The sequence below is a fragment of the Homalodisca vitripennis genome, chromosome 6 (assembly GCF_021130785.1).
Source record: "Homalodisca vitripennis isolate AUS2020 chromosome 6, UT_GWSS_2.1, whole genome shotgun sequence".
Taxonomy (NCBI): Eukaryota; Metazoa; Arthropoda; class Insecta; order Hemiptera; family Cicadellidae; genus Homalodisca; species Homalodisca vitripennis.
In genome coordinates, this window is record NC_060212.1 from 87,169,053 (window position 1) to 87,223,127 (window position 54,075).

Below are 54,075 nucleotides of genomic sequence, written 5' to 3' on the forward strand. Positions count from 1 at the left end.
TGTTGGGACTGATAAGATAACGGCCTCCTCTCTTTTGCAGCTAACTTAAAGTTCTCATTTTATAATATATGGCTGTGCACTTTTCCTGTGCACAGCGTTTGTCTGAATATTGTACCATAAGTAGAAAATCTAAGTTATTATAAATTGCGTTATTATTAAAATTGTTATAAAAATATAGATGGTGCACGGCTCATTATTCAAGAAGATGTGATTTGTGATGAAATAATTGCTGTTAATCTACGTCACTTTTTAAGCATACTATTATAAAAATATTTTAATGGCACCGTTGAGAAAGTAATATCAAAATTGATTTGACTATTTCATATTTTGTCAATACTCTTAAGAAAAACCATAATTTGAATAAAATTTAAATCAAACAGTTACAGGATCAGAATTATATAAATCCACCTTGGAAAAGGAAAAACAAGAAAACTTACTAACGAAATATCTCTCTTGATGATTTTAAAACTCATATCTAAAGTGACTACCGAGGAACAACGCCCACAAAATTGACAAGACCACATCATATGAAAACTTAAAGTTGTATGGCAGTGTCAATATCTTACAATTTGTTAAAAAAAAGTCAATAGTTAAAACAACTAAAACTCTGCCACTGAGTAAAAGCACCCTTCCAAGTGCTCCCTCAATTTCGACTCGAACTCAGATTAGTTTTGGGTGCACTTTAGGCAATCAGGAAGCATCCAAAAAACCTAGCGCCGCCATTAAGAGGCAGCAAAGCCGACTGATGCGGTATCTGTCGGAGGTTCACCCGTGATCGAGTGTTGTGCGCGTGTACCTCGGACCCATCAATGACTGATACACTATTAAATTTTTCAAACATAACAGTTTCAAAAATGTGTAGTGTTTCTAGTTTAAAAATTCTTTGAATGCAATTTTACAAGTCGACTTTTACGAGTGGTTCTATTTTGTAATACAAAAACTCTATTAATCTGTGTTAGGGTAGCCGCGCCCCAGACCAATAAACCGTATATTAGCCGTGACAAGAGAGCAGTAAATAAATTTAAGCAAGAACTTGCTGCGGTACTTGACAATTTGGCACATCAGGAATACATATGAAGAGACAGACTGGCACACCTGGTTTGTATGGGTACGCCAATTGAGGTCATCATCTATATTTACTCCCAGATACACGTTCATTCTCATAACCAACTCGTACTCATAACCAACACGTTCATTCTGTTGTATTGTTAGTTTGAATATTATGTGAATTTTATTTACCTATACAATTTCGTACAAATGGTTTTTAAGTTCAGATTTAAATTTAAACAATTCAAAACATGACTGTTAATCTCCAATTCTTCAGTGACGCTGGAAAAGCTGAAACCAATATCGTCAACGTACATTATGAGCGTAGCCTACATAACCAGATGGTTGTGTGGGACGACCACCGACAAATTATTTACATACGAATTATAGAGTGTTGGCCTCAGAAGCAATCCCTGGAGATCTTCAAAATTTACTGGAGCCCAGGATGAACTGGTGTCTTCGACCTGGACACACAGCTCTTTTTGATATATAAAAGGAGCTCATCCACTGTAATGCAATGCGATCCAGACCAAGGTCTCTCAGATAATCCAGAATATGTGGATGGCTCATCCAATCGAATGCTTCGTCAGACCCATCTTGACTCCCACCGTTCGTCTTTTTTGTCTAATTCAGTAATAATCGGAAATAAAGCAACTTATTGCCTCACTAGCGCATTTTCTCGTCGCAAATCCCAAATTTTCTTAGAGGGAATTTTGTTTGAACTTAGAAAATAAATTAAGCGGTTAAAAATATCAATTCGAAAGTTTTACTAAAAGTTTGGGTAATTTATTTGGGATATGGGGCGGAATGAGTTTAGAAACCTATTATCGCCTCCCTTGTACACTAGAATAGACATTGTATTCTTTAGTGCACTAGGGAACTGACCTAATCTAAAAGTCGCTGATATAATGAAGGCAAGTGACCGGCTAATAGCATACGTACTTGCCAACTCTACTCCAAATACCACCAATCCCTGAGGATGTTTAACGTTTTACATCCTTATTGCAACACAATTACTGCCTCCGGGATTAAAGGATGCAATGTGACAGGACTATCAGGTACAGAGTTTTGTGTCTGGGTCTGCAAAGTGGATGCCAGCAATTTTATATTTAGTAGTTGTGCTCCTATATTTGTGAAGTGATCATTCAAATCCTCACACATTTCCTATTTGCCACTAAAAACCCATCCTTCTAACTCATCATTCAGTTAAATAAATGATGACATATTTTTCTTTTTAGATGGATTAATTATTTTCCAGGCATCTTTACTCTTGTTAGAAAATAAAGACTGTGTTATATTCGTATTGGGACTTTTATTTATTTTTATTATATTTTATGTACCCCAATCTTTTTGATTCCCAGTTATACGAGTGCCAAAGTTAATAAAAATCAAATCGTTTGTTAGGACTCTAGTAACAAACAGGTGAACGCGCACATACACATTCACAGTTTACATGTTTTGTGAAAAATTTTTTTAGTTCAGATTATCTCGAAATGATCAGTTCTACTATCATCTCAAACTCGAGTGCAATAATCTTTCCTGTTGTATGGCATATGGGTGAAAGAAAAACACTGAAATTACAATTCTTTACATTGAATTTAATTGAAACATAAATATACATCAATGTTGTTTAATTTTTACCGAAAATTACTGATTCTTAAGCCATCAAGAATGTGAGAGTTACATAAAACGACAGAATTAATACAATAGAAACTTAGAACCATTTACTGTTTATCCTAAAGAGTGTAATCTTCTATCTTAGTGTTGCATCTCAGGAAGTTCTTCTCCACAGTACAAGGAGGTTCTGAAAGCAAAACAACACAAACAATATACGGTAAATACATGCATTCAATAAAGGGTTTTCATAAAATGAAAAGAGAATTTTCTGGGATCAGAATAGGAACTTTGTCATTCGGAAACGAATTAAGAAATACTCTTGGAAGTTTAAAGTTTCCATTATACAATTTATTATCATAATGTTCTTTGATACAAGAAGTTCAATTTGTCTACAATAAGTCTCATGGGATTATAGAGATTGTATAAATTTGAAAGAGAAGACATTTTCAGTAGAGTAGAATAAAACTAGACTTAAATATAATGGTTTTGTATAAAACATTAAGTCTCGTGTAAGGCTAGTAAACTCGTTTAGCCACGACCTGACACTACTTACGCACAGTGCGTCAACAAAGAGAAAAAACATTAAATAATCTCTTTTTAATTTTGCTTCAAATAACTACGAAGGTATAGTTAAAAAGTGTAGCGAATTAAAAGTAATGCAAATTAAACTCTAAAAATAGTAATTTTAGGGTGTATATGCGTATATGAAAGCATAACTGATTGAATTACCCCTGTTCTAAAACTTAACTTATAGAAAATATTTAATATTTTTAATCAGTTGTATAATTTTGCATAGTCCAGTCAGTCTACTTTTTACGTGTACTGAAACTTTGTCTTTAGAAAAATAATGAAAGTAGCTACTCACTTTGTTATGTAATTGTTTGTTAATGAAAACATTTAACTGTCTTACATACAAAAAAAACTTTAAACGATATTAATAGTTAAACATATATTATTAATGATATTAATAATGAAAAAAAGTATTAGGTTCCAAACTAAAACGAAAAATGTTATTAAGGAATATTTTGTTATTACGCGGCCGTTCCTTGTCATAATCTAAATCCAAACGTCTTAGTGTCTAATATAACTAACCCAATTAAAACTTAGAAATATTTCGGCGACTAAAGAGATTTTCAGCCAGCCGGTTTTAATCCAAGGCTGCCAGAGTCAATAATGCATAACCGCTTATAAAATAAGTGGAGGGGATTTGAACTTTATCGTGATTAGCTGAAGCTAAACTATAATTAACAAATTCACGTAACAATCATCGAGTTGGATGAAAAAGCAACTCATCATTGGAGACAGTGAAAGCTGAAAGTGATGCGATTGTTTTTAGTTTATTATTTTTAGTAAGAGAGAACATCGTGGGTATTTCATTTAATACACTATTTAAATGTGAATCTTTTAGACCCAGTGTGCAATTTGTTTTTAGATTTAATTTTAGTTCTAGATATAAGCTCAGTTTTATAGTAGACATGATTATATTTTATTTTATATATTTGTGTTTAGAAGTTAAATGGTAGAGAGGACTTTTACATCTGACTGAGCCTTTATTACAGACTTTTTAATTTCATTGCATGAATGACTGTGGCTTTTTATGGTGACATATTTTTGATAATCTGATGCTGTATTATTTGCTGAATACATTTTTGTCAGTTGATATTTCTAAGGTTTCTCTTACTGTCCTTATATAAAAGAATGTAATCTATTTTTTAAGTATTTTAATTTGTCGATTTCGTTTTGAAAGTATGAACTGTTATGGCTAATTTCTCTGTATCATCATTTTTTGTGACTAATGTAGATATTGGAAGTTTTGGCTTTTCGGATGTAGACAATGCCAGTTTTATAACATTTTTGAACTGAAGAAGGCTACATGGCATAACCAATTAATTTATATTTTATAAAAACTGTAAGAAAATATTACAAAAATCTTAATATAAAAATAACAAACGCTAGTGTTATTATTTACCATCGTTAAAGAAGACACAAGGTTGTCCTACGTCCCGATGGAGAGACTCTATGGCTCTACGGAGCGCGATAACCACAGAATAAGATAACAAAATGGAAGGTTCTCCTTGAGCTGTAACACACAATACAGCTGTTACAATACTAATTCTTCCCCTTCTTATTCTTTGAGTTATTATAAATCATATACTATTAAGCTATAATAACAATGTGAGATTAATCACTCTCTTCACTTAAAGTAGTGTACGTCAATGGCGACAAAAAGTACTGTCTTAATTTTCGGTAGTATAAAAGAAAACATAAATCACATTCGATCATTTAATATTGTGTGTAAATTTACATTAATATCCTAATTTAAATTAGGATACTCTTAAAGATTAAGGTAAATGTTCGATAACACTGCGAGATTTTGGAAATAACAAAAATGGAAAGTTTACTCTCGACATATTGTTATAGAAAATTATAGAATAATATTAAACTCACACTTTGAACCATATACACCAGTTGGTGGAATGTTGGGATCTTTCTTGAAATATATACGCCAATCTTCTGGTATGTCTTTGGCTCCTGGCACTTTATAGTCCTTGAAATATACAATTTAGTGTAAGGATGGGTAAATAATAGCATATACTATTCACACATTGTATAGAATTTACCATTTAGTTATTAAGAATGGCAATAAAGTAATTTGGATATCTATCGACTTAATTAAAATTATTAACCACATTTCCCATGAAATATTAATAAAAATAAGTTCAATTAGGCAACACAAGTATTGTCTAAAATTGTACATGAAAACAATACGCAAAATCAATAATCTTTTAGTAAAATATCCTTGTTAAATTGAATTATATATCAGAATTATTTTCAATGGAATCACTCAAGCATCCATTCTTGATCCACTGATATTTTTATATTAGTAATGCCATAACTATATGGCTATTGTAAATTGATATTTCATACATATCGTGATACTACTTTTACGAAATATTTCAAATTATGTGAAGCTGAAGCAACCACTAGCAAAGATATTGTAACATGTAGACAAAAATTAGATACATGTAATCGTCAGAGATCAAGAAAATGTCTTTCACATGTAATTTTGAGGAACACATTCAAATAGTTGAACATGTAATTGAACCTATCTGACCAGCTATTGCATTTTTGTAAGGAAACTTTTGTACATTGGGTACTTTTGCCTTTGGGTCATTGAAACCAGCCAGCGAAACTAAAATATTAGCACGTAATATAATACATTATACGTACCCATGTACGGTCTGTGGTCAGAAGACCCGTTGTTCTATTGTATATGAGTTCTTCAGAGGTAAAATGTCCCAACCCCATAACAAAAGCTCCCTCTATCTGTCCTATGTCTATGTAAGGATTCAAACTATTGCCAGTGTTTTGTAAGATATCGACTCTAGTAACCTGAAACAGTGTTTAGATTAATCGTTAACTCCATAATGCAGGATTAAGTTACATTTTGTTATTTTTTAACTTTGTGATTTCAAAGTGTTATGTGCTGTATAACGGGGTATCTACCAGTGGTAGTATTGATAATTTATCCAAAAGTAAGTTATGATGTGAATTTGTTATACTGAATTCAGTCAAGAATATTTCAATGTTAATTTTGTAATGAGTTAATTGATGATTTATCATTTATTAGGATGCTGTAAACTACAAAGAAATTTATTGAAACATTTTCTACTTTACGAATGGGGTTTCTTATTTATTTTATATCCAGTCCGATGCCGTAATACACTTGCTCAACAATTTTTACATTTTATAAAACATAATTATTTAACTTTTTTTAAATTTAAATAAAATAAGCAACAATGTGAAATAGCCTTGTGTGTTAAAACTAATGTACCATGACATCCTAAGCGGGATAGACATAGGGTTCTAAGACTGAGGACGAGACAGTTTCTATTAGTCTTGCCAAAAACATCCACATTGTCTGTCTGTACCATCTAATGGGCAGTAGGGGCAGTGATGGCGTTTACTTGGTAGTAGTACACCTCTGACCAACCGACACGCCCCTACTGGACATGCGACATCTTAGAACTCTTTCTTATCTACGTAGAAATGAAGTTTCAATTCAAAGTTTACAAATATAAATGCATTCTCGAGATATCTTGATACCTAATAAATTCACATCTTTGTTCATTAAATTGGGTTTCACAATTATCAGTGTTTAAATGGTGAGTGTACACTAAATCATCATAGGCTACATGGTACACAAATAAGTGACCACCTTCTCTGTTCAAAACCACCAAAAGTAAAGGAGGAAACGCCCCAGATGTGAGGCTAAAGTAGAGATTGAACCACGTGAAACAGAATCCTCCCTCTGAGGAAAAATGGTATCTTAAATTGCTGCCGCAGATCAACCCTAAAAGTTTATATGGAGATGCTTTGGCGTCAGAGCGACTATACTGATCAGGTGCGATGTAGTCAGCAACAGTATACCTTTAAGAGCTGATAATGCTACTCCAAGTAAAAACATTGTATGCAAATGCTGGGACATGAATATGATATGAACAAGAACATACATGGTTCTTGTATGAGGTAGAAGTAAAAGAAGCCTGCAGCAGATATACTTTATAGCAAAAGTGAGAAGCAATTTAATTCGCATACATATTAAATCCTGCGTTTAAAAATCAATAATTGTCGATTTGAATGATTTTCATAATTTTCCATACAATTCTCGTTTACGTTATCAGACACTATAACTTACTCTTCTAATCGAATTTGATAAAAGATAGTTATCTATATCAGATTCAATATCTTGGATACCCATTTATATTCTGTCTCAACGATGTCCATTAAAATTCTGATAATTAAAACAATTAAACCATGATAAATAGGTAAATACCACATCGTGATAGATAAGTGAAAGAGTATGTATGTAGGTGAGCTACATAGGCTCATTGCAATTAATTGTATTGATATAGTCATTTATACTTCTAGTCATATTCTTCACAAGTAAAATAGTAAAATTATTCAATAATAATATTCCCAAAGATCATTCCCACCTTCGGATCAAAAATCCTAAATAATTTAAGTTGAAGGGCCAATAAAAACTGGTACCAGCCTAATTTTCAAATAGTAAATAAACCAGTATAGTAAGACGGTTATTAACTATTTTGCGATGTTTATAACAACTCTAATGGTACATTTTTACCGAAATCTGACAGCTAATAAAGGCGCTCGATCACTTTAGAAGTATGCTTGCATAGCCAGAAACAACAAACGTCTTACAGTTTTGAGGCATCAGGTGTTAGTTGCTCCCAGCTTGTTCAAGCGTCCCTTTAAAGTCGTCCTACTCGTTTATGCGTCGACGGATTTCGTAGAAAAACGTACCATTGGAATTGTAATAAAAATTTCAAAATAATTTATATCTTATCAATTTTTTATATATACATTTTGTAATGTTTGTTGCTCCCGGCTTGAACAAACATATTTTCACTACATCTGTAGCTTCTTCACTAGTTCTAGAAATAATAATTTTTAAAAATATATAAAATGGCGGTTAGCGGCTAATAGAAACATTTCTCAATCTATTTTAAAAGAACAATTTTTGTTTGAAATTATGAGTACTATTAACCACAGAAGTTGTGTAACGCCCTTTTGTGAACACCCTGTTTGTGCTTTGTCAATTTGTGGAATAAGTGTACCATACCCTGTGTTCGCCGGTGAGGCAGTCTAACTCCACTTCTGTTACAACCGTCCCGTAAAGTGAATAGTCCCTGAGATCTCGTTCAGCAACAAACCTAGGCATCAAAGTCACAATTACCATGACTGTGAAAAATGTAGTTGAGTACCTCAAGACTTGGCGATGTAGGCGGTGGTGTGTCGAATTGTGAAAGACCCGAAGGGACACGCTCGCATTGGCGCTGAACTGTAAAAGGCTACTTCTACTATTTGTAATATCAATTACAACACTCTTATAATTAATACACATATAATTTTCAATACAAAGCCTTTATGTAGTATATTTGATTATAGAATATAAGAACAATAAACCAAATAAAGCGGAATATCGAAGGACCCTACATAACGTAACGAAAATCATATTACATGTTAGGTATATCACTCGGAAAATGTTATATGATTGAGAAATTTGTTTACTTTTCGATTTTTACATTGCAAATGTGGTTACCCATAAGACCAATGCAAGGATAAAATCTTTTTTAACCTTAAATTTGAATATTTTAACCAAAATCACAAGAGTTCTTCTTTGGAACAAGAGTAACGTATGTGCGAGGTTTCGTCTTTAGGACCTTTCTATTAAGAGATCGCATGGACGGACAGAAAATCACACGAGTTATAATAGGATTTGCCGACTCAATAATAATAATAGTGACTATAATAAACTTAAAAGCTAATAATGCTCTGTAGAAGGCTAGAATTTGTAAATAACCTAGATGTGAAAGATTCGTTACTGTTAGCATTGCATTGTGCGTGCTCTCCACCGTTACATGAGTTTTTATTTGAGACTTGTTTCAATCTTTATAAAATATGTTATTAAGGTGTGTAAAGTATACTATTTAAAACTATATTATGAATACATTTTACCAGCTTCTTCTTATTGGAAACTAAATGCTTAATATATCACTCCATGATATGATTGACAACATGATAAAAAAGAAAAAGAGAATTATTGAAAGAAATTCTAGAACAACTCTCTATCAGACTAAACGCAAAGAACCTGAAAAATGGATATCTGTTTCTTACAACAATTTAACTACAGAAATTGCTAAAAGTTTTAAAACACATGCCAGTATTAATGTATCCTCAAATTCCAAAATAAAACTAAAAAATATATTAGGAAATCCAAAGAATAAAATAGATGATGATGAAAAATCTGGAATCTATCAAATTAATTGTGACAACTGTAATTTAAAATACATTGGCAAAACAAAAAGGAAGATAAAAAAGAGAGTAAAGGAACTTAAAGCATGCCTGAAGTATCAACAAGAGGAAAGATCGGCCATGGCGAAACATGCACTTCATACTGGACACTGCTTTTCACAAGTAAACTTATTATTAAAAGAAATCAAAAACAACACATTCCTCGATGCTTACGAAACTATTTTTATGCAGAAGAACAAAAATTATTTAGTAAATAATGAGCCTGGACCTCTACAAAATTCACCGTTACTGCCTTTAATCTAATCAAATATTAATTTTTCACATATACAGTAGACATACTTCCTGGCCTTTAAAATATTATCTCTTTGTATTTTTCAAGACATATGTTTTTATTTAAGTCTAAAATGTTTGTATTATTACTTTACTTTTATTTCAGTTATGTGGGTCTGACGATGTGTTCATTGAGCACGAAAGGCCTCACACAAATAAAAATTTGTCATTTATTGGAGTGTTTGATCATATATTAAGCACTATATTATTAAGTTTATTAATTTATTTTCACTAACGTAAAAAATATATAATGATATAATCAACGTTTTTGTAAGTATCATGTATTTGTAAACATAAAACTGAATACGTTTTCAAAGATCTCTAGCAATTAGAAAGACTAAAGATTTTTTTAACAAATCGATAAACAACCATTTACTTCTTTTTCAAAAATTGTCTATTCATAGCGATCTTCTCACACGCATATTTGATATTCTGGACACACCCATTTCTGATATTTCCCACAACCCTTGAGTGGTTGGGATCCCAACCCCCATCAGTGTGCTCAACCGTTTCTTGTACTAAAACTTCCTCACATTCATCATCATCATCCTGGACAACAAGCGCAGTGTTACCATCACTTTTAATCTCCTCCAACCACTTTCGGAACTGTTATCCATCACTTTCTGAAGCCTTAAGTTTAAGAATTTAAGCTGAATGCTCACATATTCCATGACTTCGATACATCGAGGTGTGTGCAAGAGTAAACGGTCAAGGTTAAAATTTTGCCTAGCGCTCTAGACAGAAAAACATGTACTGCAATAATGGAATGGGTGACCGATGCAGTGTCAATGCATTATTCAGGCACCCAGGGAAGTCGGTGCACCAGACAGAAGGCGATGTGGCAGGAAAGGGGGTTGACGACTCAGAACCTATTTCCTGTTGAGCAGGGATCCCGGTAGAGGAAGAACAACTTGCCCAACGCCTCTCCCGGGGTAACAGAAGAAAAGAGGGCGGTTGTGGACAAGAGCACGGCCATTATGCTCTAGTAAGTGTTGGCTAACTGTCATGAAGTGATGTAACCTTTCGTAATGGATTGGTGGGGACCCAACCAATGCCTAGGTCGGGATTTAACTGTTCTTAATTTATCCCTCCAGTAACCTCTAAGAAATGGTTGTCTGAGAATTGAGCTCAGAAATTTGGATAACAGTTCCAGATTCTATTGATGTGTAGTGTCACTAAATAACCAATGCATTCACAGTAACAAAATGTTACCAACCACCGCATATCACGTATATCCCATGCACCAGCATAGAACTTGTAATTGTCTAAGTAGAAATAAAGTTTCATGCAATATTTTAATAGATTAAACTATGGATATCTTGCCACATTATACATTTATATTTTTGTTCATTTATTTATGTTCCACAGAAGTGTTTAAATGATAATATTTCCTTTGAGCTAAGGAGGATACTACAACTCAAGATCGTGCTGAAATCAAATATTGACACCTGCTTTAACACCAAATTTCCACTCTATTATATTTTATTTTAGTCTATGAAAAAAGTGTAAATTCACGTGTGATATATTACTTGTTACAACCACATATGGTTTCACTCAGTTTGTTTAAAAACGTATTTATTTTGTTATTAAAACCAATGTAAAACTATTCAATAACGCTCAACCAAATGCCATTGAGTGATATGCACTATAATCTACACAGTGCTGCTTATACAGAAATAAAGCTTCATGTAAAATTTAAAGTCTACAAATCGGTTAGTTTTCGAGATATCGAGCGAACAAACAAGCAGATAGACAGACAGAAATACAATTTTACCAGTCCCACGAGTGATAGGGTTCGTCGACGAGCCTTCAATGGAAACTTTAAGTTTATTTGTGTACAAAATATCGAGTAAACAGACACACAGAAGAATAAAGTTTCCAGATGAAAATTATCTTTCTCTAGATATCTTCCGGATAATTAAGGCTACACGTACTAATATGTCACATGGTAACGTGTCATAAGATTGTATTCAGTTTATTTACTAATTTATTTATTCTGTGGTTTTTTCGTTGTCATCATGGTTACCCATTAGACCAATGTAAAAATGTTCACTAATACATGGTTAAATCTCATAGAATGACATGCGCCATCATTGAACTTGATGTTGCTTTGTATAGAAATGAAGCATTATGCAAAACCAAGTAAACAAGTCAGTTTGTTCTGGTGATATCGTGTGGATAGACAGTCATCAAGAGATTAGAATTTTCCAGCTCCTCAAGGGATAGGATTCACTAATGCTCAGCCAAATTAATGTAAAAATAATTAATACGGTTTTTATACACACATTTCATAACAAAAGTAACAATATAGTTTATGCCCTTTAATACAAATGTAACTAAACCTGTAACTTTGTTAACATACGAAATTAAATATTGATTAGTGAAATTTCGAAATTAGAACATACAAATTTTTAACATTACACATAACGACTTGAGTTTTCATCTGATTTGACTCCTAACCCTCTCTAACCCTCTCCTAAGCCTGGAAATTTCTAACCCAGCTCGACTGGCTATCTGGTAAGTTTGCGAACATTTTCGCTTGCCCCGAAAATAACATCGCAAACCTTTTCTTTTATATACATCTTGCTGTAAACAATGTGTAATATAACATCACATTGAATAAATTTACGACTCTTCTAAATTAAAATGCTTAAAATATTTCCAAACAGTCAGATAAATTATAAAAATGTAATGGGTTTCTTCATGAAAGAATGGTAATTATACCAACGTATTTAATTCTTCCTTTTTCTCCGTGACAGAGCCACCCATAATTTTTTTGGTTGGGTTCTGTCAGACAAGTTACAAAGAGACTGATAAAACAGTGAATTATGAGTTGCGAGCTACTATTGAGTTTAAAGTTACTATCAGTGGCGGGTATATGAAAAATCTGGCGGGCCAATAACCGGATACCATAGGCCTACCCCCCAGGCCGATCTGTCTACAGGTCAGTTAAGATATCTGCGCGTGCGCCGAGAACGTCCCGCACAGCGTTGCCATATCACAACACCGTTGTCATGTTTTACAATTAAAATAATACTAACAATAATAATATCAAATCGGACTACACGAAAATTAAAGCTGTAGTAAAATGTATATATTTGTATCCAATCTCTACAAAAAGCATTATATCGATTTCTACTTAAGTATTAAACTCACTTCAGTGTTAAGCGTCAACTTTTTAATTTAACTTCATCAAGCGTATTTTATTTATTTATTTTTATTTGGGGGCCCTCCCTTATATTCGCCCTTTGTTACTATCAATGGATGTGATCAGCAACTGTTCTGCTAACAAATACTACACTTATGCCTTAAAAACAAGAATTAGAAACACCATTTCAGATTTGTATGTTGTAGGAGGGGGAGGGAGATGGACCTTTTTTGGTAAAAGGTAGTCCTTTTATCTCTACTCGTATGTCTAATCATCTTGAGACGGCCCTTAGGTGTGCAGTAGTAGCTGAATATTCTATTATTATTTTACATTCAATTAGAAAAGTAAGATAAATTTAACTGTATCTTTTGTTTATATGTTATTATCTAAACTTTAAATTGGTCAAAACTAAAATGAGACATAAAACTAAATTAATAGATTTAAGTTTTTTTTATTTGATAGGTAACTAAAACTTTAGTTTATTGAAGTTTGTAGTTATAAGAAAGATCCTATTTATACCCATTTTTGCTGATTCATAAACTACTAGAAAAATATGGAGATATGTACAGTAGTATGCAAATAAATCTGAGTTTGCCTGAAATACATATATAATTTATATTTATACATACAACGATTGAATTAATATAAAATAATCCGAATTATTTTAAAAGCACATAAACTGTAAAAGCATTAGAGATACAAACAGTATTATGCATTAGAAATAATGAAATGAATTGAAAGGTTGAATTTTAAAACAACGTAAAAGAAATGTAAGGGACCTATAATAACATCTTTATGTGAAATTAACATAATTAATAAATAATTTAGGTTTTATAATAAATGTGTATTATTGAATTTTTATAATAAACACTTTTAAGGCCGTGTAAAAAAGTACCAAACACACTTCATTGAATTAGATTTGTATTAATTAATAAAATCACAGTTTCGCATAACGTAGCTATGTTGGGAAGGGCTGATTCAATGTGAATGTTGAGTTAGCTCCAGTTCACCTTCCTCTTAGTGCAGCGTCTGGAATTAGAAGTTGTCACAGACTTGATTCCTGGAATCACGGCGACGAAGAAGATTGGACTTTTCGTTCTACCTCGCCGACGTTTTTGGACCTCTTCAGACGGACATGATTCGAGATTCCAAGAGTCAAGCTTGAGACAGCATTAGATTCCAGACGCTGCGCTGGAAGATGAACTGGAGCTACACTCCATATTAACATTGAATCAACCCTTCCCACCGTTGCTACGTTATGTGTAGAAAACGTTATGTGCTTAGAGATTGTGTCTAAAACATCGTAGTCCACTCAATTCTACACCTGATGCTTACACTATGTTCTGTTATCTGGGTGCCTCTGATGTCGAAACTATGTAAAGAGTTCACTTTAAGTTTTCTGTTTTTTTGGATACGACTGACTCCAGATTCCTGGAGCCAAATCTGTGACAGCGTCAGATTCCAGACGCTGCATTAAGAGGAAGATTAACTGGAGCTAAACTCAACATTCACAATTGCAACTTGTTCATCAATACCAAATAAAACTAACCAAATAAAACAAACATACCTTTACTACTACAAAAAATATAATAAAAAAAATAAATAAAAGGTAAACCACGGAAAAATGTTGAATAGAAATTTGAGATACAATACAGTTACTATAAGGGTAATGTAGTAAAGTTTTGGGCTAGTAGTCAACAACTCTTACATGTAAGTAGCATTCAGATTTATCTTCGCTTCGTAGGCTGCCTGAGTAAGAACAGGCCAAGTAACATCCGGTCCCAGGGACTCTCGCAGAGGGGTGAGTCTGGAGTTTATCTCTTCACAACACTTCCGCACAGCCTTTAAAAATTAAAAAAATAAGTTTTCACTAGTTTAGTGTTGTAAAATATATCTGGTTAAAATATATGCGGTTAAAATAATATTCCGATGACTATCGGATAAAATATGCGATTAATCAATACTGCCTTATTTAGGAACATTACTGAATGCTCTAACCCCGTCTCAAATCGATGGCTTAAAAGGTTTTCTTTAAATATTGTGATCTAGGTTTTAATATTAATTCAAAATTAAGCTTTAATTCCTTTATTTTATCTTAGAAAGAATCTAAACAGTCAAGAGTTAAACATCCTAATTTTAAATGGCTGAAGAACTTTGTTTACAATATTTATTATATGATCACTTATTTGAGCATATACAGTCAACCATACTAACAAAACCACAATACTACTTATTGTTGTTGTATCAACATAAAATAGAATAGAATAGGTCTAAGATACAGTTTCTTTGGTAGAGGTAAAGTGAAAATTATAACAGTCACTGATATAATCAGTAATAATGGAATAAAAATTATTGTATTAAAATCCTTTGTAATCAAGGATCCTTTGTAAAGATGTTTTGATCAGCAAATTAAACGTTAAAATGTGAGTCTTTTAAAGACACCAACAACGCCTCACTTACAAAACAAACACTGTCTGTTGTGCAGCTAGATGCCGTGAAAGGGTCGTTGGGAGAGATCAGGTTGTTAGATGTCTTCACTTGGATGTACACAAGAGGTATCCCCAGAACATGAGCTGCCACCTGACACACCTAAAACATATGAATGAATGCAAGTGGAGATAGTACCCATAAAAATACGGACGTTGTAAATCTACCTCCGTTATTATTAGTGAAAACCGAGATCGTGTGCTATATTTACAAACAATTAAGAACTGAATTTGCCCACTTTATTTTGATTGACTGAAAGATAAGAAAAGAGACTATGATGCATCGTAATAATTGCAATTGCAAAATATCGAACTTCCAATTTGATGACTACAACTTCGTAACAGTCTACGAATTACCGATTCGTCACTTAAGATAGCTGAATGAATTAAAGGAAGTGTATTGAGAGTACTTTAGTACGAGACATATCATTCCAAAACAGTTTGGCTTTATTATTTATTTAAAGTGATCTGAAGTAATAATTTGGATACTAGTCTTATCGCAAGAAACTATTCTTTTATAGTCATGCAAGTTTAAACAATATATCAGCGCCTTAATGATATGTTATATATCATATATATATATATATATATATATATATATATATATATATATATGTTAATAATATATTAACGGGTTAATGATATGTCTTATACTATGGTAAAATAAAGTGGGCGTAATCCCATTTACCATAAATTTTTATGGTTAAGCAAGAAAGAGGAAAATGTCTACTCCAAAATTTAACATTTATTTATTGGAGTAAACAGCAATTGATTACAAAATTTTACTCGAATAACTATAAACTTTGTTGGGTTTTTCATTTGATCCTCATTTTGTTTGATATATTTTTTATTTACATATTCTGCATCTGATATAGTCATTAAGAATGTTATAGAAATATGCCTCAAAATGGGGTATAAATTCCTGGACGGGGAGCTTATCACATTTTTATAGGAATATACAAAGACTAGATATTGTTAATACGTAACAAGGAACACATAGGCGAAGTAAATTAAATACTTATTAAAATAAAAGCTGGTTTACTTGTTCACAATATAAAAACTATATTGTCATTAGTTTATTTACTAGCCTCATAACAGTGTGCCTCAAGAAATTACATTGTAACGACACATTTATACAAGTCTGATACTAACCTTAGTGTTAATTCCTTGTCCCATCTCTATACCACCTATAGAGATCGCCACTGTCCCGTCTACTCGGTATATACTGAGTAGGGCATGAAATTCTCCGACAAATGCCACATCAAATTTCATCGCAACTAAAGAAATTCCCCTCTTTTTCCACTGGTTTGCCTGGAAAGTGTATAAAATTACTATCTTTTGTGCTGAAATTGCAAAATATACTACACATAACTAAATAAATATAGAGGTCTATATAATAATAAACGATTAAAAACTTCTATTAAATTATTACTTTGTCAATATTACCACTCGTACAAATAATTACTTATCTGAGATTTACTTTCCAGTTATGTACTATATACAACCAAATAATCTAAAAATTACTAACTTAAAGTTGGTTCTACCTGTTACAAGAACCAATTACACTTTTGTATAAGTATATTAAGCCACAAAACCTACAACAATGACGTGGATGAGCCCGTGCCAACAACCAATCTAATCGTTGAAGTAGCTACATAGTTTCTTAAAACGAAGGAAATCTTAACAGTATTTACCCTCCAACAACCAGAGCAGCAATACTACTTCTTAGAGAGAAACTACGACAAAACAGGGTTCATTTTGATCTGTTCGTAAAATTCTTCACAAGTTGCTTTAAAATTACACTAAAGCATAAGCCTTTACTGTTTCGAATTTCAGATGAAATTTTGTTTTCAGCCCATAAGTTATTGATATGAGTGAATTCGACCGAATCGTTTTTCTCAGGATAGCGAAAGAAAAACTCAACAATCAGATGTTAAAGAAAGGAATTTTTTCTCTAAACACTCAGGGCACTTCAACTCAACGTTGGTAAGTAGGGTTTGTGAATCTTTCCATTAACTTTTTGGACATTGACGTGATTTTTCAAGTAATCGAATTCGTCAAAGAATGTATTCAACAACTTTTAGCTTACTGATTGCTGGTACAAGAGCATCGACCACCGATAACACTAGTTCTCAGGAAGGGGGTTTCTTTTATGTTACCCAAGTAAACTGATCCAACTTCTCAAATGTCCAGGCCTAGTAAACACGTTACGCAAGAGTCATTAAATGTTACAGCTGTATTCATAACAATTTCAAGACAAAGACAGAACTAAACTGTGAACAAACTAAAGCCACAGTTCAGCATAGAGGTTTTCGAAGAAGTCTCTGTTTATCCTGGAGCACTTTTTATTGGCAAGGAATAGTCTTTTAAAGGCTCATAATAACTGTAGAGCTTGTTCTACAGCTGACATCAGAGGTAATCACCTGATTTTGCTGTAGGCAAGAAGTTTGTGGTACTCAACACTTGCTTCCTTATACAATTCTTTGAAAGGTTTAACTCTCATTGTGTAGATACAGAAATGTGAGTATAATTTCCCAATTAATTATAGCTTCTTTATCAGTAGAGAGCATACTGTTTCTACAGAGATTCTATAGATACCCTACAAACGTATTTATTCATTTTCTATTTTACGTTGTAATAACCGGCTTTAGCGAGCAGTGCCAACAAAACCCAACAAAGTTTTCTGTGAATTGTGAGTTTTGAGAACACTTAGAACATAGTTATATATTGTTTCATATGTTTCACCAGGCAGAGTTGCTGCTACTAATAACTTCAGAACACCAGTAGAGACAAAATATTGGTAATTACAGGGAAAATATACAGTTCAGAAGTGTATCATTTCCAAGTCTGATTTTAAAGACTTTTCATAAATAGGAGTTCAAAAGATTACTATTATGGACTCTGTTTTGGTCTGAGCACACGAAAATAGAAAATTCTTTGGATCAGTTTTAGATGTGCAGGGCATTGATATGAAACTTTGGTTGCGACAAGCTGTATGGCAACTAAAAGTAGCTTCGGCTGTAGCCGACACAGATTTATTATGCAAAGCTACAGAAACATAAAAAACTGAGGATGACACTTCTGCTGTTAGCGTTTGCTTGTGTCTATCACTGCTTCATGATGTCAGATCTTCAACGTGTGAGAAACTGAACTCTGCTTTGCAAGTTCTCTCCCTCTCTCTCCACCCCTCCCCCACTCACTCCTTCCCCCTCTCCCCCTCTCTCCCTCTCTCTCACTCTCCCTTTCACTCTCTCTCTCCCCCCCTCTCTCTCTCGACCCCTCTATCTCTCGTTGCGATGACGACGCCTATGTCTATCTGTCTTAAAACTCGCTCGCATGTCTCTACCTCTATAAGAAATGTGTCCTTTTAAGGTTTGATCAAAAGTTAAGTTTTTTTTGTAAATTATGATTTAATAAAAAAAAATTGTTAGGCACTAACTGTACCACGTGGTCTAGCGTGGTGTGGAGAAGGAATTGTTGCTTCTGCGCATGCGCTGGCCACAGCCCTTGATTGTAGATCCTTCTGAGGAATGATCTATAATCAAGGCCATAGCTCACGTTGGCTGGCTCCTTCTGTTTGGCTGTCTGACTCGCCGAGCACTCCAGGATTCAACGATGGATACAAATTTACGTAATTTTCAACGGAAATAACTCAACACTATAATTAATTTTTAGATATCCTAATTTCAATAAACTACAAGTAAAATTGTTGTGATTTAAAATTATTTTTCTCTCAGAACGGGACAAACAAGCGTGCCCCACATAATTTTGTGGACAACGGGACATATAATGCTAAAGCGAGACGCTTGGTCACCACGTCTACACTTCAATTTTCGTTTTAGAGATATCCCTCTACTTTGCTAACACCCAAATACACTGGAGGATCTAACAATTTCGTCCGCTGAATAATTTTCATAAGAACAGAAACTACATCAGACCGAAGTTTACCGTGGATAATTGAACATAAAAATAAAACTTATATATTTATAATCGATGCAGTCTTTATGTTGGATTATCAGTTCTAGTTCACCCTTTTTATTGACATAAGTTACACGTTTTGCATATTATTATGTCTCTTCATTATTTAGTGAGACTTTTATGTATATTTTATTAATTTTGATACCTGCATATAAGAAAAATTACTGAAGACTTAATCAGACAACATTGAGCTTTGAATTTACCATATTAAAGTCTCTGCAACTCTGAAGTCTAGCGTCGTAGTCAGATTTAGACTTGAGCTCTGCCACGTATTCCGGTATTGGGCTGTCAGCTTTTACGTTGTTTAGTCTCACTACTACAGGGTCTTTCTTCACTGTAAAGGCGATATGCTCCATGATATGCTCTATGGATGCCACCGCCGATAAACCACCTGCAATCAAGCACTAAATAAAAAAAGCTGTTCATTCATAAACGGTTCCGGATTGTCACGTGACTTGGCATAGAGTATATCAGACCTTCCTCAATATAAATGCATCGTCATTGGCGGTATGGTGGGGATGAACGATGAGGCACGAAGAAATGAATTAAGTCAGTGACGTCACAACAGTAAACTAGACCTTGACGTTAGACCGTCAATGTGAGTTTTGTGGCTGCGTTCTCCTCTATTGAGATATTTTAGAATAACTGTATTTTAAGTTTTGAAGAGCAGGGTTGCGTGGGCTGTATTTGGAGAGTGAAACAGTTTAAATAAATATAATGTTAATAAATTCAATCTCTCAGCACAATTCCATGATATTTGATTGACTAGAAGAGCAGTGTACAGGAATACTATATACAAAGCCCGTAGGTTTCTTTCGTTCTGAAAACACTAATGATGTAATATGATGGAGGCCTACTATAATCTTCAATCGGAGAATCACACACCAAGTTTGTATTACTTCAATGCTGAAAATGTTGCAACTGGATCTTATTTCAGGTTTTGGTGCGCGTGTAGGAGCACTTATTTTTTGAGTGCATTGTATTTCCGACGCCAAGGTCGACTTTGCCTCGTTGTCCTCAACAAATAAAAATGTACATATGTAGGTCTCAGAAGCCATCTTAGATCAAAAACACTACTAAATTAGAGACGCGTTTCGTTATTTTCCTAATCATATACAGGTACAAAAATGTCCCGCACGGGCTTGATAATACCCGAACGATTACAGGTAAAGCAATAAATCTTGGTACATCATTACTGCACCTATAAATCTACTTTTTGAAGTAACTACCATTTTTTGTCATATCAGGGATATGGCCCGCAAGGAGTCAGAAGGAAATCTTTAATTAGAGCATAAGTCTAATAGTACATCTAATTAAAGGTCTCTATTAGTAGAGTACAATGCTGCAAATCCAAACTGAAAAGGTTCACTCTTTAAAAAAGTACGCTGGTTTAAAGTTTGAAACATTTACAATGAATGTCCTGTTCTAGGTGGCTAAATATTCTTGTCTTGGCTCAAGTTGTGAAAGTTCAACTTAGTAAATGAGTACTGGACTTAGGAAATAGTTTTTAAAGTAGACTTCACATCCAATGGAGGAGAGTCTAGAAGGAGTTCGGCAAAAAATTTTAACATAAGCGTAGCCCAAGATGTAGATTACCTATTTTAAACGAAGCATATTTGATGAAAGAGTCAATAACTACCTTGGTAATATTTATATGAATGGTAAATATTTATCTAGATGTATTGAGACTGGTGTATGTGTATTCTTCTTCAAATTTACGCAAAACACACACAGAAAGTATTTACTAATCAATGCTTAGACTTACTTGGAGATCGGGCAAAAGTTGTGGTAGCCTTGTCAGTGAGTACATCGGTAAAGTCTACATCCCAACAGCTGCTGTCATATATGCTCTTGTAGAAAGTGGGAATCATCGTTGTCAACGAGTCGTTATAGGTTATCCCTTTGTCAACATAAAACTTTGCTTTCATATACTGTATCACTCCCTCATTGTTGGTTCCCACCTAAAAAAAAATAAGTTGATATTAATGACGACAGTTTATGGTATGAATAGTCTTTTACGAACATTAATAAAGACTGATAAAGTTATTATAGTAGCCTGCACCAAAGTAGTCCGATGGAATTTCAGGCGACGATGCCATATCGCTGTCGACCAGCATCTGTTCCACTATGACATTGCTATAGCATATACTATCTGCTTGATTAACATTTCGTTGACATATCAGGTTAATGAAATCATATGTATTTTCGATTGGGTTAATAGTTAGTATGTATTATTTTATTGCGACACATGTTGAGGTGTGTCAGTAATTTTGCAAACATGTATTATTGCCAAAAGTGTTGTGAGTGGGGATTAGTGGGGGGAGGGGATTAGATGCATTAGCCACCATTGGACTACTTTCGTGCGAGCTGCTATATTAGGTGTATTATTGAAACATTAAACTGGATACTATTCTATGAAATGTGATAAATCCCTGTTCATTTTAATCATTATAATACATTACTTAAAAGAATGGCATGTAGCCTAAATACAAATTAAAATTACGTAAAACAAAGATCTTAAAATATGATGCAAATCTCACCTCATACTCTAAAAACGTTGGATATCTGCCGCCGTCAAGCCTCATATTTGGTTCTAACGGCATAACAGTCCTTACAGGCCTTTGAAGGAGATACGCTGATAAAGCACAAGCACATGCTGGTATACCAGGCCTGGACACTTTGCCCCCGAAAGCTCCACCACAGCGCTGTACTTGTACATTTATCCTGTAAACATTGCTGCTTAAACTAACTGCATCATTCAGTTTAGGAATAAGTTATGTATTGTGAATGCTAAGTTTAATAACTATACAATTGACTGTCATGATTTTACTTCTCAGATTGATATAATTTCTAATTCAATGTAGCAAATTCTTACTAAAGTGCGATTTATAAGGTGTATTGATAACTCCCTAGAATTTATTGACAAGAGAGCTTTAACACTACTAGATTGACTCACAGGGTTAGACAAAGCAGTATATTGACAACACTCTAATGAGTGTTCATCAACAAAGCACTTCGACCTCCACTAAAAATTCCTCTATCGATTGCAAGAAAATCGAGGTTGCGTGCTACATAGAACGATTTGGGTTAGGCTCTTAGACTATTAATTACGTTATTGGATTGAGAATAAATTCATGATCAATACGTGTTTTAGGAATCATCAATATTTGTTTTAAAATAAACAAACTACTCTTATAAGGTTAACCTTGGAATCCTTTTTTGGAGCAGAGTCTTATAGGCTAGTCGGATGTATTTAAAATCTACAAAAGACTTAGCTAAAGTGTAAGAGTTTTTCTTTGGTAGCATATGCTAATGAAATGATAGTTTTAGATACTTAAAATTGCCGTAAAAACAATAATATACATAAATTATTTGATGTTGAACGAGAAATGTTCACTATTCATTGCACATATTAGTTGTCTATGACGAGGATTCACCAATTAATTTAGCTTTAAGATTTGATATAAATTTACTATAAACGTATTTGTATTTTTATAATATCCCATCCATTTTTTACTAAAATTCAACTTTTAGTTGTTTTTGTTAATTTCAAAATTAGGGCTACCACTATAACAGTTATTTTCTCACACTTATTCTGGAGCACTTCACATTATCTGCTTTACAGGACAGACAGATTCAAGAACACAATTAACTCATTGATTATTAATAAGGCATGATCACCAATGTTCCGAGATTCCCAATTATTCGACAAGAGAAAATATTGTATAATGATAAATTTATTGATCAAGTGATGACCAGCGTGGAACCTCTGAAATCGGTCTCAATTTGAAGTTTTAGAAATTTTGTGAATGGATAAAATCTGACTTTTGTTCCCTTTTTTGTGTTTAATTGTAAATGTACCCTGCTATAAGTAAGTCGAGGAATGCACTAGTGTCTGTTCCAAGCCTCATATAAACTCACCTGTTATGAGATATGTTGAGCATTTTCGCAATTCCTTCCTGGATTTGGGCGGGCCATTGGGTCGGGCATACAACGTCTAAATTGTTGTTATCTTTGGGGTAGACTACGCAAGTTAGAGTTTCATAGTAGTAAACGTATTGATTCTGATCGGAGAAAGTTCCGCTGATTATATATTCTACATCCGCTGCAAGAAAAACAAACTCCAAGCAGTTTTGATCCAAATAACACGTTTCAAACAAAAGTAGTAACACGTTTTTGAGCTTGTTTCACCTTTAAAAACTAATCTGAAACATGTATTTTGTAAATATTTAAAATGTGTAAAACGTATTCTGACATGATACCTTTATAGCAATGTTATCAAGTTGTGACTTGTGTTCCAAATTATAAGACTGTAGGTCTTCGAAAGAATTGTTTACAGTTAATAAAGTATGTGTACATAATAGACAAGAAAGTGAGTCAGTTGAAGCTTTTCAACATGACATGTTTCCTCCATTTATCATATTTCCGCCAGCAATGGAAATTCACATGTGCTGATAAGGTATTGGAAATCACATTATATACTCTTTGCTAATTTGTTTGTTACGTATTTTTTCACTGTCAATCTATTCACCCATAAACCAATATAACCAGCCACTCCCTTGACAGGCATACATTGGGACTACCAATAGTTACATATAGTTCACACTCGTTACTTTACTACTACGTTTACGGGTATGAAACAGATAAGTATTTTAAATAGTCCATAAACTTACCAGACACATTTAATGATACAAGCTTCATATTTTATTTAATATTTAAGATAACACAGTCTTATAATATTTCACTATAATCATATACTAAATTAATAGTGTTGAAATTTGATGAAGCTATCATTTGTTTCTGAAACGACTTTTACCTAAGTATAAAAAATACTGTTACGTATATCAGTATTCAAATAATAGTTTAACACCTATTTTCTTTGGATGTACAACAAAGTAATGTGATATGTTCTTCGAAACATGTTGGAAGAGACAAGGATTATTTATATTTAAAGGACATACACGAATTTCAGAAACAGTTGTAAATATACAAAGCAAAGGATTGGAAGTATACACGAATACAATAATGCTTTGAATAATTTATAAAACATATATATTCAGATATTATTTAATATAATTAATTAAACTTGCGAATATAAAATACATTTAAGAATAAACATATTTCGAAGAAAATTATATTAAACTTTGAACTTTAACCCAGAATTATGCTACCTCAGACCTTTATCTTTGTTTATCTGACCATAAGATTTATAATAAAAATAATTACAAAATAGAACATATAAAACACAGAAGCCTTATACAGAATAGATTAAATCTGAACTAATCACAAAGTAATGTATTTATGCGTACAAATAGTAGGTTTGAAACATCAATCATGTAAAATGTATGAAGAATACATTAATTTACTTTAAATTTACTCAGTGAAAACATTGAACGCAACATGCTATTGCTACGGCTGTCTGTACAGGCTGGGAGATTCCATGTGAAGTGGAGGGAGAAGACGCAAGCTCACTCTGGGAGCCGCCTCCCCTCCGCCGCCTCTCCTCCTCCTTGCCAGCGCAATTCCCCCTCGCGCATATAGTCTCCATATGGAATCTCTCGGCCTTTAAGTCGTTATCTACATCTTACAGTGAAAGTTCTTATCTCTGCAAATGTAATATGGCAAACCTATAACACCTTATATTAGTGCTTGTAAAACTATTAATCTATTTCATAATTATTTACTGACTTACAATTAATACAAGCATTTTTCGTTTCACTGAGATGAATTATCAGAAAAGTTTATAACAATACTTAATATATCAAGATGATATTTTGCAAGAGAATAAAGTTGTTTTTCTGAATTGGGATTTAAAAACATATCCTTGGAGTGATAAGTTGATATGCTATCAACTGAACTAATGGATGGCAAATAAAAGTATAAAATTAAATCACCAAGCTACGGAATAAATTTCGAAAATTTGGTGAATACTAACGTTTTACTGCTGTAGGTTTTATTGATGTTACGTATTTTAAGCGTTTTTTATCGCCTGCTCTCAGAACATCTTCAATAAATAGACATGGTTTTCTGGCATTAGCATATTTGATGACAACCCTCTCGGCAGCAAAGTCAGCCAAGTCCTGATTTGTTGCCAACAACACCCCCACAGCCTGGCCGGCACATTGTATCTCTTTGTCTGCAAACAGCTGAAACAAGTGATCAAAAGTGGTTCACAACAGGCTCAAAACTTTTCTCAACGGGAAAATCTGCAATTTCCTGACTGTTAATATTATTTTTATCCATCGAAGATTAGATAAAATTACTGAGCGGTAAATTCTGGTCAGATCACCAACGCACTCAGATAATGACTTTTAATGTATACTTACTCTGGAAACGAACACGAGATCACTCCAACATTCAATATACAGACGATATGAAAGGCAAACACAATAAACTAACCAATCTCCAGTTTTCTAAAATGTATGTGGGGTAATGCAATTTGTTGTCAACTAACTTCCATAATAGACCAAGTGCATTTAGCCGCCACAAAATAACACGACCTTTTGTGCGGCAAAGCCAGCCAAGTTCTAAATCTTAAACACAATTAACAATCTTGATCTGACAGTTTCATATTTTTGTCTGCAAACTGGTGAATCAGTATATCAGCAGTCACAATTACATCTTCTATTCAGAGATATTAAAATAATAATACAACAAATTAAATTAAAAGAATCTTGTAAAAATGACTCCCTGTAATTAGAATTGATAATTTTGTCCAGCTGCTATGTCTTTCACGTGAATATTGTATTTTATAGTTTGCAGAAACATTGTGTTAGTTTTTTTGGATATACATCTTCACTAGGCTACAGTGCGGAATAACTTTACAATATAGAAGCGTATATTAATTATTTGTTTTTGAATAGTTGCTCTAAGCAGGTGGTGTCCATCTATAAAGACATCTCTGAGGAGTATTTATATCAAATAATATGATCAGAATTGAAAGCTTGTCTGCAAAGTATATTTATACAGTTGAAAGTGTTTGCCATGGTTTGCCGGGAGAATATTTATGAACAACTAATTGACACGCCACTTTGATTCGATTCGTTCAGTTTTCTCCATAAAACTCAACTGTATAAGTACATGTTTATTCGCAGTTACATTGGTTTACTGTGTGTAGTTAAAATATCTTAACAGTATCTAAAGACCTTGATTAATCTGAAGATTTTAATAGAGTTGACAATGTTTCAACAAGGTGTAGACCGGAAATCTTAGATAATAGAGGTGTGATAATTAACACGACACTAATATAATTATATACTAAATTGGCTTTTAAAGATTTATTTCATTTATCATAACTTTAACACTATTCGAAAATCCATCTCAGAAAAGCATTGCCTTAGGGATGTATTTGGAAATAGACTTAAAGCTTCCAGTGCCACGTTTTTACAGATCGAGGTTTTTATGCCCAGTTAACTCTTTTTCCACGTTTCACTGCTCTGTGAGTTTCTGACTTTTTAAAATTATTATTCTTGTCAGTGTGTGCTTGCCAGGTTTTGGGGCCACTTAAACAAATCCTGTTATTTTTGTTAAAAGACAAATGAGCTTCAGTAAAGTTGTTATGGAATAGAATAGTGGGCGGTAAAACGAACCATTCGACTAAAAAACAATTTTTTTGAGGTTTCAGCTGATGCACGTTTTCCATTCTTATTATACGCCTAATAATATTTTTAGACACCCACTTTAAATAGCCTGAACATACGTATATTTCTGTGAAAGAGAGCAATACACCCTTCATGAGTAATAATTTATAGATTTATTCCACAGCTGTTTGTGTTATTTGCGAATGACGTAGTGTAGCGGGTACAACGGTTATGGCAAGATAACTGAATCAAGTAACATCGAGCGTGGCTGCGGCTTGGATGGGTGAACGCTGAGCGATCCTGTCCTGGCAAGCAGCCCGCCTGCTTATATCATTGGTAATAGTTCAGAAGCCACCTTTAAGCCGTTGGTCCCCAGGTTAACTGTTAGAGAGGGCCTCTTAGCCATAACTTCGCCTATTAGAATAATAAATTTTTACTTTACTTTACTTTATTCGGTTTTGTAACCTGTGATAGTTACTATTAAACCATTAACTCATTAAATCTATTAATGTAAATAACAAGTACTTACCTTTTCGTATTGGTACAGAAAATGCCGGGTATTAATCTCTACAAAAGTATTCATTCCTGGTATGTCTTTGGCTGAGAAAAATGCAACTACTCCAGGAATTGCCTGTAAGAATATAATTTCAATTATATTATTTCGAAACATGAAGCATTCATGACATAAATCTAAATTTTGTACCATTGTACATTATTTGTAATATTACACGTAGGTGAACGTTGAAGTAAATTTGGAAGGAACACACAGTAGTGAAATAAAGAAATACTTTATTGAATGTTGAATGTTTGAACATTCTTTTATCGAATTTAGAAATAAACTAGGCCTATTGTTAAGAATTTCTTTAAAATAGTCGAAGAAGAAATTATAATATTTACCAAAGCAGGGAGAGGGTCTATTCCAACAAGCGTTGCTGGCCCCCGATCTGACAGAACAAGAGAGGCGTACAACTCTGTGGATGCAGTAGGAATATCGTTTGTATACTCAATCTCACCTGTTGAAATATTCCAAAAATATTATTTACTCCTATTTATATAATTCAGTTAGTTAAATGCTGATTAGTATGATTTGTTAAAAACATCTGGGTAACTAATTCTCATATTTATGTCTAGTCCTTAAGTTTGGGAAATTTAGCTGACTTACATCTTGAAAAACATTGCATACATTTTTCAGCCCAAGGAAAGATACGATTAGATCTATATTCAGTGTTATTTTATGTCAAATGTTATTATTTTCTTCCATCGTACAGAAAACTGATCAGTGAACAGTAGGCCTAATGTAACGCCCATCTTTGGACTATTTTTGTGGTGAATTGGTTTCTTTATCTACTTATCTGAGGATGATGCAAGTATTATTTATGGGTCTGAAGGTCGTTTTTAGGATAATAAAGTTATAAAAAAATGTCATCTGAGAAAAATTATCATTTCATTTTTCAAACCTTTCGATACCCTCTCATTTCGGTAACCACAAAAAACTAGGCTGGCTGTCTAGAAAAGATAGATTTCTTTCTTTGGGAAAATATTCCTAGAATAACCATATCGTGTGCAAACTGGTATGGTAACATGTTATGGTGTGATTCTAGACTATTAAATATGCAGTCCAACTACTTCGACACATACAACATGATCACTTGATGGGTAGATCTCTATTACTTCCACGAAACCCAACTTAAGGAACAACAGTGTGTATATACCAGTGTGTATATACCAGTGTGTATATATCATGTTGCAAGATATATAAAAACGTTTCATATGTAGAATTTAAGTTTTGCATGGTATAAGAAAAAGAATGAGTTCCAAGAAAAAGTATGTCTATCCATGGGATTTGTCTGCCTGTCTGTTTCAAAAATGAAATGCTGTAAAGACTTGAAAGGTTGCATACTTGGCGAAGCCTGTTTCGCGAAACGTAACGTGGCTTACCTTGATAAATTTTACGCGATTTACTTGAGTACTGCTATCTCAACATAAAGAACTATCAGCGAGACATTAATCAGTTTCAACAAGTTTTAAATTTGACAACTGTTAACCTTATTCTTACTTTTTGAAGGCCCATTTACTATTCTTGAATGAAATTGGTAGTAAGTATTCCCCAATTTAGATTATTTATTACGCTTGTTATATAATGACTATGGTTGATTATATTAATTTACGTATTGTTTTTTTTCTCTTTGGCAGAATCGAAAACATCAAACTAGTTGGTTCACGATATTTTAGTTGTTCGAAAACCCGACTGATAAAGTCATCATCGTGTACAACAGTAAATTTTACAAGCATTTGATATCATTGGTGCCATTACTCAGGGGGCTGGACAAATTGTATTTCCGACTGTCTGTGTGAGCGAGAATAAACCTCGGGAATAAACTGACTCATGGACTAGAAAGTTTTCCTGAAGTTTCATTTCTTCCATAAAGGCAACATCGCGTTTGATAATGGTACATATCACTCAATGGGATTTAACTGAGCATTAGTAAACCTTTTTGGGATGGTCTTATCGGCAACCATGAAGGCAAAGGGAATATCGCAGAACAAACACATGTATGAACACTGAATACAATTAAATGACGTTTTAACATGTTCCATAGTAACACATGTAGGCTAACTATCTGCAAGATATCTTGAGAAAGATTCCTTCTGTAAGCTTTAAATTTTGTATGAAACTTAATTTATAAATACACAAGCATTTACACATGAGTTCTATGATAGTAAATGTCCATCCACGGGATTTAGATAAGCGTAATTGAAGTCTGTCACCCGCTAGAGTGGCATGATTATTATTTTCTTCCGGGGAGGATGTAAAAATGTCTTAGTCTTAATTATTAGTAATTTTTAATGTACTGACTAGTATTGTATCTATTGCATCTACCTGAACACTGTATGAGAGACTCGATCTTAGGTAGAGGCTGGGTCAGCGGATATTCTGAAGGGTCACTGAAGTATTCTTGTTTCCCAGACGACAAAGGTCTTGCGATATCTGCAGGTCCGCTTCGAAATCTTGGGTTGACGACAGATGGATTCAAGCTCAAAACGTACTGAAAAATACTTCCACATTATTCATTCACGATGTGGGAACTCTTTTCCAAAGTGTTCGATATAAAATTATGTTTATTCATTAAAGTGTGCCAATCAAAGTGAAATAATTTCTTGTTATTAGTTACCGACTAGCTCACTCTAGTCCCTACATTATAACAGGGTAAGCTCATGTACTTTAAGAATCATTATTTCAAAGAACCTAATTTTATATTTTAAATAACAGCATCACTGGCATGTCTTTTGTGACTTTTACGGATAACAAATATTTTGGAATTCATATAAGTTAATTTTAAACTTATGTTTAATAACTTTAAAAAGCCATTGGTTTTGCTTCGTAAAAGATTGAAGTTCATGTAAATCAGAAACCTTTGGTTTAAACCATTCTTGAAAACAATACAGACATAACTTGGTCTACAAAAGATCTAAATAACAAATTCCATGTATCAGAAAATCCGGTATATTGGTAAAAACTGTAATAAAGGGATCAGACGAACATGAAACTCGCTACTAATCTGTTCAGACATGGTTTAAGGGGAAATTGATCCCAATGCTTAATAAGGTATTACTGCAGACTGAGATAACTACTCACAATGCTGCTAAACGAAATTCCAGTAAAACTATATAATTTCAATACTAATATTAAACTTGGGAGTCAGGTCAGGCAGAAACAGTCTATTGCATCTTGGCCGAAAGCGATGAGATAGAGACGACTGATAAAAGAACGTTGGTATTATACTGTTCCTGAAGAGCTGTCGACAAAGTCGGTGAAGTACCCACGGTTGATAGGATAAATGAGATATCGAGAAGGTATGTGGTCCCTTTTAGGGTTTCCTATATATATAGAGATAATATAACAGGACACTGAAAAAGTGAAGTCTAATGAGGAATGAAGTGATAGTAGTACTATCAATTACTCAGAGATAGCAGCACCTCACTGTTATTCCGAACAAAACTGCTTTATCTTTAGAAATGAAGTGGTTCAAGCCTGAGGTTAGTATATAGTTTTGATGAGTGCAGGGCTGGATTTACAAATTGGCTGAATGCGCTATAGCCCAGGGTGGCAAAATTCAGGGGGCGGTAAATTTTGGTAGCCCAGGGGCGGCAAGTCTTCAAATCCGCCTCTGGATGAGTGAAATAGAGTTCTTCTTAAAATTGTTTCGCTGTTTGTCTATGCGATAACTAGTAAGGCCTTAGAGACGTGAGACTTGATACGTAGGTTCCTCTTAATCCAAGAAGGAAGTACATTGATTTTGGGGTTAAAGATCAATCCCAAACTGTTAAACGCTGTGAAGATTTGTTACTTGTTTCCATTATATACATATATATTTTCAATGAGCTTAATAATGTATTTTATTTCTTTCATGGCCACAAAATGAACCTTAGTACAATAAATAAGTATGAAAAAGGTATAACATTTTTGAGTTATTGATCATAAGTTCTCAAAAAGTTGCAAGTTACGGCCAGTTACCGAGCTTTCGTTACTTTCTGTCGAATCCTTTGTATCGGTTTGTTAAATTAGGTGCTATTTTAGATTCTTATTTACGAGATATTATTGGCTGAAAATAAATTGATAAAAGGCAACAGACAGTGCAACAAAAATATAAAAAATGGAAAAGACTAACACACCCGGATCAGCACAAACAAAATACAACAAAGAAGTCGAGGAACGGTGACTGAACATTATTATAGAAATAGAAAAGTAAGTTGATGGAAGGCAAGACATATTAATTGTATCAACTGTGATGACCAAATAAGCAAATAAGGACAAAAACCAGTTTTTGAAAGTTTTTTTGGAGAATGAGCGATATTTAGTCGCAAAATTAATTTTCCGTGGTTTAATACTGTACACTAGTCCAAGATAAAATAAAAATGAATCAGATAACATGGTTATAACTCAATCACATAGTATAATAATTAGTCACTGGACGAGCGTTAGCTAAGCCTAGCTTTTAGAGGAGCGGCAATTTGTTTTTCCGTTTTTCTGTTCACACGATATATTGAGAACGCATGGAGATATAAACTTTCCCTGAGCGTTAGCGAAGCCTATCATTTATGGCGCTGGAAAATTTTTATTTCTACCTGTATGCCTGTCCTCACGTTATCTCAAAAACTAACTGACCTAAAACAGACTTCATATTTTGCATGAAGCTATATCTCTATATAAGCAAGTACATTAAACTTCATAGGATTTGGATTAATATTAGTGAAAATTTTTAAATTGGTTTTAATAGCAGAATAAATAAATTTGTGACATGATCATGTGCGTGTACACTTTTGTTCTTAGAGTAAAACAAATAATAATATAGTGAAAGTTTAGTGTTAAGGGTAGAAGATAATATTTAATTTCAGCTCAATTTTGAATTGTAGTGTCCTCCTTAGCTCATCGGAACAATCGTTTCATAGTTACGTCACGTTTGTTAGTGGCACTTGGTATTTGGCTGAGCGTTAGTGTAACCTAATTGTCCGCAGAATATTTTGAGAACGATTTTACCTACAATTTTAACTTTGGATGAAACTTTATTTCTACAGCGTCAAGATCAAGTTCAATGATGGTGGACGTTTTTTCCAGGGAACTTGGCTGAACGTTAGAAAAGCATGTAACTTAGGGATATAACTCGAGAATGAATTGAACAATAGTCTAGGACATTCGGCGTGACATTTCAGAAAAGTTTATTATGCAACACTTGACCTGGCGTACCCTTGCTTATTCATATTTGCCTTTTATGTACTTAGTTAAAGATAATCTGAAGTAGGTCATTAATGAGTTTCAAAATAAAGGAGCACACCAAAATATTTTGTATAATACGTTGTTCCTTGAAAAATAAATAATGTCTGTCAGATTTAAATAAATCTGTTATCAAAACAATAGTTTCTTTCGAACTGCATACATCATAATGTATTGTTGTTTGGGAACTTTAGATTAAATGTTTGAACTTTACTCCAAAAGGCAGATCTAATTTTTTAAGACAAAAGTAGTGTTTGTGTTTTTATATTTTGAACTAACCTTGTAGAATAGAGATAGAGATAGACAACGCCTATACTGCTCAGACGCTTCGGGCAACTTCCGGTCGGGCACCACTTCCTTGCAGAGAATGGACAACGCCTTCTGCAGTGTGGCAGTGTTTAGAAAATTCTTGCCGCCAAAGAAGGCCTCTGTAAGAACCGCGTGGATCTGCAAGTACCCAGAAAAACCTTAAGTTTTGCAATCATAAATAACTCCAAATGCTCTTTTGAGATTCGTTATAATATCGAAAGAATTTATTTTTCGTCGCCTTCCAACGTGTGCGATGAGAAGGAAAACCAACTAAAAGTCTAAGCAGGAACAACCCATCAAGTTAAACTTGAAACTGAAAGTTTGTATAAGATAAAACCGACGTTTCAAAGGATATACATTTATAAACATCCCGCTGTAAATGGAAGCTGAAAAGTTTTGGATTAACCTAAAACTTATGAATATTGTTATTTATAATGTGTGTGTGTGTGTGTGTGTGTGTGTGTGTGTGTGTGTGTGTGTGTGTGTGTGTGTGTGTGTATGCGTGCGTGCGTGCGTGCGCGCGCGCGCGTGTGTGTCTACTTTGCGTGTTTGTGTGTTTTGCCTATGTACAGTGAGAGAATGAGCAATATATTAAAGTCCTTCGTAATTTTTATGGAATCCTTCAACTGGACTATTAGGGAGTTGAATTACCTGATAATTAGCTCTGAGACAGGATCATGTTAGGATCAGATAAATGAGTTAGGACTGTTTATAAATCATAAAGTCATTGCAAAATATTAGTTACTTAATGATATTGCATGTATAAAGAACACCCATAAAAATGTTGCATTACAAAAATGTTTACACAGTTGATTAGGTTAGTGGTAAAAATGTTTAAAGTAAAATATACATCTTACAAAATTGGGTCTTATTCCTCCATATACAATCCTTGGCGTGGATATGACTTTGTAATGTTTAGTTATATCCAACCGGAAGCAAAATCCAGCATTGACGACAGCGTGGTCATTTTGGGCTCTTCTGCTAACCTGAAAAAACGATATTGTCAATTATTGTAGATTATACATTTTTCTTAACTCCTTAAGGATCTTTAAAAAATTAACATAATTTTGTTGGCTATCTTAGGACAAGAAGCTTAGAAATTAAACCTAGCCCTATAAGGACCTTTGTGCTGCTTCCGGAGTGAATGGATATTCTGGATAGGTAAGGTTGGTGTTAGGGATCGCCTCATGTCAAGATCCACGAGGAAGAATTTAGGGTACTAATCTCAAGTCATGTCCCCTCGGAAGAAGGGGAAGCCAGCTCTGAACCAGCCTCTCCATTCAAAGCATTCAGGGGTGGCACACCCTTATGTCTAGGCTAGCAAGATCCTTTGACTCTTAGGGATCTTCTAGTTCTTTTAGGTTAGGCTCAAATTGTATTGATTAAAAATGGCTCTCCACAGAAAGGCCAATATTTCAAGTGTTAGCATTTTTTATGCTGTATGAACCGGGAAACTTGATGGTATGATAATCAATTACTGAATAGATCCAATAGATTTATGGAACTCGAGAGCAATTTGATGGTAGAAAGTAAATTTTACTTTTGTTTTATTTTAACTATTTACCTTGTAGGTCCTGACATAGTAAGATTTATCCAAAGGTTTGAATAAAATACGGGTGATCACTTTCTTGTACATGTTCATTTCTAGGTACTCCGGAAGTGATGTTATTTTACTTAGGCTGTCTTCATTTTCTGTAACACAATTAAATGGTAATTAGTTCTTAGACTGATTCCAATATTCTACTCGATTTTAATCTCTTATTTCCAGAAACAACATTCTGGTGTCGAAGTTTTAAACTAATTCCGATTACTTCCTTGAACAAAATACACCAGTTTCCTGTATACAAAGTACATGTTTTATATGTACAGTTAATTATGCTAAGGCATAGTTATTTGTTTAATTCAATTACAGTTAAACACATAAAAACAATATTTAATACTTTTATTTTTGATATTTTGATAGCAAGGCTATGTTTGTCAGACACTTCACAAAAGTTATGACATCAGACTTTTGTGATGTGTCTGACAAAGATAGCCTTGCTATCGAAAGGCCTGACAAAAATAAAAGTATTAAATATTGGTTTTATGTGTTTAAATGCAATTAAGTTAACAGTAGCCAATATAAGCTCCATCTTCAACATAGTTATTTGTGATTATATATAATCTTACTTTAAGATTCGTTATTACAAATCTTGATTCGACGGAGTAAGAAACTCTTTACTCGTGTTTTGTACACTGTTCACAGTTGTTTTACTTAAACAAATTTATCTTCACCATTATGCCTTAACATTGCATCTGTTTTTAGTTCTTATATATGGGTTACTTTTAGCTCTGAAAAGCATAAGCAAGTGAATTGTACCAACAATTGCTTCCAATAATTTGAATGTGTTTAGTTGTCTTTTATATCTTAGACACATTCTACATTTGAAAATCTTAATTGAAAAGGATACTAACAATTTTATGGTGTAAACTTTTGTTGACGATCAATTAAAACCGCACGTAAAATCTCTTCATTCATCACATCTTATCGATTAACTATCCAAGAATCATTTCAAATATAAATTTACTTTTCTAGATTTAGATATTTTTATTGAATGCGGACATCTTCCGAATAAATTACACGTAAAGGAGACTATAAACTATCTAAAGTTTTTCAGTTGCCACCCGATGTATGTCAAAAAACAATCCCGAAATGTTTATCAGTAAGATCAAGGAGGTTATTCAGCTGCCAATCTGATTTCTTGATCTACGATGATAAATTAAATAAGACGTTTAAAGAATGGGGTTATCTTTAAATAATTATCAAAAATCAAATAAAAAAAACCAACATGTCCTAAAATTCATATGACTATTTAAAAGAATCCAATTTATACCTCAATTTCTCCTGATTTATACAAAATTAATTCTATTATAAATTTGGTTTTAACGTACTACAAAGTTCCTCTGACACTCAAAAGCACCCAGAGTAACTTTTAGATCATCAAATTTAAACAAAATGCTGGTTACACACACAAACTCCGAAATATATTACTTATAGAAGAAATGGATGTAATCCTTGTAAAAAAACCACGATGTGGAACATATAAAATTGTGAATTCTCCAAGAGAATTCACAATCAGAAACACTAAAATGACTTATTTTATAATTTTCAAAATCTACTGCAATTCTATTAACTGTAATATAATAAATTAAGTGTAAGTTTTGCTCCAAACAATATACTGGCCAAGCGTCTAATCATTTAATAATTCGCACTACAAAGTGTAGGTTTGACATTTTCCATCAAGACAATAACAAACATTGGCAAGACCTTGTCTTGAACACAAGCAACATACAATTACGAGTAAACATGTTTTACGTTAAAACCCCATACAATGCTATGTCCTATTGAAAATTACAACGGACTAAAATTAAAGCACATGGAGTAAGCTTATAATATTATGCTGAAGACAAAAAATCTATTTGGACTGAATTTAACTTTCCACGTTTTAGGCCATACACACAAGAAACAAGGCAAAAATAATAAAGTTTAACTATATAAATACCTTAAAATATATTAATATTAGTAATAGAAAAGATATATTTATTTTAAATTACACTATTCCAAAGCTTGCAAAGTTAGCGTTTGTTATACATAAAAATAGTAAAATATATAACAACGATACTTCATTTTGTCTTTGCAAAACGCTGTAAACTTTCAATGAAGAATTCGGAGTAATTTATATTGATGGCATAAACCTAAATTAAATTCTAAAAAAGATTTTACAATTTTATAACAATCAGATTCGATGAAGAACGCAATTTTTCTGTTTGAAATAATTAATTTGCAAAATAGTTTATAACAAACTCCATGTGGACCAATCCCGTTTAAATGTTCCAAACAAGTTGCAGGTGATATAATTTCCGTACGTGTTTCTAGAAATAACACTTAATATTTAAAATACTAACCTATCATCAAGTGAGCATCAACAGTTTCGAATATTGTAAACAAGTCAGAGGGAAATCTGGGGCACCTATGCTTAGCTGAGAGGTTACCAGCTAAAGTGCCAATCTAGAACAAAGGACAAATACGTAAATGTGTAATTAAATCTGTCATATAAGGACCAAGCTTAGTTCCCCATAGCTTTGTTTTTAGCTTATATTATGTATATTACAAATATACTTCAATATTTTAAAAATAAGTTATTTTACACGTTAAAAAGCATCTATATAGTTGTAGAACTTATAAGAAAATTGGTGTAAATTTACTAAAAATGGATAATTTGTGCTTGTAGCAACTGCTAAATGATTAAATCTAGTCATAAATAATAAACAAGCGAAATTATTTCTGTAGTGCAATACTATTTAGATCTGCATGTCGATAAGCACAATAGATTAAGTATAAAATCAAAATATAACTAACTGAAACAATATCACTAGTGTAATTTGAAGTTATATTACTTATAACGTTCAGATGCCCATAGGATATTAATATGTGTACACAATACATCTACAGTCATAGTAGTAGAACCACACAGATATTACCCCAATACTTCTAAATTAAAAAAAAATATTGCAATGTAAATATTTGTAAAAATCTATAGTAATAAATGAACACGAATACGCTTAAATAGTTATGTTTAAAGTCTCATTATTATTTAATTTCCTTGAACCGATCTGCTGTATTATTTAAAGTATGATTTTACAAGTTTAGTTCATCAATAAACCTAATATTTTAGACGTTTCGGGATGAGCTTTTATTTTAAATACAGATTTTTTTAGTTACTACTAAGCATTAATAAGTGTGTATTAAGGTATAGTAATGTTTTGAACTGATAATAACCAAATGAGCTCACATTTCTGACTGGTATATGGGCCACCTTGGTCATATGGTATGCCAACACCTTCAAGTAACCGAAAGTAGCAGGTCTCTCGGCCGCCACAGCACGAAACAGAGCTATTGTGTCGGTGAGGGTCATATTGGCTCCCAACACCAGAACTCCGTCAGCATTGATAATGTGGAACTTTAGTTCTTTTACTCCGGTGATGTCAATATATACTTCAGGAGGCGGAGAGTATTTCTCCTTAAAAACTCCTGAAAATTTAAACAAACGGTGAACACTACTATGCACACAACAAATCACCAAATAATTCTTTCAAAACTTTTTTGTCTGGTAACCAAGTGGTTTTTACTTGTTTAATTGTCAATATTAATAGTTGCTACGAAGAATTTTTAGTACCAAGCATAGCTTACCGGAAACACGATGTCCTGCTTTCCCCCACCTTAAACCTGGCGCCAATTTCAAATGTATTGATTTAAAGTTGAAAGTACCAACAACTAGTAATAATTCTATACAATTTCATTTGTAAACATTTCACCCCAATTGTTTAATTGTTTTAGATTGCAATGTAAATATACGATATCAAGTGTCATGCAAGATGAAGAGTGTTAATTAGTTAAAAGAAAGCTGAGTTTGTAAATATCAACAATGATCAATAAATTACATTAAACATCAATACATATGTAATGTGGATAAATTAAGCTAACAGCTATTATAACTCATCAACCAAAGTTTTAAAGAACGTAAATATTGAATAAACAAATAAATTTATTTCAGCAGTTAATACTTTGATGTTAATACTGCAGTCCAATTAACCTTTATCCAATTAGAAACAAGGTACCATGACTAGCGTTCGTTTCGGTGTGCACCCACATAGCGCCGAAGAAAAAGGTATGACTCACGGTCTGACTTTTTAACTCTATTACAATTTATAAAGCACAGGGTACAACATACCTTTAAAAATAGCTTTTACAATCTAGAAGTTGTATAAAGACTATTTTTCTTACACCTTATGAAAACTAAAAGTACTCCTTCACTTCAAAAGGCCCTACGTTTTAATTTTAGCGCTTTGCACATATTTAATTGATGTACATGGAACATGCTTGAATGTCTCATATACATTCATCTCAATGCATATTTGACCTCAATGAAATTTCGGCGTATTAATTCCAATATTTGGATTCTTAAATCGAGTAAATAAAATTACATACCCTGAGCAGTGTTCCCTGCGATCAACATGTAAGTGCCTTTGATCATCGTGAATATTTCGAAAATCTCTTTCACAGATGTAACCCTATACCACGCTCCAGGTCCATCAGTCAATCGAATCTTCCCAGGAGACAGAGCCAGCTCTACAAAATCTCGCTCATCATCATCCTCAACAGCGTCTCTAGGTTCCATGGAAGTTTCTGTGCATGGATATGGCAACTTGCATTGATTTCTACATATGCCTTGACCATTCTTACATTGTTTTAGCAAGTCCTACAAAATTAAAAATTAACACACTTGTACTTAGTATAAATATTTTTCTTATGTGTATATTCAACAGATAAAAGAAAAAAAAAAACACGTCCACAACAAGACATTGCCACCAAAAACACATATTTTAAAATACACAATAAGTTGTACAATTTTTTAAGATTATATTTCATACGATGTATTATTCATGTGAAGTTTTCAAGACATAACATTTCAAATCATATAATAAAATTCAGAAATACAATAAATTTTATAGAGCATTATGGTTCAAACAACTAAAATTTGCTTTTATCAAATTCTTGTTGATTAGCAAAATGGCGTGATAGTTCATGAATGGTTTAGAATATTATATAATGTCTATATCAATCACTATGGAAGATCATGTATTTAATTTAAAATCTTAGACAGTGACCTAATAAAATTTATTTTCTTTTATTACTGTATTTATAGCAATGCTGAAGTTTACGAGTAACTTAACATAGCTGCACCAAAATCATAATAATAATAATAATTTCCTGTAGACGCCCAAATTAAGCGGCCATAGAGACGTTTTCGGACCTTTTGGTCGATATTTTAAGATATTGTTCCTGAGCTTAGGCAAACTAAAAACAAGCCTTAACTGTTCTAAAATACGTTCGGGTTTCTTTATGTTTTCTCTGTTTCTTTGCGTTTGTTCTCCAACCAAACATCAGCCAAATCCTTATCTAAAAATAATCAATATAGCTCGTCTGAAAAAAAAACAGCTATACTATTATTTTTCCACATTCTTTCCATATAATTTTCGTAATTGAATGCTGATTACAGCTGCTTGTTAATATATAAAAACAAACCTGGATGCATCCAGCAACTAATATAAAAGAAACGCTCACCAGTATAGCAAAAATTGTGTATTACCAGTTCATTAACTCTAAACAATTATATAAGAGCAAGTGTTTAATGTATTCTTTTTTATATAATACCGCTTAAAATATAAGTTTTGTTTCATTCTTAAATTCACTATCGATTTATATTATTAGGATGTATGTATTATAATTTTTAACTTTAAATTTTGCAGAAAAAATCTAAAAATATCGAAAGCTTATGTGTAATTTTTAGCAGCTCGAAAATTATACAACAACTTTTTTTTATTTATTTAAATATAATTCATTGATAATGCCAAACATAATTTGTATGCTTATATTAATTTCTATAAAACATGTCAATTATAAAATAAAGTACCAATGATTGCAATTGATATTAAGGTTTAGTGTATACTATTACTGTACATTAACAGTACCTCAATGTCAGCAACTTTATTCTGCAACTCCAGAGAACTGTCCTGCGCAAAACTTTTGAAAGCGTCCAGGATAGGTCGGTAACCTGTGCAGCGGCAGTTGTTGCTCCCAAACGAGTCTTCTATCTGTTTCATGCTCATGGTATTATCGGATCTTAGCAAGCTGTAAAAAATACAAAAAGTATTACTGTATGAATAAGTAATGACTTGTTCGATTTGTTATTTTCACTGTTATAATACTCGTACATAAAGTGTATATCCTTACACATATCTCTCAAACTTCTTAACAGAGTTACTAAAATCATGGTGATTCAATCGTTCAGGAATACTAAGAGGCAATAACGTTCTTTCAAATGAGTAAATAATAAGTGAGTAATAATGAGATAACATAAAACAAGTGCGGGGATTAAAAGACAAAACGTAAAGAAAAAGGTGCCATTCCAATCCCGTCACAAGAGACAAATATATTCCACCACAAGAGAAGACACGGATTATGCAGTACATTTTTTTGCATCTCCTGGGTTTTTAATTGAAATGTAATTGGCGATACAATGCTTAATAGATTTACATGATTCGCAAGATTGCAGGCTATGTTTATATTGCAATCCTTTAACTCGAGATTTCCCTGATTGCAATTAACTACTAAAACTTAAATGTGTTCAAACACTGGGCAATTGATTATTTTATGACTAGCAGTTACGCGTGGCTTTGCATCAAATTCTTATTGATTACATATGTGTCTCATAGTCACGTACAGTTTAAATGGCTTAATAAATACTTCTGAAAATAAGTGATGGTCACTGGAAAATGGAGTGGTCTCCTGATCCACTTCAAAATAATTGGACTTGGAAAATAATTGGCCTGAAGTCATAGAGTGAAAGCTGGTGCTTTTTTGAACACCAATGAAATACACAAATCTCTCTGTACCATTCCACAATATTTTATATAGCTCCAACAATTTCCGTAATACGTGAAATATTTTAGGCCGTTTTGTGAGAATACTACGTCCGTCTTAGTAACTTTGGTGAAATCACTTATGATGTAAATGTGGTGAGAAGGGTTGATTCAACGTGAATGTTGAGTTTTCTCCAGTTCACCTTCCTCTTAGTGCATCATCTGAAATCTGGCGTTGTCACAGACTTAACTCTTGGAATCTGGAATCATGTTCGTCTGAAGTGATCCAAAAAAAGTCGGCAACGAAGAAGCTCAAACAAACTCTTTCCATCTTTTCGACAACGGAGCACCTAACCTACAAATATAGTTTAATCTAGGTGAAGAAGTACTCTGATTGAGTACCTCAGGTTTCGTAATTGAGCGTACTACGATGTCTTCGCCACGATCCCAAAGAATGGTGGAACAACTCTTCTCATCATAAATATGTAAGTTATGTGTATAAAATCCGTCTCTAAAAACCTTTTATTAGTCTTTTAAGCGTTAGACCTAGGCGTATCCTTAACAATTTGTTATATTTGAAAAGAAAAATCACAAATTACATACATACTCGGTCTAAGAAGCCTACTTTAGTCAAAAGGTGTCTACTTCCGGCTCTTGTAGTCTTCTCCCGGTATTATGTTATTCGCGGTGCCTATTACAGTTAGCATTGTTGCCCCGACCAAGAAAATATATACGTTGGTATGAAAAGTGTACTTCTGTAAAGAGTGTCTACATCCGGTCATTTTAAACTACTTCCGGTGCCGTAATAGTATTTGCATTCTCGCTCCAATTAAATATACGATACATTTGTTTAGAAAGTCTAGTCTATTAAAAGAGCTACTAATGCCAGTAATTCAAAATATCCGGTTTAAGGTGATTTTGGACATATTACCGTTAGCGTTGTGGAACATATCAAGGAAACATGTATAAAAATGGGTCTAAAAAGTCTGGTCAAAAAGCATATACTTTTATAGAAATAATTTTCAGGTCTAAGGTATTTCCTATGCTACATTAGCGTTTGCCGGACATGGACGTTAGTCCGAAAAGTTACTCCGGTGTGTCTACTACTGGTAATTAGAATCTACTTCTGGTAACGTAGTAGCGTTCGTAGTGTAGCCCTGATAAAGAAGCAATAGAATATTTAGATATTAAGTATTTCTAAATATATACTTTTTTGTCTGTTGAAAAGGCAACATACGTATCTGCCGAATTTCAACGTTGCAAGACTTCGAGTAGCTATAAAATAAAATATAGTTCTTCTAAGGGTTGTTCACCAGTTTCAAATTTCATGTCTCTGCAACACCGGGAAGTTCGAAAAATAAAAAAAGTTATTTTATAACAAAAATAGGAGTTGCAGTTATATAGTAGTTCTGGTGGTTGCAACCGAATTTCAACTTCTATATATGTTTGACATTTATGAAAATATTTTAGTTTTTTTATTTAAGTCACGAGGCATACTTGTGCGAAATTTAAAATTTCCGGGATATCAGGAAGTTGGAGAATTAGTGATAAGTGAGTGAGTGAGAGCTTACCTTTTATGTATGAATATGAAATCGTTTTTCTTTATACTTTCTTTTATAATTACTTCATATCTTTCATAAGCTCAGCAGCACATTTCTAGTTGCTAGACATAGATCTTATTAATTAACATATGTTACCAAATCGCACACGAAGAGCGGATCTTTTTATTAATTGGACATTTTTAACGTACATGAGCACGGCAATGGATTTACTTGCATCTGACAAGGTAATCTTAATTCATGACCTTTATCTGATCTGAATAAGCAGCGATGATATCACTTGGTCAATATAAGCAAAATTATATGAGAGTTTAAAAAGCCATAACCCAGCCCGTATAGCAGTATCCACATTGAGTGGATACTGAAATTTAGTAAATTGACACTGGACGGGAACGTAGCCTATTTGTTTACTACCGACCCTTCTATGGTAGTCGCAGACATTCTTTGGTACGAGTATAGGACATAGAATCATTATACAGAATCGTGAGAATGCTTACCTGTACATTGCCATAACCCAGCCCGTAGAGCAGTATCCACATTGAGTGCCGTAGAAGTTGGCAAGGCGACATTGGACAGGATCGTAGCCTTTCTGTTTACTGCCGATCCCTTCTATGGTAGTCACGGACATTCCTTGACATGAATATAGGGCGTAAAGGCACTGTAACAATAAACATCTAATCTATGTAACAATGAGTATCTAACCGTTATTCAGATTAAATAAAATTTAATTACTGTTAGTATTCTATATACATAAAAGGCAAAGCCCTCACTCAATCACTCACACATCAATTAATTCTCCAACTTGCCAATATTTCGAAACTTGAAATTTGGCTTAAATATGCGCCTCATGGCTTGTATAGAAAAAATGTATATAAACATGAAACATTTAAATGGAGTTTTAACCTCTAAGAGAAATATATTTTGTTATTCAAGTTCTTGATTTCTTAGAAAGAAGTAATTTTTACACACATGTGTTCTGTGCTATTTAACAGACGAATATACTGTAGGATTTTTTATGAAGATCAACCACGCAGAGGGGTTGAAATAGGGGTGCAACCACTAAAATAAGTTTATTTTTGTTTTTTCAACTTCCCGATGTCCTACAAAGATTACATTTAACACAAATTTACCCTATGACCTACAAAAGATAAACGCATTTTCACAGAGATCAACCAACTATAAGGGTTAAAATGGGGTTGGAACCCCTTGAAGGACTATATTTTGTGTCTCCGATGTCCTAAAACAATTAAATTGGAAATACACGTGGCTCGAGCTTTCAACATTCAAAGTAAAGTTTTTCATGAATTAAAGTACCAATAGTGGTTAGAATAGTGCTGCAACCCCTATACGTACTATATTTTGTTTTTTATCTTCCTGCTGCTCTAGAAAAAGGAAAAGTGACTCAAATATATTTTTGCAGTCAACAAACTACCGGAAAGAAAATAGATTAGACCAGTTGTAGTTTATAATGGCTGGAAGTAGCCACTTACTTCTCACATCAACGTAAGTACAAACCGGAAAACAAAGCAAATTCTATTACGATGCCAGAAATATCTTAGACTGGAAGTAGTTTTTCACCAAAGAAGATTTTTCACACCTATGTATATGCTTTCGGATTTGGTATTCATCGAGCCTAGCATAAATGAGACTTTCGTCTCATTTGAGAGTCACCTGGTAAAATAAGACATTCTTTACTCTTTTTTTTAATGAGTTCAAGTATTGTTGTAATTATTGAAGCTATTCTCTCATATATTTTGGGATGTTGCAGAAAAATGTATGTACACCATTGGGTCACATAACATTTTTCAACTCCTTGACTTCAGGATCCTGAAATATAGCCGTGTCTAAATAATCAATTTCTCAGTGTTTGAACACAATTTTAGTTTTAGTAGTTAATATTTATGATAAATATAAAAAGTTATGCGAAATATAATATCAGTTTATAGCACATTATTTATACTTTTCTTTAAAACTACGTTTAAATTGAATACAGTATTATAAAGCTTATTTACTATTACACTAATAACGTAAAAAATCGAAATTTGGAGGCAACGGTTTTTATTTGTTTTAAAAAGAGATATTTCCATCTAACTCTAACGGTTCTTTGATGGTTATTCAAATGATAACCATTTTGAAATTACTATTTTCGTACTCAGAGATAGTCAACGTTCCCTCAGGATTTACTTTACTAGTTATTTTGGAACCTTATGGCTTAGGAATGGTTTGTTGTCCTGTATAGAAATTGTATTTACCTCCCAAATTCCGCTATGAACCTATGAACCTATATATATTGGTACTATATATATATATATATATATATATATATATTTTAAAGGAAAATAAATTCCAATTAATTTGTATTTTATTCCCTAATATTGAAAATTACTAGCAAACTGTTAATGATTAAATAAAATGCTATATTTACATTATGAATATTTCTTTCATCGGGCCATTTCTTTTTCTTATATAGAATTTAAGTCTTGGATAGATTTATAATGTAACAGATCCTACAGCACTGAGAAAGCAAATGTATTCTGCATTAAAATATGTTGTTTGTTTGACCGATAAGAACCTTTATAAATTTAGAAGAAAGGAGGCAGAAGGAACTGTAAAAGACCTCCAAGTGCGCATGCAGAGTGTGGAAGAGAATACACGCAAGAACTATATCGAAATCTCTGGAGTAGCATCTACCAGTGGAGAACAAATGCACAGCCATCGGCATAGAACCGAAGAAAGAGGAAGTACAAGCTGCTTTAAGAGTACCGTTAATAGTGCAGTTCTGCTCCAGAACTACGAGGGACATCTGGTTGTAAGCTTGCCGCCAACAACGAGGCTTGAAAGCCGCCATCAACCACGTCTTCCTGAGACGCAGGTGTCCATTATCGACCAACTGACTCCTAGGTACAAGGTACTCCTTGCAAGCACTAGAGACACATGTAGGAGTTTAAAATTTAAATTTGTTTAGTATAGAGAGAGGGAAAATGTTTGTTAGAAGGGGTGAAGGATACTAAGCTATGACAATAGATACTTTAGAAGACATGGCCAAACTTATGTAAACTAAAACCCGTAAAAGAGAACTTAAAAATAAATAAAGTAAAAAATAATAAAGGTACACTTATTTTAAAATGTTATGTTTAATTTTATTATATTAGTCTATTTACTTTAAAAGCATTGAAATAATTCAATAAAAGATGAAGAAATTTAATAACACGTATGGCCAGGATTTCACTCTCTTGACGATTTCCGTAACGTAAACCAAGAAAGCCCTGTCAGCATTGCACCTCAGTACCAGGAGTCTAAAAATAAGTTAGGAGATATAAATGATGATTTATTAGAAAATACAAATAATAATAATAAGTATTGTGAACTAAAGATTACGCCCATGATAAATCAAGTAACAATAATAGGTTAAAATTTTGAATCCTGTTTCGATTCCTTTTTTGTTGGTTATAAAAAACTAATTCCTTTAACTAAGGGGTCTTTAATTTAGGTCTATCAAACCATTTTGCGATAGGTATTAGTTTTCGATATAAAAGTGATAACCGTAAATATTATAAAGGGCTTAAAATATAATTGAAGATTATATGTATCGAAATAGTATATTGAACGACTTATCTAAAACTGATTGGGATTCCATTTTTCTTTTCTTGTACTGAAGTAGATAAATGTATAGACTTTTTTTATGAAAACTTAAAAGTCAATTAAAAACTATGTTCATTCTAGGAAAAACCCCAACAAGGTTTTAAAAGATAAGTTAAGAGCACTTGAACCAATCAATCTTTTCTCAGATAACTGACACAAAGAAGTAAATAGTTTAAAAATACATTTAAAACCCCTTGAATTAAATTTCAAAAAATATTTTGACTACTTCATATATATTGAGAATCCTTATAGATGAAGGCAAACATAGTTATTATAAACATTTATTCAACAATAATAATGCTGATTCTAAGGTTCAATGGAGAGTTATCAATGACATCACTGGCAACAATAAGAAACACTACTTTGATCAAATTATTTTAGAAAGGGGCAGCATAAACGAGAACTACAAATATGTAATGAATTAAATTAATATTTTGTTAATGCAAATTCCAAGCTGTAAGTTAATATTATTATACTGACATTGACGTTAATAATATAAATATCAAGAGTAACTAGTTTTTTAGCGTCTCCACTACTGTATAGGATATTCAATGAACTATACAAATTTTTAAAAATCATGTGGGATTAATATTTAAGTGTTGTGCTTTATTTTTAATCTATGTTTTGTAAAAAGAAAGTGCTTTAACCTATTTGAGCAAATTTTGATTAAAACTATTTAAAAACAAGTAAATAACTGTAATATCGATTACTTAAGACCAGTAAGTATTTTACCACCAGTTTGAAACATTTTAGAATAATTAATAAAAACTTGAATTTTTGTAATAAAAACAGAATTTTAGTAATTTTCAACATGGTTTACTGAAGGCAAATCAACCGAAGTTGAGCTTTGTGAGTTTTACCAGGGTGTATATAAGAGCATTAATTCCAAAAATAAAACATCTCCTTTGTTTATACATTTCAAGAAAGCTTTCAACCAAGTTAATTTTGAAGTTCTAATCGCAAAAATGTAATAATATTGGAATTAGGAGCGTGGTACTGGATTTATTCAGAAGTTATCTGATTTGAAGAGAGCAAATTATAAAATTCAAAGATTTTAGGGTGGTCCTAAAGCTATTCATAAAGGAGTCCCACAAGGATCGGCATCATGAGCAGTTCTTTTTTTATTTTTCATAGACGTTCTATTACAAAGAAATTTAGAGGTAAGATAACTTTCGACAACAATACAGCTTTTATGATAACTATAAAGAAAAAAACAGAGATTAATTTACTAATGGTATGATTATTTTGTGACAGTGCTGTCATAGTAACAAAACTGTGGACAATGTCTAAAAACAAAGCTTATAAATTTTTATTCTCACAATATCAATTCGATAGGCATTTAATTTTTCATGAATACACAATGTGTCAAAAGTTGAAGAAGTAACAAACTTCAAATGTTTATTAATGTATTAATGAAAGCCTCACATGGAGAACATACGAGGCTGACACAATTTCTCTTTTGTTTACAGGGATTTATAAATATATGTTTGCCATTTAATTGTCTGACCCAACACATTACAACTGAGAGCTGGAAAACTGACACGGAGTTAAATTTAAGAAATAATAAAAATTAGAAGAGTCAAAGTATAGTTCTTTTGTTGGTTATGATTGTAATTAGTAGAGAATATGACGTGAACACTTACAGCAGGAGCCGCAGACGATGTTAGTGTTAATTATTTGAACTAATAAGAATGTTTAATGTTTCTGTCATAACTACCTGATAAAACTATAACAATCCTTTTGTAAACATAATCGTACATAATTATGGAAATAAATATTCTTTACTCCTCTAAACTGTATTTAACTGTAATATGTCAAAATATATTATCACAACGAAATAAATAGTTTTGTAAGATCCAGCTTTTACCTTATAAGAAAATAACTAAGGAACTGATATTGTAAATTACTAAATGAGCGTCTTGAAAGGGAGAGTAAGAGGTGAGCTTTACAGTGTATTATCCCAATAAAAAATAAAATTATTTTACTTTGATTTACATATTGCGAGGAAATGACCTTGTAAGTAAGTAACTTGCAAAAGATTAGAAGGTACGTACGAAACAGTTAATATGCTTTATAAATCAGGTTAAGTGTGAGTAGATGTTATTGTTAACCTCTTGACTTCTGATTCATATTATTTTTGTAAGAAATAACACATACTATACATCAGTAGTTGCAGTAAACGAGAACTACGGAGGTATTTTAAAATGACCAAAGTTTACGATTTTTATTCAAACGCTCATTATAATGGTTATATATTAAAGTTATTTCCTATCCGCTACCTTGTAACCTATAGTCTATAAAATTGTCAAAATGAAACTAAATAAAATGTACATATATCTGGGAAATATATTACGAAAACTTTTTTGCTTTTTGTTTTTTTTTAGAAAAATAGAGTTTTGCATTTAGTGTCTGTAATAACTGTATTCCAGCCAATGAATAATTTAATTTTGTTTTTATTTATTGGTATCTTATTTCCAATGCATTAATCAATGCTCTTCTCATGCGAATACAATTCTTAATTTACTACATTCAGCACTATTGTTCAGGTATTAAAGAGAGAATTCTTTAAAATAGTTATTAAAATTACTATTAGTCTCCACTAATTTACACTTATAAATGGGATATTATAATAATTTAATACGCATGGAAACTAGACTTACTGAGTTGATACCAAAGGACTTGTCAAGGCCTGTGACAGGATCAGTAAATGTAAGGTTGACGATGCAGGAACCACAGCCGCCCTCGCGACACATGTACTTGGTGCCCTTTAGTTGGGCAACATCCCGGATGTACTGCAGGAGGGTGGTTCCTCCTGGGAGACCCCACACTGGGCAAGAGAGCTGAATTAAGAGATGCACTGAAATATTTTTTTAGTACTAAACCTCTTATTTTAGCTCATTTCACACTAGATAATCAACTACGTTCTTGTTCAGGTTTTTTAAATCATTTCCTTTACTGGTTTCTATCCAAAGACATGACTTCAATATGTAATTAACGTACAATAGGAAAATAAGTTACTTATATATATTAATAATTTCATGCAGGTATATTTTGGACATCCTGTACAGTTCAGTTGTAGATAAAGTAATGTAGGCAACTGTCACATTTTAAACCACTGGCCTCGTTTTAGTAATTCACTTAGTCGTGTAATATATCTAATATAACATGGTAGTTGTAATCTATTTTACTAACTTGTAAAATGCTAGCAAACACATGGCAATGATCACTTTAGATTGAAAGTCACAATTTATAGAATATGTCTAAGATAGTTTCACGATTTATACTTTGAAAAGTCTACAAATGTAAGAACTAGTTGACGAAAATATGGACAAAAGTTTACTAAGCTTTATTTAAGCTTACAACTAAAAATTGCTTGCAAGATGGCCGAATCTCTTGCTTACTTGCACTATGTATAGCTATTTGGACTTTTCAGTTTTTCTTATAAGAACTACTGTATATAAAAAAGTTCTTACCTTTTTGAACTTTTCCATTCAAAGAAAATGTCACGAAATTGTCTGCGTCCAACCTGAATAAAAACTAAAACATATCTTTAACCGTATAATTAACTCATGAAGAATTGTTTTAAATATACAACGTTTACAAAACCCTAAAGTATTATTTAATAATTAATAGTTTTATTCCTTATGCAATATAAATTTCACCATCTCTCCTAATCTTTCGCTTCAGAATGTTTGCATATCTAATATATTATTAGGCCTGGCATTATTAATATACACAGAACAATAGTATTTAATAAGAATGAAATAACAGTAGGACAGTATAAACGTACCTTTGTAATCATAAACTTCAATTAATTTTAAAAGTCCTTTTGAACTGCTTTCAAACACAACATTAAAAGATAAAGTTGTTTTCCTGTGATTGTAAAGGAGTACTCACAGCATAACTATGGCACACGTTCTGTTTTCATTTCAGAGAGTTATAATTGATGGTGAACTTCGAACTCAAAAAAATATTTGAATAACATCACGAGTATCAAGTAACACTTCCAGTTTAAATAAAGAAGAAAAGTTTTATCAAAGCTTATAAGAGTGTAATAAATTATACAAACATTTCCTACCTGCTGATATTTGAATCGATAGTGTATGGCTGGTAGTTTGAAGCAGCCATTTTAGATTACAATTAATTATCAAAAAACGAGGTAAGATTTACTGAGTAAATTACTACATTTAAAACTATGATAATTAATTTAAACATTCAGCAACATGAACTGTGGTAGCGACGTATATTAAAGACGTCTTTAACATATGAAATATTTAAACAATTAATTAATAATTAAAGTGAGGACCTAACTTATAAAGTGTATAAGAAGCGCTCTTTCTGTTCATTTATTACTGCAGTGCTTCCAGCTGTATGCAATACGAATCAATGACAAACTTTGCATGTAATAGATACCAATCTTAGAATTAACAATCACAGATAATATATAGTATTTACAATGTTTGTACTTGATAGTATACTTACCTCCGACTGCATTATTCATGCACCTGTTATTGCTGTGATATATATATATATATATATATATATATATATATATATATATATATATATAGTATATATATATATATATATATATATATATATATATATATATATATATATATATACTATATACTATTTCACTTATTGAAATAAAAAAACAAAGATTACAAGGCTTCTATATATTTCGTGGGATTTAATACCCACATCTTCAGGAAGCATAATATAAATGAAGAAAACAAGAAACACAACAAATAAAATAACCAAAAATGTAAATACGCAACTAAAACATTCAAAAACCCAGCTGATATATCATTAATGGCACAGATGGAAATTTGGAAAAGTTAAAATTATCTTAAATTTAGACCATTTGGGTATTTTGATTTTAAAAGTAATTGATGTGCTTGTTCCAGATTTTTAATTTTAATCTATTTAAATTTTCTTCATGACAAGGAAAGACCTTATTAATTCCTTTAAGGTTATAACATTCTTCAATTTTTTCTTTTTTGTGCTCAGCAGCATGTTTGGCCAATGGCTTCTCCTTGTCTTTATGGAAAATATCAAATCTGTGCCCTGTTATTCTGACTCTAAGGTGGTTAGATGTTTGTCCAATGTACTGTTTGTTACAAAATTTATATTGTTACATTATATATATATATATATATATATATATATATATATATATATATATATATATATTATGTAAAGGCAAATCCTCATTTACTAATAACGAAATCTCTTGCAATATCACTAACTTCCTGCATACATGGAGATCTTATATCTCCCTAAACTTCAGATGTCAAATTCTATAGCGTTAAGAAACTTCAACCTGAAAGCGGTGAAATACTTAAAACAAATTTCTGTTTTTATTGCGTTATACAGGTCTTCCTGATTATTTGTATATATTACATGCTAGAAAAATATAAATGCAAATCGGTGTTATCCTATTTATATTGGTTTTACAACCTTTAGTTCGTTTTAATTCTCGTTTTCTGGAATTTCTATCTTTGTGTATTTTGAACAACTGGAACAATGATCATTCTACTGCTATGTAAAATAGAGACCTATTTTTTATAATTGAAGAATGGGTGTATAACTACAACGTTTAGTATGCTTAAACATAACTAAACAGTTACTGTTTTTAGTGTTTTCAAGTAAACACCAAGATAAAAGATAAAAGTTGAAAAAACTATATAAATTAAATGTTTAATATATTTTGGTTTGAATGCTAGGGTTTACAGGTAAATATATCCACTAAAGAAATAATGTTTGTTATATTTTATCGTATCTGAAAACTCCTACCTTTAAAAAAACTAAAATGGGGGTTTTTAAAGTGCAGTGATCCCCTAAATATATACAAATTTAAAAAAAGCAATACACCCAACAAAGTCAAAGTTAACACAAAAACTACAATGATATCACACAGGAGTGTACTTGGATGCTATAATTTTCATTGACTTTGGTCAGGAGAAGCGCAGACGAAAAATGACGTTACAAAAAAGGTGCACCGTTAAAAATTTTGATGCACGCATCATAGTAGGCTAGGTGCAATGATTACATAGTATACTATGTAATCATTGGCTAGGTGAGACTGGACTGTAAGTCCAGCATCAGCAAGACGGCGCTGCGTAATTCAGAGAACCGCAATCCTTGATAGCCGACAAAGGACAGGGTGATTTGATGGATAAAACGATACTTTCAGCCTGATGTTTATTCACATCTCTTATTCTGTAATTCAAGGTCATCTAATTCTGGCCTCTAATTCTATGGAGATCCATCCAACTGGTTTCTTCATTCAGATTCATTTTGCTGAAAACTCGATTACGGCAAATTAAAAAATATCAACTCAAACCAAATGAGTGGTTACCCTCAAGGTGAAATATACCACAACACTCAAAGCACTAAAACCTTTTGTTGGTAATAACTGCAAATGTGCAGTCAATACAAAGACGTGCTCCTTTTACATCACGATCCAAGAAGTATACATACAGTTCTTGGATTAAATACTTTAAAGGTCTAAAATAATCAATTGGAAGACAAAACTTGATAAGCTGTTATTCGCGATATTATTTATATCAATAAATGATGCTTTGACTGAGGAACTAAAAGGAAAAATCACATTATAGCTAGATAAAATATTACAAAATGAATATTTTCGCTTATTAACAAGAAATTAGATTTGTATTAAAGTAAAATCATTTATTTTATTTATAAAAATTAATGAATGTAATCATAACAGAATTATTTTTTGCAATTGAATAAATATTAATAAAAGCCACATACAGGTTTAGATCTCACATTTGAATTTTATTTAACACATTCATCTCAACTAATTTGTTTTTGTAAAAGCACTAGGAAAGTACTATTAATACAAAAATACTTAGAAATTATTTTATAGTTGGAGTTTTTAATTAATTTAATTAAAATTTACCTGAATGTAATACAATAGAGGATAATTACTAAATGTGCCTAGCTCGCATGGGTTTGAATCGCTTATTAATGAGCCAACAAGAATAACAAATACGTGGTTCTGCTTTAGACCATATGTTAATTAGATTGCATTACGAAGGTGTTAACAATATTGTCTCAGGTGTAGTTAATTCTGATATAACCAAGTACAGCTTGTCTTGTTATGGTACATGCGATACAGACGCAGACAGATAATTAGTGTTGTATTCATATATTTTATATTGATTTTGTTAAATTTAATGTTTTGCTTATATAATGGCTACTTAAATATCAGGCTTGGTATGAGAACTACTCAAGTCAAAATATGGAGTATATTTTCGATATTTTTATTTCAATTTTA

The 54,075-nt window shown here is 32.5% G+C and overlaps 1 protein-coding gene across 1 annotated transcript; it reads right to left on the reverse strand.

Annotated features, from left to right (window-relative positions):
• Nucleotides 1-2,624: 2,624 nt before the first annotated feature.
• On the reverse strand, nt 2,625-51,139 carry LOC124364531 (xanthine dehydrogenase-like). The gene is made up of 27 exons (XM_046820088.1): nt 50,848-51,139; nt 50,243-50,295; nt 49,430-49,596; nt 43,625-43,785; nt 40,678-40,837; nt 39,134-39,404; nt 37,938-38,176; nt 37,051-37,153; nt 34,670-34,797; nt 33,963-34,091; nt 33,076-33,243; nt 29,905-30,070; nt 27,921-28,036; nt 27,553-27,654; nt 25,379-25,589; nt 23,365-23,548; nt 21,984-22,167; nt 21,209-21,404; nt 19,647-19,834; nt 16,618-16,776; nt 15,440-15,568; nt 14,688-14,821; nt 8,309-8,399; nt 5,896-6,057; nt 5,113-5,212; nt 4,634-4,744; nt 2,625-2,851 (listed from the first exon to the last, which is right to left on the reverse strand). The coding sequence occupies exons 1-27, from the start codon at nt 50,895-50,897 to the stop codon at nt 2,784-2,786; spliced, it is 3,930 nt and encodes a 1,309-aa protein (XP_046676044.1). The 5' UTR covers nt 50,898-51,139; the 3' UTR covers nt 2,625-2,783.
• Nucleotides 51,140-54,075: the final 2,936 nt, after the last annotated feature.

Excerpts from the sequence above, each read along its gene's own strand:
- LOC124364531 (XM_046820088.1), bottom strand. The coding sequence starts at position 50,897 with ATGGCTGCTTCAAACTACCAGCCATACACTATCGATTCAAATATCAGC. Across the intron at positions 21,405-21,983 it reads CAACGTTTTTAGAGTATGAG|GTGGGAACCAACAATGAGGG; the intron begins GTGAGATTTGCA and ends ATTTTTTTTTAG. Across the intron at positions 8,400-14,687 it reads AATCTGAATGCTACTTACAT|GTTTGTTGCTGAACGAGATC; the intron begins GTAAGAGTTGTT and ends TTTGATGCCTAG.